The sequence below is a fragment of the Hypanus sabinus genome, unplaced genomic scaffold (genome assembly GCF_030144855.1).
Source record: "Hypanus sabinus isolate sHypSab1 unplaced genomic scaffold, sHypSab1.hap1 scaffold_1151, whole genome shotgun sequence".
In the NCBI taxonomy this organism is placed as follows: Eukaryota; Metazoa; Chordata; class Chondrichthyes; order Myliobatiformes; family Dasyatidae; genus Hypanus; species Hypanus sabinus.
In genome coordinates, this window is record NW_026779209.1 from 70277 (window position 1) to 136374 (window position 66098).

The 66098-nt window shown below is 48.7% G+C and overlaps 1 protein-coding gene across 1 annotated transcript; it reads left to right on the top strand.

The window, feature by feature from the left end:
* The first annotated feature begins 17125 nt into the window (after nt 1–17125).
* Nucleotides 17126–36464, top strand: LOC132386418 (uncharacterized). Its single transcript, XM_059958693.1, has 7 exons — nt 17126–17177; nt 17991–18110; nt 30233–30349; nt 31393–31701; nt 34053–34189; nt 34903–34967; nt 36275–36464. Exons 1-7 carry the CDS (start codon nt 17126–17128, stop codon nt 36462–36464), a joined length of 990 nt encoding a protein of 329 aa, XP_059814676.1.
* Nucleotides 36465–66098: the final 29634 nt, after the last annotated feature.

Sequence of the window (66098 nt, forward strand, 5' to 3'; positions counted from 1 at the left end):
TTTTTTTTTTTACCAGCCATTAGCTGTATGTTCATTAAATATTTCTCTCTTTTCAGCCATTCTTGAGGTACACACTGGTGAGGCGACCAGCACTGAGCACCATTCTCCAAGTGGAGTCTGACCAGGGTCCGAAGTAGCTGCAACATTAACTCTCGGCTACTAAATTCAATTTCGCGGTTTATGAAGGCCACTACGCCGTATGTCCTGTTAACTACAGAGTCAACCTGTGCAGTTGCTCTGAGCGTCCTATATACTCGGCCCACAAGATCCCTCTGATCCTCCACACCGCCAAGAGTCTTACTACTAATATTATATTCTGCCATACCATTTGACTTACCAAAATGAACCACTTCACTTTAATCTGGGTTGAACTCCACCTGCTATTTCTCAGCCCGGTTTTACATTCTATCAATCTCCCACTGTAACTTATAACTGCCCGCCACTCTATTCACAACACCTCCAACCTTTTTGTCATCAGCAATCTTTATAACCCATCCCTTCACTTCCTCACCCAGGTCATTTATAAAAAAAAAGCAGGAAGAGTGAAGATCCCAGAACAGATCCCTGAGGCACACCGCTGATCTCCGACCTCCATGCAGAATATGACCCGTCTACAGCCACGATGGAAAACCACTTCTAAGAGCAAGCCAGTTCCGGATCCACAAAGTAAGTTCCCTTGGATCCCATGCCTCCTTACTTTGTCAATAAGCGTTGCATGGGGTACTTAATCAAATGCCTTGGTGAAATCCGAATAACCTGCTCCGAGTGTTCTTCCTTCATGAATGGAAGTGAGCAAATGAGGAATAAGAAATGTATTGCGATTATATTGGAGTTAAATTGTTGACCAGCGAATACTCTGCTCGATTCGGAGGAACAGATCGGTAGAGAGATTGCAGACAGTTAGAACCACAGAACCATAGAACATTACAGCAGAGAAACAGGCATTTAGGCACTTCCTGGCTGTGCTGAAACATTTTTCTGCTTCGTCCCACTGACCTGCACCTGGTCCATATCCCTCCATAAACCTCTCATCCATGTACCTGTACAAGTTTTTCTTAATTTTTAAAAATGAGCCCACATTTACCACTTCATCTGGCAACTCATTCCACAATTCCACCACTCTCTCTGTGAAGAACCCCCCCCCACCCAATTTTGCCGTTAAACATTTCCCCTTTACGCATGTCCTCTGGCTTTTTCTCTCACCTAGCCTAAGTGGAAAAAGCCTGCTTGCATTCATTATACCTGTATGCATCATAATTTTATATACCTTTATCAAATCACCCCTCATTCTTCTACGCTCCAGGGAATAAAGTCTAAACCTATTCAACTTTTTTCTGTAATTCAGTTTCTCAAGTCCTGGCCACATTCTTGTAAACCTTCTCTGCAACCTCATTAATATACTTCCTGTAATTCGGTGACCAATACTGCACACAATACTCCAAATTCGGCCTCACCAATGCCTTATGTAAACTCCTCATAGCATGCCAACTCTTATACTCAGTTCTTTGATTTATAAAGGCCTATATACCAAAATCTCTCTTTACGACCCTGTCTACTTGTGAAAGTCACTTTTACGGTGTTTTGTATACTGTGTTCCCGAATCCCTCTGATGTACTGCACTCCTCATTGCCCTACCATTTACCTTGTATGTTCTACGTTGATTTGTCCTCCCAAAGACCTCACATATGTCTGCATTAAACTCCATCTGCCATTTTTCAGCCCATTTTTCCGTCTGGTCGAAATCCCTCTGGAAGCGTTGGAAACCTTCCTCACTGTCCACTGCATCTCCAATCTTTGTATCATCAGCAAATTTGCTGATTTAGTTTAACACATTATCTTCCAGATCCATGATTTAGATGACAAACTACAATTGACCCAGCTCTGATCCCTTTGACACACTACAAGTGATAGACCTCCACTCAGAGAAGCAATCCTCCACTACCACTCTCTGGCTTGACCCTCTGAGTCAATATCTAATTCAATTTACTACTTCATTATGTATACCAAGCGACTGCATATTCCAACATAGCTCCCATGCAGGACATTTTCATACGCTTTAATGAAGCCCATGTAGACAACATCCACTGCCTTCCCTTCATGCACTTTCCTGGTAACCTCCTCGGAAAACTGTAATTGGTTTGTTAAATATGACCTAGCACAATCAAAGCCATTTTGATTCTCCCTAATAAGTCCATGTCTATCCAAATACTTGTAGGTCCAATCCCTTAGTTCTCCTCCATATAATTTACCTACTACAAACGTCAGACTTATCGGCCAGTCCTTTCCCGGATTACTTTTAGGGCGTTCTTTAAACAACGGCTCCTGTTCCCCCTTATAGATGGTTGAGGGGTTTTAACTGTTACAGACCCTGGTGATGTGGGTTCTGATGGTTCAGGGGTCATAATGGTCCTGATGGTACGAGTCCTGAGGGTTCTGGAACCGTTCCTGATGGTTGAGGGGTAATAACTTTTCCAGGATCTGCGGTGTTAGTCCAAAGGTTCCTGTACCTCCTTCCGAGTGGTTGAGGGGTAATAACTGTCCGTAACCCTGGTGGTATGGGCCCCGAGGTTCCTGTACCTCCTTTAATATGGTTGAGGGGTTGTAGGGGTTCCTGTACCTGCTGGTGTGGGCAGTGAGGCTCTCGTACCCTCTTCCTGATGGCTGAGGGGAAATAACAGTTCCTGAATTAGGGGTGAGTGTCTTCAGGCCAGATATCTACAGTGAGCGATCCTGTGAAAAATGGATGGTTGCATTCTTCAGTGAGTGTACCCCTAACTATTTATATCAGCGACGACATAATGTCTCTCTGTGGGTTCAGAATTTCTCTGTCAGCAAAACTCAAATCGTCACTCACTGTTCTCTGTTTCACATTTACAGAATAAACGTGTTAAAAGGGATGGATCAACAGGAAAGGCGTTTGTTATCTCATTAAACCTGACGATGAGACGAAGAAAATATGTGCAAACAATGGTTCTAAGCTGCTGGAAATGAGCTCAATCAAGGAGGAAGTTTGTGCGAGAACATGTGAGGATGACTCCACACTGTCCGGAGCCTGAGGAAGTGAGGCGTCAAACACACCGTCCCATCACACACTCCCGGGGTCAGACACAGGTTGAATCTTCCTCCACACCGTCCCATCACACACTCCCGGGGTCAGACACAGAGTGAATCTCCCTTCACACCGTCCCATGACACAGGTACGGGGCCACACACAGTGAGAAGTTCCCTCCCCTCCGTCCCAACACAGCATTCCGCGGCCTGACACACCGTCCCATCGCAGAACCCAGGGGTCAGACAAAAAATGAAGCTCCCCCACACCGTCCCTGCACCTACTCCCGGTGTCTGACACAGAGTAAAGCTTCCTCCACACCCTCCAATCACATACTCCCGGGATCATACACAGAGTGAATATCCCTCCATACCGTCTCATCACACATTCCCGGGATCACACATAGAGAGAAGATCGATCCACACCATCCCAGCAAACACATCCGGCATCAGACGCAAAGTGAAACTTCCTACCCACAGTCCCATCACACGCTCCTGGGGTCAAACACCGAGTGAACCTTCCTCCTCACTGTCCAATCATACCCTGCCGGGGTCAGTCATGTGGTGAATCTTTTTCCACAGCGTCCCATCACACACTCCCGGGGTCCGAGACAGAGTGAATCTCCCTTCACACCGTCCTATCACTAAACTTGAATTGTTGTTGGGGGAGTAGGGGCTGGGAACCGAACTTAAGTGACTAGGGAAGAGGAGGTTGGCTTAAAGCTTGGAGACAGTGCGAGAGCGAGGACACGGGGCTTATAGGGAAGGGACGAGCTTGGACCGAAGGCTTTCTATGTCTATGGTACCTCAAGGAGTGTTGTGATAAAAGCAGAGCGCTTAGACCGTGGATCAATACTTGCAGAGATGAGGTAGTGGCCATTACAGAGGCTTGGGTGGCTCAGGGACAGGATTTGTTTATTCAAGTGCTAGGTTTTAGCTGTTTCAGAAAGTACAGGGAGGGAGGGAAAGAGGTGGGTGCGTGGCACGGTTGATCAGAGGTAGTCACAACTGCAGAAAAGATAGATGCCGTGAAGGGATTGTCTACGGAGTCTCGGTAGCTGCAGTTTAGGTACAGGAGGAGATCATCGACTTTTCAGAGTGTTTTTGTAGGTTGCCAAGTAGTAACAGGGATATCGAGAAGCAGATAGGGAAACAGATCCTGGAAAACTGCAATAATAACAGAGTTGTCGTGACGGGAGAATTTAATTTCACAATTATCGATTGGCATCTCCCTAGAGTAAGGGGTTCAGTTGGGCTGGCGTCTGTTAGTTGTATTCTGGAAGTTTTCTTGACACAATCTGTAGATAAGCCTACAAGAGGAGAAACTGTACTTGATTTTGTTATGGTAAATGACCCTAGTCAGGTGTCCGATCTCTCAGCTGGAGAGGATTATAGAGCTAGTGATTGTACTTCTACCTCCTTTACAATGCCATTGGTGGGAGATAGAAACAGGTTAGAAAGGTGTTGAAATTATGAGGCTATCAAGCAGGACATTGGAGGCTTAAATTGGAAACAAATGTTCTCATGGAGAATCACGACAGAAATGTGGCAAATATTCAGGGGATATTTATGTAGCGTTCTGTATAGGTACGGTCCAATGAGACAGGGGTTATGGTAGGATAGAGAAACCGTGGTGTACAAAGGCTGTAATAAAATCTAGTCCAGAAGAAAAGCTTACAAAAGGTTCAGAGAATTTGGCAATGTCTGAGATCTGGAAAATTGTAAATCTACTAGGAAGGAGCTTTAGAAGGAAATCAGGAGAACCAGAAGGGGCGATGAAACGGCTTTGCCGGGCAGGATTGAGGAAATTCCCAAGGCATCCTAGAAGTATGTGAAGAGCAAGTGGATAAGAAGTGAAAGAAAGGACCTATCAGCTGTGACATTGAGAAGGTGAGCATGGACAGGAGGAAATAGCAGTAGTACCTAATGAATAATTTACTTCAGTATTCGCTATAAAAAGAAGCTTGCTGATTGCAGTCATGACTTGCAGCAGACAGAAAAGCTTGTGCAGGTACATATTCAGAAAGAGGATGTGCTGGAAAGCATCAAGTTGGATAAGTCGCTGTGACGGTATGAGAAGTGTCCCAGGCTAATGTGGGAGGCGTGGGAGGAGATTTCTGAGTCTCTGGCGATGATCGTTGAATCATTAATGGAGACGGGAGAGGTTCCGGAGGTTTGGAAACTTGCGGAACTTGTTCCTTTCTTCAAGAAAGGGAGTGGAGGGAGCCCAGAAAATTATAGACCAATGAATCTTACCTCAGTGTTTGGTAAGTTGATGGAGAGAAACTTGAGATGCAGGATTTATGAAGATTTGGAGGTGTATTATATGATTACGAATAGTAAGCATGGCTTTGTCAATGGAAGGTCGTGCCTTATGAGCCTGATTGAATATTTCGAGGTTTTGACTGAACACGTTGATGAAGGAAGAGTAGTAGATGTAGTGTATATGCATTTCAGCAAGGCATCTCATAAGGTACGCAAGCTTATTGAGAAAGTAAGGAGGCAGGGGATCGAAGGGGTTATTGATTTGAGATCCAGAATTGGCTTGCCCACAGAGGGCAAAGTGTGGTTGTGGACGTGTCATATTCTGCATGGAGGTCGGTCACGAGTGGAGTGCCTCAGGGATCTGTTTTAGAACCTTACTCTTCGTGATTTCTTCGAATGACCTGGATGAGGAAGTGGAGGGATGGGTTAGTAAGCCTGCTGATGACACAAAGGTAGGAGGTGCTGTGGATAGTGTGGAGGGCTGTCTGAGGTTACAGCGGGACATTGATAGGCTACAAAAAGGCTGAGAAGGGGCAAATGTTCAACGCAGATAAGTGTGAGGTGGTTCATTTTGGTAGGTCAAATGTGATGACAGAATATATTGTTGTAAGACTCTTGGCAGTGTGGAGGATCAGAGGGATCTCGGGGTCCGTGTGCATAGCACACCCAAAGCAGCTGCGCAGGTTGACTCTGTAGTTAAGAAGGAATATGGTATATTGGCCTTCATCAATCCTGGAATTGAATTTAGTAGCCGAGAGGTAATTTTGCAGCTCTATCGGACGCTGGTCAGACCCCGCTTGGAGTACTGTGCTCAGTCGCCTCACTACAGAGAGGATGTGGAAACCATAGAAAGGGTGCAGAGAATATTTCCAAAGATGCTGCCTGGATTAGGGAGCATGCACTATGGGAATAGTTTGAGTGAACTCGGAGCGAAAGAGAATGAGAGGTGACCTGATAGAGGTGTACAAGATGATTAGAGGCATTGATCGTGTGGATCGTCAGAGGCTGTTCCCCAGGGCTGAACTGGTTGCCACAAGAGGATACCGATTTAAGGTGCTGGGGAGCAGGTACAGAAGAGATGTAAGTGATTTTTACTCAGAGAGTGGTGAGTGCATGGAATGGGCAGCCGGCAACGGTAGTTGAGGCGGATACGATAGGGTATTTTAAGAGACGTTTGGATAGGTAAATTGAGCTTAGAAAAATAGAGAGCTACAGGTAAGCCTAGTAATTTGTGAGGTAGGGGCATTTTCGGCATAACTTTGTTGGCCGAAGGGCCTGTATGTGTGCTGTAGGTTTTCTATGCTTCTCCGTCTCCTTCAACCCCTTCATCACCTACCACACTCCCATTCTCAGACATCCGCTTTATCCCCGATAACCATTTCCCGCCACACAGCACAACCATACAGCCCCCTCGTCTCTGTCACTCTCCCTCACTGTGTTCACAGGGAATTGTGGGAGAGAGTTGATGTCTGGATTTAGACCTCCCTTCAACCCCATATCAGTTTCTCAGTGCTGAGCCGCCACTGAGAGGGGACAATGGGCAGAGTGGGAGATTCAAACAACACACACAAGATGCTGGTGGAACAGAGCAGGCCAGGCAGCATCTATACAGAGAAGCACTGTCGACGTTTCGGGCCGAGACCCTTCGTCAGGACTAACTGAATGGAAAGATAGTTAGAGATTTGATAGTAGTGGGGGGGGGGGAGAGGGGGAAATGCGAAATTATATAAGACCGCAGTGGATGGGATGAAGCTAAGGGCTGGAAAGGTGATTGGCGAAAGGGATACAGAGCTGGAGAAGGGAAAGGATCACGTGACGGGAGGCCTCGCGAGAGTGGAAGGGGCAGGGGGAGCACCAGAGGGAGATGGAGAACAGGCAGAGTGATGGGCAGAGAGACAGAAAAAAACAACTATGTCAGGGATGGGGTAAGAATGGCGGGGGGGCATTAAAGGAAGTTGGAGAAGTCAATGTTCATGCCATCAGGTTGGGAGGCTACCCAGCCGGTGTATAAGGTGTTTTCCTCCAAACTGACTGTGGCTTCATCTTGACAATAGAGAAGGCGATGGATACACATATCAGAATGGGAATGGGACGTGGAATTAAAATGTGTGGCCACTGGGAGATCCTGCTTTCTCTGGCGGACCGAGCGCAGGTGTTCAGCGAAAAGGTCTCCCAGTCTGCGTCGGGTCTCACCAATATATAAAAGGCCACACCGGGAGCACCGGACGCAGTATACCACACCAGCCGACTCACAGGTGAAGTGTCGCCTCACCTGAAAGAACTGTCTGTGGCCCTGAATGGTGGTGAGGGAGGAAGTGTAAGGGCAGGTGCAGCACTTGTTCAGCTTACAAGCATAAATGCCAGGAGGGAGACCGGTTTGAAGGGCCGGGGGGGTGGGGGAACGAGTGGACAAGGTTGTCGGGTAAGAAACGATCCCAGTGGAAAGCAGAAATGTGGGGGGGGGGGCGGAATGATGTCCTTGGTAATGGGATCCAGAGTGGGAGATTCGCTCTGTTTCTCAAGAAGTTCGTATATTTGGTACATTGCGATGGAAGCTTCACTCTGGGTCTGACCCCGGGAGTGCGTGATGGGACAGCGTAGAGGGAGCTTCACTACAGAGTCTGACCCCGGGAGTGTGTGATGGGACGGTGTGGGGGAGATTCAATCTCTGTCTGACTCCGGGAGTGTGTGATGGGACGGTGTGGTGGGAGATTCACTGTGCCTGACCCCGGGAGTGTGTGATGGGACGGTGTGGAGGGAGATTCACTCTGTGTCTGACCCCGGGAGTGTGTGATGGGACAGCGTAGAGGGAGCTTCACTACAGAGTCTGACCCCGGGAGTGTGTGATGGGACGGTGTGGGGGAGATTCAATCTCTGTCTGACTCCGGGAGTATTTGATAGAACGTTCTGCAGGAAGCTTCATTCTGTGTCTGACCCAGGGATGGTATAATCGGATGGTGTGGAGAGAGACTCACTCTGCGTCTGACCCTGGGAGTGTGTGATGAGATGGTGTGGAGGGAGATTCACTCTGTCTCTGACTCTGGGAGCCGATGCCGGGGCTCTCTCTCTCTCTCTCTCTCTCTCTCTCTCTCTCTCTCTCCCTCTCTCTCACTCACACACACACACACACCCACACAGACACACACACACACACACGCAGACAACGCTCCACATATCTCCACGGACACCAATATTCTACTTGCCATCTTCCCCCCACCCCTTCAGTTCCAAAAGTCCTTTTTTTCCTTTCGTCTCCGCCCTTACTCACCGTGGAAGAATGCAACCGATACCGGCAGTCCAGCAGGCGGCGCCCTCCCCGGAAACGTCCCTGTCACATTTCCCTGACGGGAAAGCACAGATCGAGCGGGAGATATTGGGAAGAGAGAAAGTGGGGTAGAGAGGGTTTGGAGAGAGAAGGAGAAGGCTTAGTGTGGAGGGAAGTGAGATGGACAAGGCTCACGACGAGAGGTGTAGAGAGAGGGAGCGAGCGGGAGAGTGGTGCGAACCTGAAGCGGGATTGCTACATTTAGGTGGAGAGATAGGGAGACAGTGACTTCTGCGGAGAAAGAAAGGGATGGACAGAAGGTAATAGAGGGTGTTTCAGAGAGCTCCTGAACTCCATCTGTTGGGCTGAAGTCCCTGCTGTTCTTTTGCTGTTTTGATGAAGAACCAGTCAGTGTAGCCGCAGGCTTTCAAGACTTCTCTCAAATACTGATAACACCCAACGTACGTTCTAATTGGAGAGGAGAGTCAAACCGTAGATACCGATCAGCGTGATTAATTTTCCTGTAAGCATCAATATTGAGACACTCATTTTGTTTGTTGAAAACTGCCTAGTCTAAAAATGGCAATCTTGTTTTCGCGACTTCTTCTGGTGTAAATATTCTGTAGATCTGAGAGAGAGAGAGAGCGAGAGAGAGAGAGAGAGAGAGAGAGAGAGAGAGAGAGAGAGAGAGAGAGAGAGAGAGAGAGAGAGAGAGAGAGAGAGAGAGAGAGAGAGAGAGAGAGAGAGAGAGAGAGAGAGAGAGAGAGAAAGAGAGAGAGAAAGACTTGTGAGGAGTAGTCTATTTCACTCGGGGGGGAGGGAGCTTGCTTCGGTGTGTGTTGGGTGTTTGTCCCTGGGGCCGTGGTTTCCCGCGCACAAAGGGTCTGAATCCCCGGTGATGGGCAGAGAAGTGGGAGGGTCCGACGGTCAAACAAGGAAACAACCGTGGGGGGAGGGGGGGAGGTGACGAGAGGATAAGATTCCCTCGGACAACAAGTTTCTGTATTAGTGACACATGCCCCTCCTCCTTTCACTTCTTCACTCATTGCATCCCTCTCTGATACCCTTCTTCCACTCCTTTCTCCAACTGTTCTCTTTCTTTCCCCCTCCATCGCCCCTCCCCTGCATCGCTCCACCCTCTCTGTAGCACTCTCTCTCCTCCCTCTCATACTCTTCGTCCCCTCCTTGCCCCCGTCACTCTTTGTTTCCCCCCGTCAGCTCGCCCTCTGCTTTCTCCCTCTCATCCCTAAATTCTCGTCAAATATCCCCCGCCGCTTTCCCTCCTCTCTATACCCATTCTATCCTACATCTGACCGTACCACCTTTATTTCAGCTCCTCGCTCCCTGCCCCCATTACCCATTTATCTCTCTCCGATCTCCACATCCTTCCCTCACCCCCTCCCGTCAATCTCCCCACTCTCACAGTTCCTCCCCCCCGCCGCTCTCATCTCTCGAGAACACGCACTTTCACACCCTCAAACTGCCTCCTGCCCGGCACCTCCTCTCCAGCTCTCGGCCTCTCTCTTTATCAACAACTCATCTGGTTTTTGTTGGTGCCGGACAGACTCCCCTGCAAACAAGGGCTTCATTTGACAACGGTTACTCCCCCTTTCTGAGCTCAGAGACGCAGAGAATCCTCGACAGAATGTACGACAGCGAGACTTACATCAACGTAATGTTCACAAAAACGGACTCAGAGACTCCTTCCCGATGTGGGGGGGGGGGTCAAAAAGTGATGTGGAGGGAGCTTCACTCTGTCTGACCCCGTGAACACTGTTGAACACTGCATGGTCTAATCATGGCTATCTGTTTCTGCGACTTCCTCTGGTGTAAATTTGGTGTAGATCTGAGAGAGAGACAGTGTGAGGAGTTGTTCATTTCAATCGGAGGGAGGGGGGTAAGAGAGAGACTGTGAGGAATTGTTCATTTTACTCGGAGGGAGGGAAAGAGAGAGAGCGAGAGAGAGAGAGAGAGAGAGAGAGAGAGAGAGAGAGAGAGAGAGAGAGAGAGAGAGAGATTGAGAGGAGTTGTTCATTTCACTCGGCGGGAGGGGCTCGCTCGCTTCGGTAGGTGTTAGGTGTTTGTCCCTTGGGCCGTTGGTTTCCCGTGCACAGAGGGTCTGAATCCCCGGCGATGAGAAGAGAAGTGGGGTCTGACGATCAAACCAGGAATCAACTGCGGGTGGGGGTGGGTGTCGAGAGGATAAAAATAATCCTGTCAACAGTGGCTCTGCATGAGTGACACATATCCCCCATTTCAATTCTTCTTCACTCGTCTTATCCCTTTCAAATTCCCTTCTTCCACTCTTTTCTCCTTCTCTTCTCTTTCTATTCCCTGCATTCCTCCTCCCACTCTCTCTTCTCTCTCACGGCGAGAGGGGGTAGAGAGAGAGAGCGAGCAGGAGAGCGGTCCGAACCTGAAGCGGGATTTCTACATTTATGTGGAGAGATCGGGAGACAGTGACTTCTGCGGAGAGAGAAAGGGCTAGTCAGAAGGTAATAGATGGTGTTTCAGAGAGCTCCTGAACTCCATCTGTTGGGCTGAAGTCCCTGCTGTTCTTTTGCTGTGTTGATGAAGAACCAGTCAGTGTAGCCGCAGGCTTTCAAGACTTCTCTCAAATACTGATAACCCCAACGTACGTTCTAATTGGAGAGGAGAGTCAAACTGTAGATACCGATCAGCGTGATTAATTTTCCTGTAAACATCAATATCGAGACACTCATTTTGTTTGTTGAACACTGCCTAGTCTAAAAATGGCAATCTTGTTTTCGCGACTTCTTCTGGTGTAAATATTCTGTAGATCTGAGAGGGAGAGAGAGAGAGAGAGAGAGAGAGAGAGAGAGAGAGAGAGAGAGAGAGAGAGAGAGAGAGAGAGAGAGAGAGAGAGAGTGAGAGGAGTTGTTCATTTCACTCGGGGGGAGGGAGCTTGCTTCGGTGGGTGTTGGGTGTTTGTCCCTGGGGCCGTTGTTTCCCGCGCACAAAGGGTCTGAAACCCCGGCGGTGAGCAGAGAAGTGGGACGGTCCGACGGCCAAACAAGGAAACAACTGCGGGGGAGGAGGGGAGGGGACGAGAGGATAAGATTCCCTCGGACAACAAGTTCCTGTATTAGTGACACATACCACTCCTTTCACTTCTTCACTCATTGCATCCCTCTCTGATGCCCTTCTTCCACTCCTTTCTCCCACTGTTCTCTTTCTTTCCCCCACCATCGCCCCTCCCTGCATCCCTCCTCCCTCTCTGTAGCACTCTCTCTCCTCCCTGTCATACTCTTCGCCCCCTCCTTGACCCCCCGTCACTCACCGTTTCCCCCGTCAGCTCCCCCTCTGCTTTCTCCCTCTCATCCCTAAATTCTTTTCAAATATCCCACGCCTCTTTCCATCCTCTCTATACCGCTTCTATCCTACATCTGACCGTACCACCTTTATTTCAGCTCCTTGCTCCCTGCCCCCATTACCCATTTATCTCTCTCCGATCTCCACATCCTTCCCTCACCCCCTCCCGTCAATCTCCCCACTCTCACAGTTCCTCCCCCCGACGCTCTCATCTCTCGAGAACACGCACTTTCACACCCTCAAACTGCCTCCTGCCCGGCACCTCCTCTCCAGCTCTCGGCCTCTCTCTTTATCAACAACTCATCTGGTTTTTGTTGGTGCCGGTCAAACTCCCCTGCAAACAAGGGCTCCCTTTGACAACGGTTTCTTCCCCTTTCTGAGAGAGACGCAGAGAATCCTCGACAGAATGGACGACAGCGAGACTGTAATGTTCACAAAAACGGACTCAGAGACTCCTTCCCGATGTGGGGGGGGGGGCAGAAAGTGATGTGGAGGGAGCTTTCACTCTGTCTGACCCCGTGAACTCTGTTGTACACTGCATGGTCTAATCATGGCTATCTGTTTCTGCCGACTTCCTCTGGTGTAAATTTGGTGTAGATCTGAGAGACAGACAGTGTGAGGAGTTGTTCATTTCAATCGGAGGGAGGGGGTAAGAGAGAGACTGTGAGGAATTGTTCATTTTACTCGGAGGGAGGGAAAGAGAGAGAGCGAGAGAGAGAGCAGAGAGAGAGAGAGAGAGAGAGAGAGAAAGATTGAGAGGAGTTGTTCATTTCACTCGGCGGGAGGGGCTCGCTCGCTTCGGTAGGTGTTAGGTGTTTGTCCCTTGGGCCGTTGGTTTCCCGTGCACGGAGTGTCTGAATCCCCGGCGATGAGAAGAGAAGTGGGAAGGTCTGACGATCAAACCAGGAATCAACTGCAGGTGGGGGTGGGTGTCGAGAGGATAAAAATAATCCTGTCAACAGTGGCTCTGCATGAGTGACACATATCCCCCATTTCAATTCTTCTTCACTCGTCTTATCCCTCTCTAATTCCCTTCTTCCACTCTTTTCTCCCTCTCTTCTCTTTCCATTCCCTGCATTCATCCTCCCCCTCAGTAACCCTCTCTCTCCTTTCTCACGGCGAGAGGGGGTAGAGAGAGGGAGCGAGCGGGAGAGTGGTGTGAACTTGAAGCGGGATTGCTACATTTATGTGGAGCGATAGGGAGACAGTGACTTCTGCGGAGAGAGAAAGGGATGGACAGAAGGTAATAGAGGGTGTTTCAGAGAGCTCCTGAACTCCATCTGTTGGGCTGAAGCCCCTGCTGTTCTTTTGCTGTTTTGATGAAGATCCAGTCAGTGTAGCCGCAGGCTTTCAAGACTTCTCTCAAGTACTGATAACACCCAACGTACGTTCTAATTGGAGAGGAGAGTCAAACCGTAGATACCAATCAGCGTGATTAATTTTCCTGTAAACATCAATATCGAGACACTCATTTTGTTTGTTGAACACTGCCTAGTCTAAAAATGGCAATCTTGTTTTCGCGACTTCTTCTGGTGTAAATATTCTGTAGATCTGAGAGAGAGAGAGAGAGAGAGAGAGAGAGAGAGCGAGAGAGAGAGCGCGAGAGAGAGAGAGAGAGTGAGAGAGAAAGAGAAAGAGAGAGAAAGACTGTGAGGAGTTGACCATTTCACTCGGAGGGAGGGGGCCCGCTTGCTTCGGTGTGTGTTGGGTGTTTGTCCCTGGGGCCGTGGTTTCCCGCGCACAAAGGGTCTGAATCCCCGGTGATGGGCAGAGAGGTGGGAGGGTCCGACGGTCAAACAAGGAAACAACCGTGGGGGGAGGGGGGAGGTGACGAGAGGATAAGATTCCCTCGGACAACAAGTTTCTGTATTAGTGACAAATGCCCCTCCTCCTTTCACTTCTTCACTCATTGCATCCCTCTCTGATAACCTTCTTCCACTCCATTCTCCCACTGTTCTCTTTCTTTCCCCATCCATCGCCCCTCCCCTGCATCGCTCCACCCTCTCTGTAGCACTCTCTCTCCTCCCTCTCATACACTTCGCCCCCTCCTTGCCCCCGTCACTCTTTGTTTCCCCCGTCAGCTCGCCCTCTGCTTTCTCCCTCTCATCCCTAAATTCTCTTCAAATATCCCCCGCCGCTTTCCCTCCTCTCTATACCCATTCTATCCTACATCTGACCGTACCACCTTTATTTCAGCTCCTCGCTCCCTGCCCCCATTACCCATTTATCTCTCTCCGATCTCCACATCCTTCCCTCACCCCCCTCCCGTCAATCTCCCCACTCTCACAGTTCCTCCCCCCGCCCTCTCATCTCTCGAGAACACGCACTTTCACACCCTCAAACTGCCTCCTGCCCGGCTCGTCCTCTCCAGCTCTCGGCCTCTCTCTTTATCAACAACTCATCTGGTTTTTGTTGGTGCCGGTCAAACTCCCCTGCAAACAAGGGCTCTTTTTGACAACGGTTACTTCCCCTTTCTGAGCTCAGAGACGCAGAGAATCCTCGACAGAATGGATGACAGCGAGACTTACATCAATGTAATGTTCACACAAACGGACTCAGAGACTCCTTCCCGATGTGTGAGAGGGGGCAGAAAGTGATGAGGAAGGAGCTTCTCTCTGTCTGACCCCGTGAATACTGTTGAACACTGCATGGTCTAAACATGGCTATCTGTTTCTCACGACTTCCTCTGGTGTAAATTTGGTGTAAATCTGAGAGAGAGAGAGAGTCTGTGATGAGTTGTTCATTCATTTCACTCGGAGGGAGGGAGTGAGAGAAAGGGAGTGAGAGACTGTGAGCAGATGTTCATTTCAATCGGAGGGAGGGGTTGAGAGAGAGACAGAGACAGAGAGAGAGACTGTGAGGAGTTGTTCATTTCACTCGGAGGGAGGGTGTGAGAGAAAGAGAGAGAGATAGAGAGAGTGTGATTAATTGTTCAATTCACTCTGAGGGAGGTGTTGAGAGAGACAGAGAGAGAGACTGTCAGGAATTGTTCACTTCAATCGGAGGGAGTGAGAGAGAGAGAGAGAGAGAGAGAGAGAGAGAGAGAGAGAGAGAGAGAGAGAGAGAGAGAGAGAGAGAGAGAGGGGGAGAGAGAGAGAGAGAGGCTGTGAGGAGTTGTTCATTTCACTCTGAGGGAGAGGGCTCGCTTGCTTGGCTGTTTGTCCCTGGGGCCGTTGGTTTCCCGCGAACAGAGGGTCTGAATCGCCGGCGATGAGGAGAAGTGGGAAGGTCCGACGGTCAAACTAGTAAACAACCGCGGGTGGGCGGGGGTGTGTCGAGGGGATAAAATTCACCTGGTCAACACAGCCTCTGCATGGGTGACACATATCCTTTGTTACAATTCTTCTTCACTCGTCTCATCACTCTCTAATTCCCTTCTTCCACTCCTTTCTCTGTCTCTTCTCTTTCTATCCCCTGCACTCCTCCTCCCCCTCTGTAACCCTCTTTCTCCTCGCTCACTTACTGTTCTCCCAATCTATGTCCCTTTTTCGCTCTCTCTCTCTTTCTCCCGTCACCTCCTCTCTGCTTTCTCCCTCTCACCCCTAAATTCTCTGCAAATATACCCCGCCGCTTCCCCCTATCTGTACCCATTCTCTCCAGCATCTAACACTCCCCCTTTTTCACTCCGCTCCTCCCTCTCCTGCCCGCTGTCACTCAGTTCTCCCTCTCTGCCCGCTGTCACCCAGCTTTCCTTCTCTCACTTCCCCCATACGCCCTCATTCTGCACTCCTCCTCTTTCTCCCCAATCTCACAAATCCCCCCCTGCTATTCTCACCTCTCGAGAACACGCACTCTCACACCCTCAAACTGCTTCCTGCCCGGCACCTCCTCCCCTGCTCTCGTCCTCTCTTTATCAGCCCTTCATCTGGTTTTTATTGGTGCCGGTCAAACTCCCTTGTAAACACGGGCTTCCTTTGTCAACGGTTACTTCCCCCTTCTGAGCTCAGAGACGCAGAGAATCCTCGACAGAATGGACGACAGCGAGACTTACATGAATGTGACGTTCACAAAAACGAACTCAGAGACTCCTTCCCGATGTAAGGGGGACTGAAATACGTTGCGAGGGAGATTCAGTTTTTGCTTGACCACGGGGGTGTGTGATGGGTCGATGCAGAGCGAGATTCGCACTGTGTCTGACACCGAGAGTGTGTGATGAAATGGTGTGGAGGGAGATTCACTCTGTGTCTGAGCCTAGGAATGTGAAATGGGACGGTGTGGAAGGAGCTTCAATCTGTGTCTGACCTAAGGAGTGTGTGATGGGACGGAGTGGAGGGAGATTCACTCTGTGTCTGACCCCGGGAATGTGTGATGGGACGGTGAGGAGGGAGATTCACTCTGTGACTGACCCCGGGAGTGTGTGATGGGACGGTGTGGAGGGAGATTCGCTCTGTGTCTGACACTGGGAGTGTGTGATGGGACGGTGAGGAGGGAGATTCACTCTGTGTCTGACCCCGGGAGTGTGTGCTGGGACGGCGTGGAGGGAAATTCACTCTGTCTGTTCCGGGGAGTGTGTGATTGGACGGTGTGGCGGGAGATTCACTCTGTGTCTGACACTGGGAGTGTGTGATGGGACGGTGACGAGGGAGATTCACTCTGTGTCTGACCCCGGGAGTGTGTGCTGGGACGGCGTGGAGGGAGATTCACTCTGTCTGTTCCGGGGAGTGTGTGATGGGACGGTGTGGAGGGAGATTCACTCTGTGTCTGACCCCGGGAGTGTGTGCTGTGTCGTTGTGGAGGGAGATTCATTCCGTGTCTGAACCCGAGAGTGTGGAATGGGACTGTGCGCTGGAGCTTCACTCTATGTCTGACCCTCAGTCTTCTGTCTCCAGCTGAACCTGATGTATCCTACGTGGAAGTTAATTTCAAGACCCCCTCAGCGCCCAGGGTCCGAACAGATCGAGGTCAGTTTCAACTTTGTTAGTTTGTCCCTGTTTAGGTGACGTGTCCAAACCTGTCGAGAGATCTCAGGTCAAACGCACAGTTTACCCAAATTATTCCTTGTTTGAGAATAACACGGAGGGAACTCGTGAGAGAAGGAAGAGCGGGGAACTCTCTTTGATGGTCGGTGCGGAGTATTGCGCCCTGGGAGGGGCGGATTAGATGTAGCGCCGTCGGATGGAGTGTGGAGGGAGTGCTGTGGAAAGCTGGCATGGTATAGGGCGAGTGGAGGAAGGGCCGATAAGGAGCAAGCTCTGTCTCGCGGGTTTGGTGGAAATGAGTCAGTGTCGTGCCGTTGTGGTGAGGAGGGAGCACAGTGGAAGAGACGGTGAGGAGCGGGTGCGGTATAAAACCTTAACCCCTCTCTCCCTTTTCTAACCCCACTCTCTGTTCCCCCTTTCCCCTTCTCTCACCCGGACTCTACTCTGCCTCCCTCCCCTGTCTCTTTCTCACTCTTTTTCCCCTGCTGTCTCCCAGTGTCCCCTTCTCTTCGCCCTCTCTCATTGCCCCCGTGTCTCCTCTATCACAGTCACGGTCTCTACCTCTCTCGGTCTCCCCCTCTCACTCTTTCGCTCTATCTCTCCTCATTCTTATACCCCCGTCTGACCGCCCGTTCTTCCCACCCCTCCCTGTCGCTGTTTCCCGCTCATCTCCCCTCACGCCTTCCCCTCCTCACTATCCACCCCTCTCTCCTGCACACGACGCTCTGCCACCCTCGATCTTTCCCCTCTCGTTGAAATTCTCGATCTCGTTACCACTTCCATCCTCTCTCTTCTCATTCCCCTCCATTCATCTCTCACACCTCTCACTCCGCTTTCCCCTCTACCCACTTACTCTCACTCTCTCCCCTTTCCCCGTTCTCCGTCGCAGTTCATTCTGTTGCATTTTCCTGCGCAATGCTAGCATCGCGCTCTCCCATCGTTGTCTGTCGTTATCGCTTTCTCTCTTTCTCTGCGTCCCTGTCCTCTCTCCACCATCCTCACTCTCTCTCGCTCGCTGTCTCACCTCTTCTCTCCTCCTCTCTTATGCCCCTTTCTCTTCCCTTACCCCTCGCTCTTCTGTCTCTCACCGACCCCCTCACCCAATCTCTACCGCTCTCACCCTCTTTCTTAACTGTTTTTTCTCTCCCTCTCTCTCCCAGACGCTGTGACCTCCACTTACTCAGAGCTGAACTTTTGGAAAGGGGAACCCCGCATCGATGAGGACGAAGGTCCTCCCATTTCCTCGGGATCCGGCGGAGTGTCGACCACTGCACAAACAGGTCAGAGTTCACAGCGATGACGTCAGTCTGGAGGGTCCCGTGTTCTAGTCGCAAGAGTCTTAGTTTCTAATACATCTGTCTCCTGTACCTGGACCATATCCCTCCAGACCCGTTATTCCATGTACCTGTCCAAGTTTTACATAAATATTAAGAGTGATCCTGCATTCATCACTTCATCCGGTAGGTCATTGCACACTCCCACCGCTCTCTATGTGAAGAAGCCCCATCCCCCCCCATGTTCCCTTTAAACTTTTCACACTTCACCCTTAACACATGTACTCTGCTTTTTTTTTTCTTCCCTAACCACAGTAGAGAAAGCCTGCTTGCATTCACTCTCTCTGTTCCCTTCACAATATTATAAGACCATACGGCAAAGGAGCAGCAGAAGGAAATTCGGCCCATCGAATCTGCTCATCCATTTTACCATGAGCTGATCCATTCTCCCATTTGTTCCCACTCCTCCGCCTTCTCAGTACAACCTTTGATGTTCTGGCTACTCAGATACCTATCAATCTCTGCCTTAAATACACCCCATGATTTGACATCTACTGCCGCCCTTGGCAACAAATTCCACAGATGCACCACCCTCTGGCTAAAAAGCAAATGATCTTCGCATCTCTGTTCTGAATGGGAGCCCTTCAATCCTTCAGTCATGCCCTCTCGTACTGGACTCCCCCGCCATGGGAAACAACTTTGCCACATCCACTCTGTCCGGGCCTGATGATTTATCCACTCTGACTTGCCTCAACACCATTCTCCTTCAGGGACCGAGGGTAAACCCTGTCAGGGCCTGGAGATTTATCCACTCTGACTTGCCTCAACACCAGTCTCCTTCAGGGACCGAGGGTAAACCCTGGCAGGGCCTGGGGATTTATCCACTATGACTTGCCTCAGCACCATCCTCGTTCAGGGACCGAGGGTATACACTGTCAGGGCCCGGGTTGTTATATATTCTGACTGGCCTCAACACAAGTCTCCTTCAGGGACCGAGGGTAAACACTGTCAGGGCCCGGGGTGTTATCTATTCTGACTGGCCTCAACACCAGTCTCCTTCAGGGACCGAGGGTAAACCCTGGCAGGGCCTGGGGATTTATCCACTCTGACTTGTCTCAACACCAGTCTCCTTCAGGGACCGAGGGTAAACCCTGGCAGGGCCTGGGGATTTATCCACTATGACTTGCCTCAACACCAGTCTCGTTCAGGGACCGAGGGTAAACACTGTCAGGGCCCGGGGTGTTATCTATTCTGACTGGCCTCAACACCAGTCCCCTTCAGGGACCGAGGGTAAACACTGTCAGGGCCCGGGGATTAATCCAGTCTGACTTAAGTCAACACTAGTCCCCAAGGACCGAGGGTAAACCCTGTGAGGGCCCAGGGATTTATCCACTCTGATTTGCCAACACCAGTCTCCTTCAGGGACCGAGGGTAACCCTGTCACGGCCCTGGGATTTATCCACTCTGACTTGCCTCAACACCTGTCTCCTTCAAGGACCGAGTGTAAACCGTGTCAGGGCCTGGGGACTTATCCACCCTGACTTGCCTCAAGACAACAATCACCTCCTCCTCTTCAACCTCTATAGGTTCCATGACATCACTACTTGTTTCGCTCATTTCCATAGGCTCCTTGTCAGTTTCCTTAGTAAATACAGATGCAAAACAAACATTTAAGTTCTCTGCCATTTCTTTTGGTTCCATACGGAGCCGACCACTCAGATTTTCAAGAGGGGCAATTTTATCCCTTTCTATCCTTTTGTACTTAATATACCTGCAGAATCTCTTAAGATTATTCTTCACCTTGACTCCCGGAACAACCTCATGTCTTCTTTTAACCCTCCTGATTTCTTTCTTAAGCATTTTCTTGCACTTTTTGTTCTCCTCGAGAATCTCATTTGTTCCTTGTTTCCTATACATGTCATACATTCTCTCTTTTTCTTAATCAGAGTTCTAATATACCGAGAGAACCAAGCTTCCTTAATCTCATTCACTTTGCCGTTAATCCTGTTAGGAACATACAAACTGTGCACGCTCAAAAGTTCTCCTTTGACGGCCTCCCAATTACCAATCACATCCTTGCCAGAGAACAACCTGTCCCAATTCACGCGTTTTAGATCCTTTTTCGTTTCATCAAATTTGGACTTTTCACAGTTTAGAATTTCAACCCGAGGACCAGATCTATCTTTATCCATGATCAAGTTGAAACTAATGGCGGTATGATTACTGTCGCTCGGTGTTTCCCCACGCATACTTCCGTCAGCTGTCTTAACTCGTTTCCTAATAGGAGATCTAAAATTGCATCCTCTCTAGTTGGTACCTCTACATATTGATATAGAAACCTTTGCTGAAGGCATTATAAAAACACGGAACCGTCTGGAACTTTAATAGTATGGGAGGCACAATCAATATGTGGATAATTAAAATACCCTAATAACTTTTTGTTTCCTGTAGTTGTCTGCTCTCTCTCTGCAGATTTGATCCTCTAATTCTCACTGACCGTTGTGTGGTTTATAATACAACACCATTAATGTGGTCATCATGTCTTTCCTGCTTCTCAGCTCCACACATATGGCCTCAGTAGCCGAGCGCTCTAATTGTCTTGCTTGAGCACTGTTGTAACATTTTCCCTGACTAGCAATGTCACCACCCCCACCCCCGCCCTTCATCCCTCTGCCTCTGTCACGTCTGAAACATCGAAACCCTGGAACATTAAGCTGCCGTCTTGCCCCTCCTGTAGCCAAGTTTCAGTAATTGCTATGATGTGATAATTCCACGCGTCAATCCACGCCCTTCAGGGACCGACGGTAAAACCTGTCAGGGCCCGGGATTTATCCACTCTGACCTGCCTCAACACCAGATTCCTTCAGGGACCGAGGGTAAACCCTGTCAAGGCCTGGGGATTTATCCACCCTGACTTGCCTCGACAACAAACACCTCCTCCTCTTCAACCTCTATAGGTTCCATGACCTCACTACTTGTCTCGCTCATTCCCAGAGCGAATTTACTAAGCTTGTCAGTTTCCTTATTAAATACAGATGCAAAAAAACATTTAATTTCTCCTCCATTTCTTTTGGTGCCATGCGCAGCCGACCACTTTGATTTTCAAGGGGACCAATTTTATCCCTTGCTATCGTTTTGCATTTAATATACCTGCAGGAGCTCTTAAGATTAACCTTCATCTTGACTGCCAGAACAAACTCATGTCTTCTTTTAACCCTCCTGATTTCTTTCTTAAGCATTTTCTTGCACTTTCTATACTCCTCAAGAATCTCATTTGCCCCTCGTTTCCTATACATGTCATACATTATCTCTTTATTTTATCAGAGTTTTAATACCCCGAGAGAACCAGGTTCCTTAATCTTATTCACTTTGCCTTTAATCTTGTTAGGAACATACAAACTCTGCACTCTCAAAAGTTCTCCTTTGTCGGCCTCCCACTTATCAATCACATCCTTGCCAGAGAACAACCTGTCCCAATCCACGGGTTTTAGATACTTTTTCATTTCAACAAATGTGGCCTTTTTCCAGTTTAGAATTTCAACCCGAGGACCAGATCTATCTTTATCTATGATCAAGTTGAAGCTAATGGCGCTTTGATCACTGTCCTCGGTGTTTCCCCACAAAGACTTCCGTCACCTGTCTTAACTCGTTTCCTAATAGGAGATCTAAAATTGCCTCCTCTCTCGTTGGTACCACCAAATATTGATATAGCAAACTTTGCTGAAGACATTATATAAACACTAAACCATCTGGACCATTAATAGTATGGGAATCCCAATCAATATGTGGAAAATTAGAATACCCTACAATCACAACTTTATGTTTCCTGCAGTTGCCTGCTGTCTCTCTGCAGATTTGCTCCTCCATTTATCACTGACTATTGTGTAGTCTATAATACAACTCCATTAACGTGGTCATCATGAATTTCCTGTTTCTCAGCTCCACCCATATGGCCTCGGTAACCAAGCACTTTAATCTATCCTGTTTGAGCACTGTTGTAACATTTTCTCTGATTTGCAATGTCACCACACCCTACCCCCACCCTGCATCCCTCTGCCTCTATCACGTCTGAAACATCTGAACCCTGGAACAGTAAGGTGCCGTCCTGCCCCTCCTGTAGCCAAGTTTCAATAATGGCTATGATGTGATAATTCCCCGTGTCAATCCACGCCCTCAGCTTGTCTGCCTTCCGGACAATACTCCTCGCATTGAAATAGACACACCTCCGAAGATTGTAAAACCCATACACAACACTTCAATTTCTGATTTTGCCTGAACTTTTAACACAATTGACTTCCACCCCCGCTCCATGATCTGCTCTGGCCCTCCAGTTCCCACCCCCTTCAAATCTAGTTTAAACCCTCCCCATTCAGCGCTCGTGGTTTTATATGTCTCTGTGAGGTCACCAATACGCTCCAAGAATTAAAGTCCCAAACTGCCCGACCTCTCTCCACAAATCAGTCCCTCGAAACTAGACAAAATCATTTTTCTCCTCTTTCGCTCTCCTCCACTTTCACATTACCCACCCCAAACTCTCTGCCCCTCCCGTACACCGTTATCCTCCTCGGCCTCCACCTATCTCCTCCTCTGCTCGGTTCCCGATTCGCCCCAAACACACTCTTAAAAAAAATCCCTGTCTTTCCCCTTCTAACTCCCTATCTCCCCTCTCTTCCTCCTCCGCCCCACACTCCTCCCCTATTATCTTCCCTCCTTTTTCCCGTCCCCCTCTCTCGTCCCTGTCTACTTCCTTTCTTACTAACAGCCCCTACCTCCCTCAGCTCTCTCGGCTCCTCGTCATCCACTCTCACCTCAATCCTGTGCCCTCTGTCTCCCGGCACCCCGGAGTAATGTAGCATCTCAGACCTTGTTAAAGTCTAGGTAGATTACATCTACTCCCCGTGCCTGATCCGTCCTTCCAGATCAAAGTAGCCCGACAGCTCTCCCTGGGTGTCAAGGCATCCAGTACCACTCTCCCTCCTCCATCTTCCACCCACCCTACTTCCCCACTCCCTCCCTCTCTCATCAGTTAATTCTTTCTCCGGTTCTCCCTCCCTTCCTCTCTTCCATCTCCCAGAATGATCAGCCATCTGCGATCTTGTGATTGCACTTGTTAAAGTCAGTGTACATTTTATCTGGCAATCAGGACAAGCGGGTCATCCGCAGTCAGGTCGGTCAGTCTAATCGCCCTAGACCTCACTCCATTATGCAGAGCAACCCAACAAATGCCTTATTGAAGTCCCTGCACATCATGCCAACTGCACTGTCTCATCAGCCGTCTTGGTTCCTCTCTCCAAAGACAGAAAACTGATATGTTCCCTTCGTGGACACTTGTCTACACTTCCTGCTGCCTCGGTGCAGCAGCCAGATTAATCATAGACCCCTACCCAGCACGGACCCTCCCATCGGCGGAGGGGGTGTGTTGGGGGTGGGATTGAGATATTAGATTACCGAACGGCCCCATAGAACGATCTGATGGACTCCTGACCTCACGATCGACCTCGTCGTGACCGCTTGCACCTAATCGTCTGCCTGCATTGTCCTCTCTCTGTAACTGTGACGCTTTACTCTGTATTCTGTGATTGTTTTACGCTGCTCTACAACTATGAAAGGGTTTGTATCTCTGGATGTAACTGGGACCTCGCCTGTCCGTGATGTATATAAATGATCTGGATTAAGTTGTAGAGGGGTGCTTTAGACACATAAAACATAGAAAACATACAGCTCAATACAGGCCCTTCGACCCACAGAGCTGTGCCGAACATGTCCCCACCTTAGACCTACCAAGGCTTTACCCATATCCTCTGTACTTCTCAGCTGGATGTAGCTATCGAGAGTCCTATAAAGACCGTATCATTTCCGCCTTCACCACCGCCGCCGGTAACCCATTCTACGCACTGACCACTCCCTGTGTAAAAAACTTACCCCTGACATCTCTTCTACACCTACTTCCAAGCTCCTTCAAACTATTCACTCTGGTGCTAACCATTTAAGCTCTGAATCAAAGCCTACATGATCGATACGATCAATGCCTCTCCTTATCTTGTGTACTACTATCAATTCATCTCTCATCCTCCATCGCTCCAAGGAGAAAAGGCCGAGTTGACTCAACCTATTCTCATAAGGCTTATTCCCCATTACAGGCAACATCCTTGTAAATCTATTACTGTTTCCAGGTCCTTCATATGGTGAGAACATTGAAAACCTACAGCACAATACAGGCGTTTCGGCTCACAAAGTTGTGCCGAACATGTCCCTACCTTAGAAATTACTCGGCTTACCGATAACCCTCTATTTTTGAACGTTCCACTTGCCTATCTAAAAGTTTCTTAAATGACCCTATCGCATCCGCCTCTAGCACCGTTGCAGGCAGTCCATCCCTCGCACTCACCACTGTCTGCGTAAAAAACTTACCCCTGACATCTCCTCTGTATCTATTCCACAGCACCTTAAACTTTTGTCCTCTTGTGGCAACCATTTCAGCCCTGACACCTCTCATGCTCCGTCGCTCCAAGAAGAAAACGCCGAATTCACTCAACCTATTCTCAGAAGGCATGCTCCTCAAACCAGGAAACCTCCTAGAAAATCTCCTTTGAATCCTCTCTATGGCTTCCAAATCCTTCCTTTAGTGAGACAACACGAACTGAGCACAGTACTCCATGTGGGGTCTGATCAGTGTCCTACATAACGGCAACATTACCTCTTAGCTGCTAAATTCAATTACACGATGATGGACAATGCAGCATATTCCTTTTTAACCACCGAGTCAACCGACGTAGTTGCATTCAGTGTCCTATGGACTCAGCCCCCAAGATCCCTCTGACCCTACACACTGCCAAGAGTCTGACCATTAATACTATATTCTGCCATCATATTTGACCTACCAAAATGAACCACCTCACACTTATCAGGGTGGAACTACATCGGTCACCTCTCAGCCCAGTTTTGCATCCTATCAATGTCCCGCTGTAACTTTTGACAGCCCTCCACTCTATCAACAACACCTCAAACCCTAGTTTCAGCAGCAAATTTATTAACCTATTCCTCCACTTCCTCATCCAGATCATTTATAAAAATCACAAAGGGAAGGTGGCCCAGAACAGATCCCTGAGGCACAACGCTTGTCACAGGCGTATATGCAAAATATGACCCATCTACAAGCATACTTTGTCTTTTGTGGACAAGCCAGTAATTGATCCACAAAGCAATATCCCCTTGGATCCCATGACTTCTTAATTTCTCAATAAGCCTTGCATGGGGTATCATATCAAATTCATATGCACTACATCTCCGGCTCTACCTCTATCAATGTGCTGGGTCACGTCCTCAAAAAATTATATCAGGCTGGTGAGGCACTACCTGCCCATTGATAAAGCCATGATACCTATTCCTATTCATATAAACTTCTCCGATTGTTCATAAATCCTGCATCTCAGGATCTTCTCCATCAAATAAGCAACCACTAAAGTAAGACTCACTGGCCTATAATTTCCTGGGCTATCCCTCCTCCATTTCTTGAATAAGGGAACAACATTCACAACACTCCAATCCTCTGGAAGCCCTCCCGTCCTCAGTGATGATGTAAAGGTCATTGCCAGAGGTTCAGCAATCTCCTACCTCGCTTCCCACAGTAGCCTGGGGTACATTCCGTCCTGTCCCGGTGACTTGTCCAACTTGATGCTTTCCAAAAACTCCATCACATCCTCTTTCTTAATTTCTACATTGTTCAGCTTTTTAATCCACTGCAAGTCATCCCTTTAATCCAGTCATTGGATTCTGGCATGGTGCCAGAGGACTGGAAAATTGAAAATGTCATTGCCCTCTTTAGAAAGGGAGAAGGCCGCAGAAAGGATATTATAGACCAGTTAGCCTGACCTCAGTGGCCGGGAAGATGCACAATTTAAATATTTCTGCCAGGGCCCCGGCAATTGCAAGACGAGTCTCCTTCAGGGACCGAGGGAATACCCTGTCAGGGCCTGGGGATTTATCTGCTCTGACTTGCCTCAAGACAGCAATCACCTCCTCCTCTTCAATCTCTTTAGGTTCCATGACCTCACTACTTGTTTCCCAAATTTCCATAGATAGCTTGTCAGTTTCTTTAGTAAATATAGATACAAAAATAAAATTAGGTTCTCCTCCATTCCTTTTGGTTCCATACGTAGCCGACCATTCTGATTTTCAAGACGATCAATTTTATCCCTTAATGTACTTTTGCTTTTACTATACCTGTGGAAGTTCTTAGGATTATTCTTCACCTTGACTGCCAAAGCAACATCATATCTTCTTTTAACCCTCCTGATTTCTTTCTTAAGCATTTTCTTGCACATTTTATGCTCCTCAAGAATCTCATTTGCTCCTTGTTTACTATATATCTCTCATACATCTTCCTCTTATTCTTCCTTATCAGATTTCCAATATCCCTCGTGAACCAAGGTTCCTTATTCTTATTCACCTTGCCTTTAATCCTGACAGCAATATACAAACTCTGCACTCTCAAGATGTCGCCTTTGAAGGCCTCCCACTTACCAATCACATCCTTGCCAGAGAACAACCATTCCCAATCCACACTTCCTAACCCATTTCATTAAATCTGGCCTTTTTCCAGTTTAGAACATCAACTGGAGGACCAGATCTATCTTTATCCATGATCAAGTTGAAACTAAAGGCGGTATGATCACTGTCCTTAGGTGTTTCCACTCACAGACTTCTGTCACCTGTCCTAACTTGTTTCCCAATAGGAGATCTAAAATTGCATCCTCTCTAGTTTGGATCTCCACATATTGATATAGAAAATTTTGCTGAAGATATTTTACAAACTCTAATCCATTTGGACCTTTAAAAGTGTAGGAATCCCAATCAATATGTGGAAAATTAAAATACCCTACTATCACAACTTTATGTTGACCGCAGTTGTCTGCTGTCTCTCTGCAGATATGCTCCTCCAATTCTCACTGACTATTGTGTGGTCTATAATACAACCCCATTAATTTGTCATCATGTCTTTCCTGTTTCTCAGCTCCACCCATATGGCCTCGGTAGCCAGGCGCTCTAATCTGTCCTGCCTGAGCACTGCTGTAATATTTTCCCTAACTGGCAATGTCACCAACCCCACCCCCACCTTCATCCCTCTCCCTCTATCACGTCTGAAACATTGGAACACCGGAAAATTAAGCTGCCGTCCTACCCTTCCTGTAGCCAAGTTTCAGTAATGACTATGATGTGATAATTCTACGTGTTAATCCACGCTCTCAGCTTGTCTGCCTTCCGGACAATACTCCTCGCATTGAAATAGACACACCTCAGAAGATTGTAACACCCATACACAACACTTCAATTTCTGACTTTGCATGAACATTTAACACAATTTATTTCCACCCCCGCTCCATGATCTGTTCTGGCCCTCCAGTTCCCACCACCCTGCAAAGCCTGTTTAAACCCTCCCCATTCAGCGCTCGTGGTTTTATACGTCTCTGTGAGGTCACCACTACGTTCCAAGAATTAAAGTCGCAAATGCCCGACCTCTCTGCACAAATCAGTCCCTCGAGACCAGAAAACATCCACTTTTTCCTCCCCTCTCTTCCCCTTTCATATTACCCACCCCACACTCTCTGCCCCTCTCGTACACCCTTATCCTCCACCTCCACCAATCTCCTCCTCTACTCTGTTCCCGATTCGCCCCAACCACTCTCTTAAAAAAAAATCCCCGTCTCTGACCTTCCATCTCCCCAATCTTCACCCTCCGCCCCACTCTTCTCCCCTATTATCTCCCCTCCTTTTCAACTTCACCCTCTCTTGTCCCTGTATACATCCTTTCTCACTAACACCCCCCTCCCTCCCACAGATCTCTCTCCTCCTCGTCATCCACTCTCAGCTCAATCCTGTGCCCTCTGTCTCCCGGCACCCCAGAGTTCTGTACCATCTGAGACCTTGTTAAAGTCTAGCTGGATTCCATCTACTCCCCGTGCCTGATCAGTCCATCCCGATCATATTAGCCCGACATCCCTCCCTGGGTCTCGCGCCATCCAGCATCCCTCTCCCTCTTCCAACCTCTCTACCTAACTCTCTACTTACCCCTCTCCCTCCCTCTCTTACCGCTCCTTCGGCCCAGAAAGCAGTGACGAACTCCCTAGGAGATACCGCCTCCACCACCAGCGCCCGCAGCCCATTCTGCGCACTCACCACTCTCTCTGTAAAAAAAGAAAATCCAAGCTACATAAAACCGCGCCCTCTCGTGCTAGCCATTTCAGCCGTGGATCAAAAGCCTCGGAATATCCACACGATCAACTCACTCATCATCTTATACACGTCTATCAGGTCACCTCTCATCTTCCTTCGCACCAAGGTGAAAACGCCGAGTTCACTCAACCGATTCTCATAAGCCATCCTCCCCATTCCAGGCAACACCCTTGTAAATCTCCTCTGCACCCTTTCTATGGCTTCCTTGTAGTGAGGCGACCAGAACTGAGCAAGGTGGGTCTGACCAGTGTCCCTTATAGCTGCAACATTATCTCTTTGCTCTTAAATGTATAAAAAATGATCTGGATGAAATTGTAGATGGGTGCGTTAGCAGGTTAGCTGACGATACGGCGAGAGCGTGGTGCTGTGGAGAGCGGAGAAGACTGGACAAGAATTCAGTGTGACGTAGATCAGTTACAGATATGGTTTGGAGACCGGGCCAATGGAGCTTAACCCGGACAAACCTAAAATGTTGCCCCTTGATAGGTCAAATGAAAGAAATGTCACTCTATCAGAGCCAAGACCCTAAACAGTGTTGAAACATAGAAGCATAGAAAACCTATAGCACAGCAGAAGCCCTTCGGGTGATAAAGATGTGCCGGACATGTCCTTGGTATAGATGGGCAGAGGATCGTGGGCTCCATGTTCATACCCCCCGAACGAAATTAGCCTCACAGGTAGATAGGGCTGTTAAGAAAGCTTATCTGTGTTCGCTTTCATAAATCGAGGGATAGACTTTAAGTTAATGATGCAGCTCTATAAAACTCTGTTTAGGCCACACCTGGCGTACTGTGTCCAGTTCTGGTCGCCTCACTAGAGGAAGGATGTTGAAACATTGGAAAGGGAACAGAGGAGATTTAGCAGGATGCTGCCTGCTTTAGAGAGTGTGCATTATCATCAGAGATTAAGGGCGCTAGTGCTTTAATCTCCGGAGAGAAGGAAGATGAGAGGAGACATGATAGAGGTGTACAAGCTATTAAGAGGAATAGACAGAGTGGACAGCCAGCTCCTCTTCCCCAGTGCACCACTGCTCAATACAAGAGGAAATGTCTTTAAGGTAAGGGGAGGGAAGTTCAAGGGGGATATTAGAGGAAGGTCTTTCTCTCAGACAGTGATTGGTGCGAGGAATGCACTGCCTGAGTCAGTGGTGGAGGCAGATACACTAGAGAAGTTTAAGAGACTACTAGACAGGTATGTGGAGGAAATTAAGATGCGGGGGTTTTACATGGGAGGCAGGGTTAGAGGGTCGGCACAACATTGTGGGCCGAAGGGCCTGTACTGTGCTGTGTTGTTCTATGTTCTTCCCTTAATTAGTCGGGGCACTGAGTTCAAATGTCAGAGAGTTTTGTGGTGACTTCATAAAAATCACTGGTTAGGCCGAATCCGGCGCATTCTGTACAGTTCCAGTCACACAGTGTTGAAACATAGGAACACAGAAAACGTACAGCACAACACCGGCCGCTCGGAGCACAATGCTGTGCCGAACATGTCCTTACATTAGATGGGATGAGGATCCTGGGGTCCATGTTCACAGCTCCCTAAACGTGGCTGCACAGTTTGGTGGGATGGTGAAGAAGTCCTATGGCATTCTTGCCTTTATTAGTCGGGTCACTGAGTACAAATGTCAGGGAGTTATGTGGCAACTTTATAAAAATCACTAGTCAGACTGAATCAGTCGTATTGTATACAGATCTGGTCACCCCATTATCGGAAGGATGTCAGGGCGTTGGGGAGCCTCCGGAGACGTTTAACAGGACTCTGCAGGGACTCGATGCCATGTGTTACAACGAGAGGTCGGACACCTGGGTCGCTTCCCTGTAGCTGAGGGTGGGAGGGAGGGAGTCCCAGTGGGGACACGGCTGATTTCACACACACACCCAATGTTCTCTCTACAGGTGCGGAGAAACAGGAGCCGGAACAGAACATCGAAAACAGAATGGAGCTTAAGATCTACCTGCTCTGCTTCGTTACGTTCGCCCTGGTCGCGATAGTGGCCGGGCTCTCGATCTATGGTAAGTGGAACGGGCTCTGGGTGCAGTCATACCGCAAACAAGCAGAGTGGAATGAAATGTTACCTCAAAAAAGCTCACCCTGACACCGACACGCCATTCACCGTGACGTGGAAACGGCCCTCACAGTGACAGGGACACTTTTCTCACTGTGACAGTGACACGACCGTCACCGTGACAGCGACAGGCGTCTCACCGTGATACAGACGTTACCCTCAACATAGCATAGAGAAGACCCTCACCATTATTATGACAGTACCGTCACATCGTGCACGACAGTACATTCACCGTGACACCGACACACCTCTCACTGTTACACGGACTCAGCCTTCACCGTAAGAGCTACACAACCTTCTCCGTGACATCGACACTCCCCTCTCCGTGACACCAACATACCCCATAGTGACCCGGACACTCTCCACACCGGGACACCGACTCCCCCTTTACTGTGGCACCAATACTCCCCTGAAAGTGACACCGAAACTGCGAACTGTGACACCGACACTCCCCTCACTGTGACAGCGACGTACCTCTCACCATGACACTTACTCGCAACACACCGTGACTTCAAGCCCACACCATTACACCGACACTCCCTCTTACCTTGACACTTACACACCCCACACCGTAACATTGACACTGATCATCGTGACACCGACACTTCTCTCACTGTGACACTGACACAAACCTCTCCATGTCACTGATGCACCACCCTGCGTGAAACCTTCACACCGCACACGCTGACATCGACAGGCTCCTCATTGTGACACAAACATTTCCCACACTGTGTCACAGAGAGGTCCATCACTGTGACACTCACTGACCCCTCACTGTGACACCGCCACACACCTCACTGTGAATCCGCCACATCTCACTGTGACATTCACACACACCTCACTGTGACACCGACACTCCCCACACCGTGACATCGACACTCCTCAGGTCTCGTCCCAGACAGATTTCTCACTGTGACACAGACACTCCACACACTGTGACACCGACTCACTTCACACCGTGTCACTGACACCCTTTCCTATCACTCTCAGTATCACAGACTCGTCAGTCTCTGATCACCTCCGAGCGAAACTACCGGAGACTTTGGGAGCAACATCAGGAGATGAACAGGACCCAGCGCCAATGTCAACAGAAAGTCCATGAGTTGAACTCAACCCTTGAATCCAGGACATCTGACAACTCCCGGCTGGATCACCCCCAGAGAACCTGTCTGAGCAATCTCTCGGAGCTGAATCGAACGCACAGCGATCTCCGTCATCGGTTCAATCAGCTCGAAATGAAGAATGGAAACATCACCAGAAACATAGCTCAGGTTTGCCAGTACCTCAACAGGAGAAGAGGTGAGAGGACATTCCACGTTTCAACTGCTCCATATAACAGGGTGCGAGGAAATGGAGAGACTTGGAGGAAATGGAGAGTTTCTCTCCAACACTTACCCCAGGAGATTGCGATGGGACGGTGTGGAGGGAGCTTCACTCTGTGTCTGACCCCTGGAGTATGTGATGGTACAGTGTGGAGGGAGCTTCACTCTGTGTCTGACCCCTGGAGTATGTGATGGTACAGTGTGGAGGGAAATTCAATCTGTGTCTGACCCCGGGAGTGTGTGACGGGATTGTGTGGAGGGAGATTTACTCTCTGTCTGACCCGGGAGTGTGTGATGGGACGGTGTGGAGGGAGCTTTAACAGTAAATACTCTGCAGATGCTGGGGTCAAATGAACACGCACAACACTTGTGGAATTCAGCAGTTCGAGCAGCTTCCATGGAAACGAGCAGACAAACTTTTATGGCCGAGACCCTTCGTCAGGACTGGGCGGTGGGCCGGGTGTCAGCCGTGTGTTGCAGGGGCTCTATAGCGAACGTAGGGGAGGGTGGGAAGGAGAAGGCCGGTGCCAGGTGAAAACCAGTAAGGGGAAAGATCAAGCTGTGGGGGAAGGGAAGCAGCGAGGGGATAAGCAGGAAAGCTGAAGAAGGAATGTACTTCGAAAGCACAATGGGCAGTAGAAGCAGGCGGAACCATGAGGGACTTGATAGCCATCTGAAGTAGGAGGCGCAGTGAAAGTGGGATTGGGGAAGGGAGGGGGAGGGAATTACCGGAAGGTGGAGATTTCAAGGGAGTTTCGTTCAATGTCTGAGTCTGTACAGGGTACAGTGAGGAAACAGCGGCACCAAGCGTCTGATCGCGAGAGTGAGTGATCTGGCCGGACGGGTATTTCAAAACATCACTCTGTGTCTAACCCTGACGGTGTGAAGAATTGATTGACATCTCCGTGATAGCTCGAAAGGAGCGGGATTCGCTAGTTAACAACTAGAATAAAAGATTTGACAGATGAAGTGAAGTTCGCTCTGCATCTGATCCCAGAATTCAATGAAGGCATAGTGTGTCTAACCCCGGGACTTTGTGATTGGACGCTGTAGAGGGAGTTTCACTCAGTGTCTGTCGCGGGGAGTGTGCGATGGGACGGTGTGGAGGGAGATTCACTCAGTGTCTGTCGCGGGGAGTGTGCGATGGGAAGGTGTGGAGGGAGATTATTTCTGTGTCTAACCACGGCAGTGTGTGATGGGGCGGTGTGGAGGGAGATTCACTCTGTGTCCGATCACCGGAGTGTGTGATGGGATGGTGTGGAGAATGTTTTACTCTGTGTCTGACCCCGGGAGTGTGTGATGGATCGGTGTGGAGGGAGATTCACTCACTGTCTGACCCGTTTGTGTGTGATGCGACGTTGTGGAGGAAGATTCACTCTGTGTCTGACCCCAGGAGTGTGTGATATGAGGGTGTGGAGGGAGATTCGCTCTGTGTCTGACCCAGGGAGTGCGATGGGACGGTGTGGAGGGAGATTGACTCTGTGTCTTGCACGGGGGTCTGTGATTGGTTGGTGTGGAGGGAGATTCACTCTGTGTCTGACCCCAGGAGTGTGTGATGGGATGGTGCGGTGATAGATTCATTCAGTGACTGAACCCAGGATTGTGTGATGGGACAGTGTGGAGGGAGCTTCACTCTTTGTCTGACCCCGGGAGTGTGTGATGGGATGGTGTGGAGGGAGATTCACTCTGTGTCTGACCCCGGGAGTGTGTGATGGGACGTTGTGGAGGGAGATTCACTCTGTGTCTGACCCCAGGAGTGTGTGATATGAGGGTGTGGAGGGAGATTCGCTCTGTGTCTGACCCAGGGAGTGCGATGGGACGGTGTGGAGGGAGATTGACTCTGTGTCTTGCACGGGGGTCTGTGATTGGTTGGTGTGGAGGGAGATTCACTCTGTGTCTGACCCCAGGAGTGTGTGATGGGATGGTGCGGTGATAGATTCATTCAGTGACTGAACCCAGGATTGTGTGATGGGACAGTGTGGAGGGAGCTTCACTCTTTGTCTGACCCCGGGAGTGTGTGATGGGATGGTGTGGAGGGAGATTCACTCTGTATCTGACCCCGGGAGTGTGTGATGGGATGGTGTGGAGGGAGATTCACTCTGTATCTGACCCCGGGAGTGTGTGATGGGACGGTGTGGAGGGAGATTCACTCTGTATCTGACCCCGGGAGTGTGTGATGGGACGGTGTGGAGGGAGATTCACTCTTTGTCTGACCCCGGGAGTGTGTGATGGGATGGTGTGGAGGGAGATTCACTCTGTGTCTGATGCCAGGTGTGTGTGCTGTGACGGACAGAGGGAGATTCACTGTTATTTGTTCGAAATTTCCAGACAAAACCCTTTCCCAGGACAGGATCGCAGTCGATTGTTATTTCATATCCACGTTGGAAACGTCTTACGATGAGGCGAAACAAAATTGTTCTAACTCTGATTCAAATCTTCTTGAAATAAACTCAAAAGCGGAAGAGGTAAGTATCAGGTCGATGGAGATGTATCTACACCAAAGTGCAGTTCCTCGACTTAACCACGTCACATACTCCCGGGCTCAGACTCAGTGTGAATCTCCCTCCACTCTGTCCCATCACACACTCCCGTGGTCAGACGCAGAGTGAATCTCTCTTCACACCGTCCCATCACATAATCCCGGCTCAGACACAGTGAATCTCCCTCCACACCGTCCCATCACATACTCCCGGGCTCAGACACAGAGTGAAGCTCCCTCCACACGGTCCCATCAAACACTCCCGGGCTCAGACTCAGTGTGAATCTCCCTCCACTCTGTCCCATCACACACTCCCGTGGTCAGACGCAGAGTGAATCTCTCTTCACACCGTCCCATCACATAATCCCGGCTCAGACACAGTGAATCTCCCTCCACACCGTCCCATCACATACTCCCGGGCTCAGACACAGAGTGAAGCTCCCTCCACACCGTCCCATCACATACTCCCGGGTTCAGACACAGAGTGAAACTCCCTCCACACCGTCCTATCACGCACTCCCGTGGTCAGACACAGAGTGAATCGCACTCCACACCGTTCCATCACACACTCCCGAGGTCAGACACAAAGCGAAGCTCCCTCCGCACAGTGCAGTCACACTCTCGGGGAGTTAGTCAAAGATGACGCTACTGAAATTTTGCTCAAATTCAATCACTAATGACTGCAATTAAATTTCGCAGAGTTTTGTTAAGAAAGCTGTCCGCGAAAAACGCAGTTCCTACTGGATTGGAAAATGCCTAGCCGGGTGAGATTTGGGGTCACGCAAGTTTTCTGAGGAGATAATTGGTCGTGCGGTTCGATTGGGTAATGATACAGTCTGCGAGAAGATAGTCCGCAATGGCTTCAATTTACGGTCTGGCACAGGGATTGGGAAAGAAAGCGGGAAGGGGGATTATTTTAAGGAATGTGAAGTTCTGTGTGGAGCGTGTGGCAATTTGCAGCAATTTGTGGACAGAGAACCGTCTGTTTGGAGAGAGTTGGGGCTGTTTAGGGACTGACAGAAGTCAATGAAGTGGACGTGTGTGTGTGTGTCAGTTGGAGTATTTTTGTGAGGGCCTCCGTGGGGAGGAAGTGCGACACAGGGATTAAGTTGGGAGACACAGGTCTGTGGGGAGAGTGTGGGTAATTGGATTCGTTTTCGGAACTGACACGTGCTGTTGGTAGAGTGTGTCTGACTGAATTATTTTGGGGACTGACGTGGAGTGTCGGAAGAGAGTGGAAAGAGGCAGTGATTTGATGTCTGGCACAGTCCCGTCGGGAGATGTTTGGGGAGTGGGATTATGTTGGGGACTGACACGGGACTGTGGGGAGCGCGTGGAGCTGTGAAGCTCTTTTGGGAACTGAGACAGGTTGCGGCAGAGAGTGAGGCAGTGCGTGTACCTTGTGGACTGACACAGATCTCGGATTAGTTTGGACATTGACAGACTTCTGTGGGAAGAGAGTGGGAATTGGGAGTGTTTTGGTTTCTGACACAGGTCTCGAACACGAAGGCTGGGCAGTGGGATTATTTCCGGGACTGACACGGGCCTGTGGGGGGAGAGTGCGAAATGCGAGTGTTTTGGGGACCGACACGGGGCGGTGTGGAGAAAGTGAGTCAGTGTGTGTTCCTTGGACCGACACTGATCTGTGCGGAGAGAGCGGGAGGTCAGAGTGTGTTGGGGTATAAAGCAGGCCTGTGGGGTACCGCTGAAGCAGTGGGAGTATTTTGGAGACTGATATAGGTCCATGGGGAGAGGGTGCAGCTATGGGTGTATTTTAGGGCCTGTGGGGAGAAGAGGGGGCACTGGTATTACTCTGGGATCTGTCTGTGGGGAGAAAGTGGGGCATGGCGTTAAATTGGGGACTGACGCAGGGCTATAGGGAGAGCGCGAGTAAGTGGGAGTATTCTGGACGTTGACACAGGGCTGTGCTGGGGAAGTGGGGAATTGTGAGATTTTGGGATCTGTCACAGGTCAGTGGTGAGGGTGTGCGTCAGTTATTTTGGGGACTGACTTAAGGCTCTCTGCTGGAGGAGTGTTGTCCCTTTTCAACTTGTTTCCTCCTGCTTGACAGGAACGTGGCCTCTAATGTGTTGTACATGAAGAAGGATGGAAAGTTCGAATGCAGTAAATGTAAACGTAACAGTTGTAAAAATGCTCAGCACCATTTCATCTGTGAAAAGTCTGCACATTTGTGCCCGGATATTTCTCAAAAGATCCCGGATCTCTGTCAACAGCCAGTGGGACCGACTTCAATCAAATGACAACATCCTCTTTCTCCCCATCTCTGTCTTCGACTGTCACTGACACATCCTCTCCTCCCTAACCTATTCTGCTCCCTCCTTCTATAGCTCTTTTACTGGCCATCTCTCCTTCTGTTTACTCTCGTCCCTCTAAACTCTCTCTCTCACTCATCCTCCTCCACTCCCGCCTTCTCTATTGCATCCGCATTTTCCTTCCTCTCACTTTCTGCACACCCTCTCCCTTAACTCTTCTCTCTTCTTTCACACTCTATTCCCCCATTCTCCACTCCCTCTCTGCCCTTCTCTTCCCATTTCAATATTTCATTTATCTAATCCCAATCCTTTTCACTTTTCTCTTTCGAGCTGCTCTCACCTCCATCATGTCACTGATGTTCTCGATACCCCAGTGCTGGGGAAATAGAGTGCCTTTTCCGTGTCCCTCGTGGTTTTCAACACCTATGTAAGGTCACAGAATAAAGCCTAAAAATTCCAGACCTCAGTCCATAATTCAGTCCCTCGTGTCCTCGTAAATCTTCCTCTCCAGTCTTCCCAGCTCAGTGGCATCGTTCAAACAGCAGAGTGACCGGAACTGAACACCGTGCTCCAAATGTCGTCTGACAGACATCTTCTACAACTGCAAGGTGACCTGAGACTCCCGTACTCAGTGTCCTGACTGATGAAGGCCAGCGTGTCAAATGTCCTCCCCGTCTGTATCGCGTGTTTTCTGCCGGATCTACAGTCTGTTTTACTATCTGTGACTTGTACCACGTGAGGATTGTTCATTTAACGGATCAGCGGGGCGCAAATATGTAAAATTAATGTGAAAATAAAAAGATAATAAATCACGTAAAATGTGGACGTGGTGCTCATGCATTCAAAACTATGATGGCTGAGGGGAATGATATGATCCTCATCGTTGAGCTTTCGTCTCCTGTGCCTGTTCCCCGAAGGTCGTAATGAACTGGGAGCTTGACCCGGGAGCAGCGGCCTTAGTGATGGATGCCGCCTCCTCAAGGCATCGCATCTGGGAGACGTCCTCGATGCTGGGGAGGGATGTACCCGCGATGGAGCTGGCTGAGTATACACCACTCTGCCCCCTCTGGCGACCTCGTGCGTTGCAGCCTCCACACCAGGCGGCGGTGCAACAAGTCAGAATGATCCCAGCGATCATTTGCTGGTCTTCAACGAAAGGCCAAATCTTCTCAAATGGCTGCGTTGTAATTCATTCTGTAACGAGAGAGATATGGATGTTTGGGATGGTGCTGAAAAAAAATACTGAGACTCAGCCTCGAAATAATGGATATTGGAGACTTGTTTCGTCAGAAAGAGAGAGAGATCTACAATAAATATATGCAGCATGGAGTCAGTGAAGTTCTCCAGGAACATAAAGAATGTAAAATAAAATCTTAAGAAAGAAATTAGAAAAAAAAACTAAAAGAAGATAGGAGGTTGCTTTGACAAGTAACATGAAAATAAATCCAAAGGGTTTCTGCAGTTATGTTAATAGCAGAAGGATAGTGAGGGAATAAATTGTTCCCTTAGTGAATCAGAGTGGACAGCTCTGTGTGGAGCAAAAAGAGATGGGTGAGATTTTGAACAATTACTTTTTTTTCGGTATTCCCTACGGAGTAGGAAATTGAGTTGTGCAAGGTACGGGAAACAAGTAGTGGAGTTATGGAAACTCTGATGATTAAAGATGAGGAAGTAGTGGCGCTTTTAAGGAAAATAAAAGTGGACAAGTCTCCAGGTCCTGCCAGGATATTCCCTAGAAACGTGAGGGAAGTTATTGAAGAAATAGCAGGGGCTCTGACAGAAATGTTGCAAATGTCATTAGAAACGGGGATGGTCCCGGCGGATTGGTGAAAACAGTTGGCTATTTTGCACTTAAAAAATCATAGAGATGGGATGGTGTGCTGTGAAAACAGGAAGGAAGGGGGGTAGTGTGTGGCCACAGAAAGGGTGTTCAGATTGCAGCCTTTGGAGCAGAATATGTGAGTTACCATTTTCTTGCTCCCTATCTCTGATTGGAGTCTGTTAATACGCCGAAATCTACTGACCCATGACTGTTATTCGGAGACAGAGCAAGAATCCCTCCATACAATCCCATCACACACTCCTGGAAACATACACTCAGTAACGCTCCCTCCGCAACGATCCATTCCTAACTGCCGTGGTCAGACACAGAGTACAGCTCTCTCCACATTGTCCCAACAGACGCTCGGGAGTTTTACACGGAGTGAAGCTCAGTCCACACCGGCCCAGCACACACTCCCAAGGTCAGATAACCAGCGAAGCTCTCTAAATATACCATCTCACTCTCGGGGTCAGACATGTGAAGTACCTCCCGCACCATCGCAGCACACCCTACCGGAGTCAGCAAAAGTACGAAACCCTCTCCCTTCTCCGTTCTCCCCACTCACCAATACACAGATTTTCGGCTTTCCAGTAGTCTTGAATCGTGTGTGTCTCTTGGAGATGGTGTGTGTGTCTGTGAGCGGACTGTGTGCTGCCGTTCGAGGAAGGAAGGGAAGGAGAGAGGAGGACAGCGAAAGGGTGGTGAGAATGCAAACACTGATGCAAGTGGTGTGGAAGCACGTGACCGGCCTGTGCATTCAGAGTTGTGGAGAGATTCAGATCCTGGCGATCGATATCCATGGTACGGGGGGAGGTGAAACACCACCCATCTTCTCTCCCTCATACTCCCCACAATTGCCTGTGACACAGAGTGGGAGGAGAGTGCAGGGACGACGTAGATGGGGAGAGTTTAGCGGGTGGACTGTATCAAGGAGACGGAGCGGGGCGTATGGGTACGTGCGCGATAATGGAGATGGCGAAATGTGCAGGAGGGTGTGAGGGTCACGGAGACGGGGTTGATTGTAGGCGAGGGACGCGTGACGGAGACGGCAGTGGTGCACTGCAGTCTGTGTGACGGTGACTGGGAATAGTGTAGGAGTAGGGTGACGGATTCGGGGAGTGGTTTTGGAGAGGGAGGGTGTTATGCACACGGGGAGTACCGTATTCGAGTTACTGTGCAGGGCCTGAGTTTGTGTTGGTATCGTTGAGTGGTGAGATCCTGCTGTGGTGCAGAGCCTGTCTGTATTAGTGTCACGATGAGGGGCGTGTTCATATCAGATATGGGTTGTGGCAGTGACACCGAAACACTTTCAGTGTCCCATTGAAGAACATCTCCGTGTCACAGTGAGGGTTGTGTGTCTCGTTCATAGCTTATGCAAACGATACTGTCCCGCCTGCAATCAAGTCTCACTAATATCTGCCTTGTCAGGCTTAGAGACGTTGACCTCTGACCTGAGCGCATCGGCCTTTCAAACAATCCGTCCTGCATTGAAACGTCCGCTGCTCAGAACATGAGTCCAAGCAGGCGCAATCTTTTGCTTCTCGACATTTTCAGAAGTCTTAGCAACATCTGTCCCAACAAATACTCAACTATCTGTAATAGCGTTCATGTTTACATGTCCCTGCAACTCTAGTTTATACCACTACTCTCCCCTTCTAATGGAAAACTTTACTGCTGGGGTATTAGTTCGATTCCAGTTCAGGTATAATTTGAAAGAGTTGCTCATGGGAGAGGAAATGAATGTGCTGAGCAAAGTGGGGGCGGTGTGGCGCGGTCGCGTGCCATGTGTATGTGCTGCCCCCCAGTGATATTTCGGCAGAATACAATCTCTGTTGTGAACGGTTTCAGATTACCGTGGCATTCAAAATGCTCAGGGGCCTCAAGCTGCATAAATATGAGTGTGTGTGTGTGTGTGTGTGTGTGTGTGTGTGTGTGTGTGTGTGTGTGTGTGTGTGTGTGTGTGTGTGTGTGTGTGACATTTTAAACTGAATATTCTTTCTAATTTTGTCCACACCTGCAGATCCAAAAGTTTTGAGAACAGACTCCCCTTCTCTACCTGTATACTGGTGACGATAATGACCGCATACCTTCGTTCTCGTCCACAGTACCTCTTCTCCGTTCCCCTAACAAAGATAATCCTATCGATACTGCTCTCCAGATTTGACCCCTTAGTCCTGGCTGAGACACAGAACCATAGTCAGTGTCAGAGACCCGACCGGTGAGACTTTCCCCTGCTTGGTCATTTGCATCTCTCTCCTACCATCCAGAAGTATTCAACAAGTTATTAAGCAGTTTAGCCACAAGGCGTCTTTGCACTGGAGCTGGCTGTTTAACCCCTTTAACCTTCCTCTCTGTCACCTAGTTTTGTTGTACCCTACAGCGCGGGTGTAAATACCTTTCTATATGCCTTCCCTCTCACCACCTCAGCTTCCCGAACGATCCCGTGTTCATCCAGTTACAGTTTCAAAACTGTTCCGCAGAGTGTCACGGCGAGTTGCGTGTGGCTATCACGGTATGGGGTCGCTTAGTGTCCGCTCGAAGTTCTGTCCATGTCACGGTGAGGGGTGTGTAGGTGTCACAGTGACAGCTGTGTGGCTCGCTCACTGCCTATACTGTCTGTGAAGTGGTTGGTCTCTCTGTTTCGCAATCTATCGTCAAAGTCCTTGATCCACCAGACCCTCTTATCTGCCCACTCGATGAGTTTAAAACTGTCTTTTAGCCCTCTTGCAAAGCAGTGAACGTAAATCACCGAACAGAACAGACCCTTCGGCCCACAATGTTGTGATATACTAATTCAGCTAAATCACTTCTGACTGCACAACAACCATCTTCCTGTAATCCCTGTATATTAACGTCCCTGTCAAAAAGGCGCATGAACTCCGCTGTCCCTGAGTTTGTCAATGAACCTCTTTTTACTAGTAAAGCCGCCCCTCAACTTTCAATACTTCCCGCTTCATCACGACTAACACAACCGAAACCGGGAATGTTGAGCTGACGGTCCTGCCCGCCCTGCAACGGCGTCTCACTAATGACTACAATATCATAATTCCAGACGTTGACCCCTGCCCGGAGCTCATCGGACTTTCGTACAATACTTCCTGTATTGAAACGTCCGCAGCTCAGAACATGAGTCCCAGCAGGATCAATATTTAGCTTCCTCACTTTGTCTGTTGTCTTAACAGCATCTGCCCCAACTACTACTCCACTAACCGTTTTGGCATTCCGTATTTCATCCCCCTGCATCTCTGTTTCAATTCACACTCCGCCTCCTCTTTAATGGCAGAACTTCTCGCTGGGATTTTAGTTCCAGTCCAGTCCCGTTGGAAACAGAGACATGTTCGTTGGCGAAGAAAATAAAGGGTCTGCGCACATGGGGGCGCTGTGGCGCGGCCTCCGGACGGGCGTATATAGCGCATCCCTCGTGTTCGCTCGGCAAAAGACAATCTCTGTCGGTGTCGAATCCAGATTCCGGTTTCATCCTGTGGACCCCGGGTCTCAAGCTGCGTTGTGGCCTATTGCAAGCCTTATATATTATAAGTGTTTTTGCACCTTGGTCCTGGAGTAACGCTGTTTCGTCTGGCTGCGTTGATGGTTATTTATGTAAGATTGAATGAAAATTAAACATGGATTGCATTGAAACCGGCCTGATGCACTGGTCGAACGAAGGCTTCCTTCGAAGAGAACCCAATGCCTCAACTATCAGAAGCATTCATTCATACCACGACACCTTAGCCTTGAGTTAATCGGTGTTGTCTTCCTATTTCTGGCCACATCAGCACCGACCGAACAGACTGCTCACCCTTCCACTTAAGATTGCTGAGGTCCCGGCAGACCCAAAGTTTCAAGCCTGACTGTCCTGGCAGACCCATAGTTTCAGCCTGTTCCTGCCCCACTGGAAGTGTGTCTGCCTACCTGGGCTCCATTTTATCCCCCATAGTTCAGTCTCTCCCCACCTACATCCAGGATACATCCCATGCCGTTCACCTCTTCAATAACTTTTAATTCCACGGCTCCGACCGCTTCATTTTTTACCATGGATGTTCAATCCTTATACACCTGCATCCCCCATCAAGAAGGCCTCAAAGCCCTCCACTACCTGTTGGATAACAGACCCCACCAGTTCCCAGAACCACCACACTCCTCCGGTTGGCGGAGCTTGTTCTAACTCTCAACAATTTCTCCTCTGTTTCTTCCCACTTTCTCCAGATCAAGGGCATACCCATCGGTACTCGAATCGGCCCCAGCTATGCCTGCCTCTTTGTGGGTTATGTGGAACAGTCTATGCTCCAAATCTATATTGGCACCACTCCCCAACTTTTCCTCCGCGACATTGACGACTACATTGGTTCTTCCTGCACCCATGCTGAGCTCGTCAATTTCATCAACTTTGCCTCTAACTTTCACCCAGCCCTTAAATTCACTTGGTCCATCTCGGACACTTCTCTCCCGTTGATCTCTCGGTCTCCATCTCTGGAGACAGACTATCCACTGACATCTTCTACAAACCCACTGTCTCTAATAACTCTCTTGACTATACATCTTTCACCCTGCCCAATGCAAAAATGCCATACTCTATTCTCAGTTCCTCCGTCTCCGTCTCATCTGCTCCCAGGATGATGCTTTCCGTTCCAGGACTTCTCAAATCTCCTCCTTCTTTCAGGATCGTGGTTTCCCTACTGGCGTCATCAAATATGCCCTCACCCGCATCTCCTCCACTTGCCGCAATTCAGGCCTTAATCCATCCTCCCGTCACCACAACAGGGAGAGTGCTCCCCTTGTCTTCAGCTAACACCCCATCAGCCTCCGTATCCAGCATATTACCCTCCGCAACTTCCGCCACTTTCAACAGGACCCCACCACCAAGCACATCTTTCCCTCCCTAACCCTCTCAGCTTTTCTCAGGGATCGTTCGCTCCGCTACTACCTGGTCCTCCCGTCACTCCCCATAGAACTCCTACCTGTCACTTAACCCTGCAAGCGCAAATGCTACACCTGTCCCCACACCTCCCCACTTACCACCATTCCGGGCCCCAGAAAGTCCTTCCAGGTGAGGCATCACTTCACCTGCGAGACTGCTGGAGTCGTAAATTGCAACCTGTACACCCGGTGCGGCCTCCGCTACATCAGCGAGACCCGACGCAGATTGCGGGACCGCTTCGTCGAGCACCTCCGCTCCGTCCATCACAATAGACAAGATCTCCCGGTTGCCACCCACTTCAACTCTGCCTCTCATTCCCATCTAGATATGTCCATAAATGGACTCCCCTACTGCCATGATGTGGACAAACTCAGGTTGGTGGAACAGCATCTCATCTACCGTCTGGGTCGCCTCCAGTCTGCTGGTATGAACATTGAATTATCCAATTTCTGGTCATTCCCTCCCTCTCCCCCTTCCCCTATCCCAGGTCCCTCTCTGCCTCTCTCTCTTTTGAACTTTCTGCTTCTTTATCTCTACAGTTCTTTCATGCTTACCCCTCCCCCCTTTATCTTTACTCTGATTCGTTTCCCACCTGGCGCCTCTAGGCCCTACAACCTCCTCAATCTCTGTTACTGGGCTTCAGCCCTCTCTTCTCCGCCCATTCCTGATGAAAGGTCGCGGCCCGAAACGTCAGCTACTCTTTTCTCACGGTTACTGCCTGACCTGCTGAGTTCTTCCAGCGTTGCGTACGTATTCTTTGATCCACAGCATCAGCAGTTGTATTTTGTGTGTTAAGATTGCTGAGGACCCGCTCAGAGTGGTAGCGTTCCCGACACTCGGGAGGCAAAAATACCTTCCAGGAATATCTCTATCACACACAAAAGATCTTTTCTAATCCCCTAACCAGTGATGCCCTCTCACAACAGCTCGCCTCATCTCGACTTTCCCCTTCCTTTCCTAAACACAGAGCCAACATCAGTGCCAGATACCTGACCTGAGCTACTTTGGTCATTTGGCCACCCCCCACATTCAAAATTTACAAAGCGGCACACCTGTTATTGAGGGGATTGGACACAGTGAGCACTCTACCCTGGGCCTGTTTAATCCCTTTTATCCTCCTGTCTTTCAATCAGTTTCCAGTGACCTGTACATTTTGTCGAAATTCTTCCCAATATGTCCTCCCTATCACCCCTCAGCTTCCCGAATGATCCCGAGTTCATCCAATTCCAGTTCCAACCCCTTAACTCTGAGTCTGAGAAGCTGCATCAGGATGAACTTCTCACAGGTGAAGTCGTCAGAGACACTGAGGTCCCTCTGTCGTCCCACGTCCTGCAATAGGAGCATTCAACTCTCCTGCCAGGCATTGCCTGCTCCTCTAATTGAAGGAAACAATAAGTCAACTGAAAAGCAATTCATCAACAGTTTGCCCCTGCCTTATTTTGCTTCGTCCTTGCTGATGAATCCGCTTCCCTGATTGGTTGTGGTTCAAACAAACGCGAGGCGCTGTCCCAACGACAAAAATCTCTGTGTCTGCGACTCCGTCAGTCAGATGCACAGCGAAACAGTCTCTTGAACCCCTTTATTCCTGAGTTTGCCAATGTAGCGGATGTGACAGTTCAAGCCGCCAATCTCCCTTGAATTATTTCCTCCTCATCCAATATCCGTAAAGCTGAGCGAACTGGCCAGCCCGTTCTGAAACCACCTCCCAATAATGACTGCAATATGATAATTCCAGACTTTGTCCTGGCTCTGTGCTCATCTGTCTTTCGTACGACAATTCCTTCATTGAAACACACGCAGCTCAGAACGTGTGAAGGCTCAACATTTTGCTTCCTGACTTTGTCTGAGGACTTAGCAGCATCTATTGGAATTTTTTGGATGTAATCTTAAATAGGATTGACAAGGGACAGGCTGTGGATGTTGTGTATTTGGATTTCCAAAAGGCCTTTAATGAGGTGCCACATAAGAGGCTGCTTAATAAGATGAGGACCCAAGGAATGACAGGAAGGATATTTGAATGTGTGGAGCATTGGCTGAGAGGCAGCAAGCAAACAGTGGGAATACAGGGATCCTCTTCTGGTTGGTTGCCGTTTTGTGGCTCAGTTTGCAGGTGACTTCAAGATAAGTGGAGGAGCAGGAAGTGCTGAAGAACCGGAAAGGTTGCAGAGAGGCTTCTCCGTTTAGAAAAATGAGCCATGAAATGGCAGATGACGATACATTTTTGAAGACGAAACAATCGGGCAGATTGTTATTCAGCTGGGGAGAAAATTCAGAATTCGGAAGTACAAAGGGACTTGGGGGTTCTACTGCAGGATACCCTAAAGGTTAACCAGCAGGTTGGATCGGCAGTAAGGAAAGCAAATGCTATGTTGACATTCATTTTAATGTATAGGATTAGTGTATATGAGGAATGAGGTGTTGATGAGACTCTATGGGGCACGGGTGAGACACCATTTAGAATACAGTGTGCAGTTTTCGGCCCCCTATCTGAGAAAGGATGTGCTGATTTTGGTGAGAGTTCAGTGAAGATTCGCTAGGATGATTCCTGGAATGCTGGGACTAGAATATGAGGAGCTTTTGTCAGCTCATGGATTGTATTCATTAGAGTATAGAAGAATGAGAGGGGATACTGCAAAGAGAACATTCAACTCTCTTGCCAGACATTACTACTGCTCTAATTGTGCAATTATGAAGAAGCAAACAATAGAATAACTGAAAACAAACGAATCATTGGATTAGACCTATCATACCTTTATTGCTCTTTCTACTATATCAGTTTTATTGATTGCTCGCTTGTCAAAAAAAAAAAACCGCAAGACGCAAGAATTTTATGAGTGGGTGACTCCGACAGTCAGACACAGTATGAAGCCCCGTTCACGACATCAGATCAAGCACTTCCGGGGACAGACAAGCAGTGCTGCTTTCTCCACATCGTCCCATGACACACTCCCGGGGTCAGACGAAGAGTGAATCTCCCTCCACAAAGTCCCATCACACACTCCCGGGGTCAGACACAGTGGGAATCTCCCTCCACACCACCCCATGCTCCCTGCCACCAATCCATCAGCGATGAAATGGCCAGCAGTCTCGATGTCCTAATTCTGCTCCTGTGCCGTGTGGGTTTAATTGAAATTCCTCGGTTACTGTGTGTCAGCAACTCAGATCTATAGTGGTCCAACACGTTCATGTAAACACAAGGAAGGTGTCATGTGCCCGACTGAACAGGACAGGCTTCCACGTTTCCACACGTCCATCTCCCGGAGAACGGTTCACTCTCACTTTTCTTCTCAGATTCAGAGATATAATTGTTCAATACCAGGTTCTTCATGTAAAGTGTATCGTTAAAGAACTGTGGCTGAGCACTCAGTGCTCAACCGTAAGAGTCTCGTCTCCAGTACGACTGCTTGTGATGTCGTCTTTGGTTTGGGTTGGTGCCGTCTTGTTTACTTCGAGTCTGAGTCTGAATTAATTCAAAATCTTACTCCGCATTTGGGTTCAACAACACCCAGAGCTGTCTCGCTACAGAAGGGATCACAGCTTTATGGCCTTGAGGGGATGTGCTCTCTCAGTGAAGATGAGGAAAATTCTATGTATGTTCGGTGGGAAACGTTCTGACTAGCCGCATCGCCGCCGGGTGCGGATGCTGCAACGCACAGAATAGTAACGGGCTACAGAGGATTCCAGCCTCAGCCGCCACTCTGACGGTCACACCCCTCCCTACCATCGAGGGGCATTGTCAAGAGGCGATGCTTCGGGAAGGCGGCATCCATCACTGAAAACTCTCCCCACTCGGGAGAAGCTCTCTGCTCGTTACTTCCATCAGGGAGGTGTAGCAGGAACCTGAACAACCACATATAACGATTCAGGAACATCTTCTCACCCCGCGCCATCACATCTCTGAACGCACAAGCACACACTCGACATTTTTGCGGTGTTTATTAATGCTTGTAATTTACATTAACTCTACATCTTTTTTGAAGTTATGATGCAGCAAAAGAACACATTCCAAGCCGTATAAATTTCAGGTAAAAAAACTCAAATAGCGATTCTGATTAAAAATATCCGATAGGACAGGACACTTGTCACGCTGGGTTTCACCAGTCAGGGCACTGAACACAGGAGTCGGGAGATCACATTGCAGTGGTACAAGACGTCGGTGAGGCTTTCTGCTTTTGGACAAAATGCCACTGACCTGGAAAGAGTGTGCAGGGAGTTCTACGGGGATATTGCAGGAAGTCGAGGGTTATCAGAGAGGTAGGGAAGGTTGGGACTTTATTCCCCGGAGCGTTTTTGTAACCTTACAGAAACACAAGAGCGGCTCAGACAGAGGGGATGCGCATTCTCTTTTACCCAGGGTTGGGTTATCGAGAACCAGAGGGCACAGGATTGTAGTGAGAATGGGGGGAAAAGAGAAAGAAATAGATATCAGGGAGACCGAGAGTTCGGAGAGAACACAGAGGGAAGAGAGAGAGACGGGAGAAGGTGGGAAAGAATTGGCAGAGGGAGTGGAGAGAGAACGGGCAGAGAAAGGACAAGGCGTTAGATGGTGGGCCGAGAGGTAGAGAGAGTGGAGAAGAACGGGACGGGGTGGAAATGGCGAAAAAGTAGGGATCGATGGGGACAGAGTATTGTTAGTGTGTGATGGAGAGAATGGGGCTGAGACAAAATGAAGAGAATGGAGTAGGAGGAAGGTACAGAGAGGATGAGCAGGGAGTTCGAGAGGATGAGGAGGGAGTTCGAGAGGATGGAGTAGTGATAGTAGATGAAGAGAGAAGGGGAAATAGAGGGGTAGGCACTTGATTCAAATCGGCCGCACTGGCACAGACGGCACAGGGTTGAGGCGAGAGTGGTTGGACAAGAGATAGAGAGGGAGAGATCAGGGAGATGGAGGGTTTAGAGAGACCGGGAAAGGGGGAAGTTAGTCATTTGATTCATGTCGACTCCATCGGCGGTTGACAGAGATCCTGGATATTTTCAGGTTTCTCCGGGAACAAATGTGCCGACTTCTCGCAGATGAAACGGCAATCGCGATCACAAGGGTTCCATCCTTCGTACAAGCGACAGTCTCTGCAGTCTGACAACCCCGACAACACATTGTACAGGAGACCCCAAGCCACAGTCCTGTCCAAGAGAGTTAAACAATTTCAACAGAGACAAAACAGCTCCAGCAGATACCCGAGCCGAGTACGTCCACAAGCTAATCCCATGAAATCGCTCTCTCCTAGCAGCCTGTCGCAGTCCCCAAACTTATCCAACTCCATCACTCTCTCCCCACCGTGCCAGTACCAATGCCCAATTCTCACAGACCCACAGTCTCCCCGCAGAGTAATATCAGTTCCACGTCTTCCCACAGCCCTGTGCCGGTCCCAGATTAAACCCGTTTTCTTCACTCTATCCAGAGGATCGTGTCTGTCTCCTAACATATCCCACTACACAGCCTGTGGTCCGCCTCCAGACCTATACCACTGGCAGCCTCTCTCCCACATCCTTGCGTCGGTAGATAAACTCGTACATTTTGCAATCACATCCCAATGCACAAAACTACTTCAGTCAGTAAACTAATCCCATTTTGTCCAGTCAGGACTATGTTAATGCCAAATTCTCACCCCTCAGATCAGTCCAAATCTCACCCGCTTTCGCATTTTCCAATCCAGTATGCTCAGTTTCCGGACACAAGTTTGCGGGATACAAAGCGCTGGGAAATTTAATTTACTTGATTAATGCCAAGAATCGAAAACCATGTACGGAGCTTCTCTCAATTGATTACAACAGGAATCTGTAATGGGACGGTGTGCAGGGAGCTTCACTCTGTGTATGACCCAAAGTGTGACTAATGGGACTGTGTAGAGGGAGATTCTCAACTGAGTCTGACTTCGGGAGACAATGATGGGAGAGTGTGAAGGTGACTTAACTGTGTGTCTGAAGCTGGGAATCTCTGATGAAACAGTGTGGAAGGAGATTTACTGCATCTGGCTCCGGGTATGTTTGATTGGACGGTGTGGAGGGAGATTCACTCTGTGCCTCACTCCGGGAGTGTATGATGGGACTTTGCTGAGGGAGATGCACTCCGTGTCTCACCCCGGGAGTGTCTGATACGAAGGTGTGTAGGGAACTTCAGTCTGTGTCTGACCCAGCGAGTGTGTGATGGGAAGCTGTGGACAGTGCTTCATTGTTTGTCTGACCCCGGCCGTATGTTTGATGGGACGATGTGGAGGGAGTTTCACTCTGTGATGACCCCGTGATTGCGAGATTGGACGGTGCAGAGGGAGCTTCACTTTGTGTCTGACCCCGGGAGTGTGTGATTGGACGGTGTGGAGAGTGCTTCATTCTGTGCCTGCCCCGTCCGTATGTTTGATTAGACGGTGAGTAGGGACATTCAGTCTGTGCCTGAATCAAAGTGTGTGTGATTGGACAGTGCAGAGGGAGATTCGCTTTCAGTCAGGCTCAGGTAGTGTGTGATGCCCCGGTGTCGAGGGAGTTTCAATCTGCGTCTGACTCCGGGAGTATGTGACGGGACGGTGTGGAGGGAGATTCACTCTCTGTCTGACCCGGAGTCTGTGTGATTCCTATGTTACTGGGGGATCTTCCGGTACTGTAATACCTACCGCTTCATCACCTGATTTGATTTGCAGCAGCCTTGAATAACGGTTTGAACATTCGTCCAACGCCTTGTAGAAAGATTTTTCAAACGTGGATACGTAATAACACCGGTCTTTATTTGTGACCCAGTCCTCGGAACACGTTTGATCTGAAAATTAGGGACAAGGATCAGTAAGACAAAGAGTGAATCTCCTCTCACCTTGTCCCATCCATCGCACATTAACAAGGAAAAGGCACAATGAAGTTCCCTCCACACCATTTATCGCACACTCCCTGGGTCAAGACAGAATGTGAATAGAAGATTAAAAATAGAATATTATAACACAGTACAGGCCTTTCGGCCCAAAATGTTGGGCCGAGCTTTAAAACCGGTCACACATATATTGCCCCACCTTAATATCCTGCATATACCTGTCTTGTAGTCTCTTAAACTTCATTAGTGTATCTGCCTCCACGACTGGCTCAGGCAGTGCATTCCACGCACTGACCACTTTCTAGGTTAAAAAAAAACCTTCCTTTAATAACCCCCTTGAACTTCCCACCCCTTACCTTAAAGCCATGTCCTCTTGTATTGAGCAGTGTTGCCCTGGGGACGAGGCGCTAACTATCCACGCTATCTATTCCTCTTAATATCTTGTATACCTCTATCATGTCTCTTCTCATCCTACTTCTCTCCCTTAATCTCTGATCATATTGCAAACTCTCTAAACCAGTCATCATCCTTGTAAATCTCCTCTGTACCCTTTCCAATGCTTCCACATCCTTTCAAAAGTGAGGCGACTAGAACTGGACACAGTATTCCAAGTGTGGCCTTACCAGAATTTTATAGAGCTGCATTATTACCCCGCGATTCTTAAACTCTATCCCTCGACTTTTGATGTCACCCATGGTAACAACCCTGTTATTATCGCACCTTTCAAACATATGCCTCCCAGTCTGTTTCTCGGTGTCTCTGCTGCTACAACGGGGTCTATAGAATAATCAAAAAGAGTAACTGCTCCCGTCCTGTTCCTGACTTCCACCCATCCTGACTCTCAAGAGGATCCTGCTACATTACCCACTCTTTCTGTAGCTGTTGTGGAATCTCTGAACAGTAACGCCACCCATCGTCCCCTCCCCCCGTCCCTTTTAAAGCACTGACATCTAGGAATATTTGCTCCAGATGATTCTTGCATTGAAGTACACGCATGTTAGCCCTTCTACCATACTACCTTTACACCCTTTATTCTGCTTCTCTTTCCCCAAAGCCTGTTTACTATGATAGATCTGGCTTTACCCCATGCACTTTACTTGCAGTTCTCGCATGACCTCTATCCTCCTCCAACTCACTACCTGCTCTAACAATCTGTTTCCGCTCCCCCTGCAAGTCCAGTTTAAACTTTCCGGAGCAGAACTAGCAAACCTTCCCGCAAGGATATGAGTCCCCCTCCAGTTCAGGTGCAACCCGTCCCGTAGGAACAGGTGCCACCTTTCCTGGATCAAGGCCCAATTGCCCAGAAAGATGCAGCCCTCCCTCCAGTAGCCACGTATTCAGCTACATTGTGTTCCTATTTCTGGCCTCAATGGCACGTGGCAGGGGTAGCGATCCTGAGATTGCAACACTGGTCCTCTCCTTCAATTTTGCACCTAACTCCCTAAACTCTTTTTGCTGGCCCTCCTCCTTCTTCCTATCAACGTCATTGGTCTCTAAATGGACCATGACATCCGGCTGATCACACTCCCTCTTGAAAATACTGTGAACTCGATCCGAGATATCGCGGGCCCTGGCACCAGGGAGGCAACAGACTGTCCGGGATCTTCGATCCCTCTCACAGAACCTCGTTTCTGGCCCCCTACCTATCGATTCCACTATAACCGGAGACCGCCCCTTTTCTCTCCTTCCCTTCAGAGCTGAAGGTCAAGTCTCGGACCACTGCAACTTGTCCCTGGTAGGTCGGCCCCACCAACTGTCTCCAAATGGTATACTTATTGTTGATGGGAAGGGACACAGGGGTGCTCTGCTCTTTCTGTCTATTCCCCTTCCCTCTCCCGACCGTCACCAACAACCTGTCTCCTGACATTTACGGGTGACTATTTCTGCCTCTGCTTTCCGAAAGATCCGAAGTTCATCCAGCTCCAGCTCCAGTTTCCGGAGTCGGTTTGTCAGGAGCTGCAGCTGAATGCACCTTTTGCAGATGTAGTCATCAGGGACAATAGTGAATCTCGTACCACACAGTCCGAGGAGAGAGACAGAATGACGTTCCCATCCACAGAGTCCCATCATCCATCACAGATTCACATGATCAGACGCAGAGTGAAGACACACTCTCTCTCTCTCTCTCTCTCTCTCTCTCTCTCTCTCTCTCTCTCTCTCTCTCTCTCTCTCTCCCTCCCTCCCCATGGCCCCATCCCATACATATGGGTTCAGACTACACGCTTCTCAAAGTCAAATCACACGCTCTTGCGGACAGACACAGAGTGAATCTCCCTCTACACCTTCCCACCACATACACCAGAGATGAAACACGCAGTGAAACTACGTATCATCGTCCCGTCACAGGCACCCGTAGTCAGTTACAGAGTGAAGGTCCCTGCAGGAGATTCAATCAGACACTTCCTGAGGGGTCAGATACAAATTTAGTTTCCATCCACAACGTCACGTCACACACTCGCGGGGACAGACGAAGAATTAATCTCTTGTCTCACGGTCCCATCATACTCTCCCGGTGTCAGACACCGAGTGATGCTCATTCATCGCTGTCCCATAACACGCGTCCGAACCCTAACCCACAGTAACTCAAACCCCTTGTTTGAAACATGGGGTGAGGCTCCCTGCACACAGTCCTGCCGACAATCAGAGAGTGAACCTCCCTCCACAATAACCCATTAGACCAGCCCGTGATCAGACAGGAAATGAAACACTCTCGGTACTATCCAGCCGCATACTCCCGTGGTCAGCCGCAGTATGATGCTCCTTCTAGCCGAGACACCGGGGTCAGAAAACGAGGGAAGCTCCTTCCGCACCGTCCTATCAAACACCACTGGTAACAGACACCGAACGAAACACCGGCCCGGCACGCGTCACGGTTGCCGCTGTCAGACACACACCGGATCCCCCACCACGCACAGCAACACCCATCCCCGCCCCCGACATCGCTTCCCATTACACGCACAGAGTGTCCAACGCACAGTCTCATCATCCCATCATACACACATGGGGTGAGCCACAGATTTAAGCTCCCTGCACACCGTTTGATCACACACTCACGGTCAAACGCAAAAAGAGTCTCTTTCTCCACGGACTCATCACAGACTCCCGGATTCAGTCCCAGAATGAAGCCGGCGCTGCACCGTTCCGTCACACATTCCCGAATTCAGAGTGAAACTATCTCTCCACGGTGCAATAACAGACTTCAGTGGGCAGACATTGATTAAATCATTCTGGGCACTGTACCAGAACATAATCCAGGGGTCAGACACAGAGTGAAGATCCCTCCACTCAGCACCACAAACTCTTCCTGAGTCAGAGAACCGAATTTAGATCCCTCCACTTAGCCCAATCACACACAGGCTTGGTCAGACACAGTGCGAGTCTCTCTCTCCACGGCCCCATCACACCCTCTAGCGGTTAGAGACGAAAGGTAACTGCCAAAGCAAACACGACAAATGTCAGAGGAAGAGTGATTGACCCTCTACAGCTTCTCAACACACCACAGAGCAAAGCGTCAGACAGAGAGGGAAGCTGCCTCCGCTCGGTCCCTTAACACATTCCCAAGTCTAACACAGTGTCAATCTCCCTCCTTAAGTCCCATCACACATGTCCCGGCGAGTCACAAAGTGAAACTCACTCTGAATCGTCCCATCACACCCCACAGTGTTCACACACAAAGCGAAGTTCCGCCCATAACGTCCCATGGCACAGTCACATGGTCAGACTACGTCCACAACATCTAATCACACAGTCTGGTGTCGCATAGATTGAAGGTCCCTCTGCACTGTCCCACACAATCCCGTGGTCAGATACAGAGTGTATCCACCTAAACAACTTTCCATCACACTCTCTTGGATTCAGTGATAGAGAGAAACTTCCTCCACGCAGCCCCATCACACATTCACCGGATCAAAGACAGAGTGAATCACCCTCAGTACTATCTCTTCACACACTCCCCATGTCAAGCACCGAGTGACGCTTCCTCTCTCCATGCCTGCCCTGTGATGAGGAGCGGGTGAAATAGGGGGATGATGTCTCACCTCTTCTGCTGGTCAACATTTCACAGATCCGAGCTTTGGTTTCGTTGACAGATCTGTACTTCGTTTCCATCTCCGTGAACAGGTGACGGAGATCGGTCTGCATTCGTTTAAGATCGGACAGATTAGAGTTGAGTGCAGAAAGCTTGGATTTAACTTTGAGTTTATCTCATTGCAGTTTCGGTCGGAGGTGACCTGAGACTGACGAATCTGTGATACTGAGAGACATGGTGAAGGATGTTTAGCGTTTACAGTTATACGTGAGTCAGCGTTACGCTACCGAACTGGTCACAGAGAGTGTTGTGTCTGTGTCACGGTGAAGGGTGTCACAGTGAAGGATGTGCTGGTGGTACAGTGAGGGGCATCGGCGCCACCTTGTGGGGCGTGTCTATGTCACGCTGAGGGGTTATCAATGTCCCGGTGAAGGTTTTGCTGTTGTTACCATGGGGGTCTGCGTCAGTATCGTGCGAGGAATGTCCGAGTTGCTGTGAGGGACGTGTCCGTGTCACTGTGATAGGAGATGCTGTGCCCCGGCGGGAGGTGTGCCGAGTCACAATGAAGTGTATCTCGATGTCAGGGCGAGGAAGATGTCAGGGTGAGGGGACTTGTGTTGTCACCGTGGATGGAGTATCTGTGTCACGGTGTGGCGTGTGCTGGTCTCACAGAGAGTGGTGTATCTGTGTCACTGTGAGGGATACTTCCTGGCCACGGGTTGTGTGAGAAGGTCACGCTGAGGTGTGTGATGGTGTCACAGCGTGTACTATGGCTGTGTCATTGTTAATTTAGGTGTTGGTATCACGGTAAGGGGCTTGCATGTGTTAAGGTGAGGTGCGGGTAATTGCCTCAGTGAACAGTGTATTTCTGTAATGTTGAGGGGTGATACCGTCACGGTGTGGGGTGTTACAGTGACTTCGGAGTCTTTGTCACGGTTCGGGGCGGAGCGGATTACATTGAGGAGCGTGAAGATGTCACGGTGTACAGGACTTTATTGTCACGGTGCAGAGCTTTTCGGTGTCGCTGTGAGGTGTGTTTCGGTGTCCCATTGAGGAGTTTATCAGCAACAGCGGCAGAGGCATGTCGATCTTACTGAAGGGTACCATGCGGACAGTGTGACTGCCATGTGCATGTCACGGCGATGGTCGTGTCAGTGCCGCGGAACGGAGTGTATCTGTGTCTCGTTGAAGGTCGTTACCGTGCTACGGTAACAGCATTGTTGATGTTATGGTGAATGGCGTGTCGGTGTCAGGACGAGTCTTGACTATGTTACGGTAAAGGCCGTGTTTTTATCACGGTTACTGTGTGTCCGTCTCATGGAACATAGAACATAGAATAATACAGTACATTCCTTTCGGCCCACAATGTTTTGTTGACGCTTAAAACAATCCTCCCATATAAACCCTCATTTCAAATTCCTCCCTATACATGTCTCTGAAATTAAACTAGACTATCTGCACCACTGACTCAAGCAGTGCATTCCACGCGCCAACCACTCTCTGAGTAAAAATCCTTGCTCTGATATCCCCCTTGAACTTCCCTCCCCTTACCTTAAAACCATCTCTTGTACTGAGCAGTGGTGCCCTGGGGAAGAGGAGCTGGCTCTCTACTCTATCTATTCATCTTAATATCTTGTACACCTCTATCATGTCTCCTCTCATCCTCATTCTCTCCAAAGAGTAAAGCCCTAACTCTCTTAATCTCTGTTCATAATTCAGACTCTCTAAACCAGACAGCATCCTGGTACATCTCCTTTGTACCCTTTCCAATGCTTCCACATCTTTCCTCTAGTGAGGGCACCAGAACTGGACACAGTACTCCAAGTGTTATGAAGCTGCATCATTACCTCGCGACTCTTAAACTATATCCCTCGACATATGAAAGCTAAAACTTCTCAACTACCCTATCTACCTGTGAGGCAACTTTCAGCGATCTGTGTACAGATCCCTCGGCTCCTCCACAGTACCAGTTATCCTGTCATTTACGTTGTACTCTGCCTTAGAGTTTGTCCGTCCAAAATGTATCACCTCACACTTCGCCGTGGAACTCCATCTGGCACTTCTCAGCCCACTTCTGCATCTTGTCAATGTCTCTCTGCAATATTTGATAATCCTCCACACGATCACAACACCACAATCCTTCGTGTCGTTTGAAAACTTGCCAACCCAGACTTCTACCCACACATCCAGGTCGTTAATAAAATCCACGAGAAGTAGGGGTCCCAGAACCGGAATTGTGGGACATCACTAGTCACAGCCCTCCAATCTGAATGTACTCCCTCCACCATGACTGCAGGCAAGCCAATTCTGAATCCACCTGGCAAACTTCCCTGAAGCCCATTTCTTCTCTCTTTCTGAATAAGCCTACCGTGTGGAACCTTTACAAATGTAGGTTCCGGGAAGTTTTGTTTCGTTAGTTTAGAGTAGAGAGAATGCCAGGCAGGATGCAGGAATGCTCTTCTTGCAGAATGTGCGAAGTCAGGGAGACCTCCGCTGTCCCTGACAACGACACCTGCAGGAAGTGCATCCAGCTGCAGCTCCTAACAATCCGCGTTTGGGAACTGGAGCAGGAGCTGGATGACCTCCGTGTCAATCCCGAGAATGAGGAGTTTATAGATAGTGTTTTCAGGCAGGTAGTTACGGCAAAGAATCAGGGCACCGGTAATTGGGCTATCGTCAGGCGAGGGAAGGGGGAAAGGGCAGATGAGCAGGCCATTCCCCTCAACTACATGTATCCCGATTTGGATGCTGTTTGGGAGGCATGACTTAGCTGTGACAAGCTGCGGCGGCCGAATCTCTGGCACCGAGTCTCGTTCTGCAGTGCAGAAGGGAGGGGGGCAGATGAGGAGAGCGGTAGTGATAGGGGTCTCGATCGTTAGAGGTACAGACAGGAGGTTCTGCAGTCGTGACAGAGACTCCCGGATGGTTTGTTGCCTCCCGTGTGCCAGGGTCAGGGATGTCTCTGATCTTGTGCACAGCATTCTGTAGTGGGAGGGTGAGCAGCCAGATGTCATGGTTCTCGTCGGTACAAATGACTTTGGAAGAAAGAGTGAGGAGATCATGAAGATTGAGTATGGAGAGTTTGGTAGGAATTTAAAAAGCAGGACCTCGACAGTACTGATCTCAAGATTGCTTCGTGTGCCACGTGCCAGTGAGGGTACGTGTAGGATGATCTGGAGGATGAACACGTGGTTGAGGAACTTGTAAAAGGGATACGGTTTCAGATTTTTAGATCTTTGGGACCTCCTCTGAGCAGGTGGGACCTGTACAATCGGAAAGGTTACGCCTGAACTACTGGGGGACCCATATCCTTGCAGGGAGGTTGGCTAGTGCAATGGCGGATGGTTTAAGGTAGATTTGCAAGGGGATGAGAACCAGAGTGCCAGAGCAGATAGTGGAGCGGGTGGTGAAAATATATGATGTTAAAAAATCATGCTAAGTCAGAAAGAGAACAGCTGTGTGTGGTGGTAATAATCTTCTGCGGTGTGTCTATTTAAAAGCGAGGAGTATTTTGAGGAAGGCAGGCTAGCTGAGGGCGTGGACTAACACATGGAATTATGACCTTATAGCCATTAGGGAAAATTGGCTATAGGAGGGCCAGGACTGGCAGCTTCTTGTCCCAGGGATACGAATTTTCAGAGGTTGGAGAGACAAAGGGATGACGGTTGTGTGTTGGAATTGCTGGTTAAGGAAAACTTTACAGTAGTGCTCAGGCAGGATAGATTAGAGTGCGTGTCTACTGAGGTCATGTGGATGGAACTGAGAAACAGGAATGGTATGACCACATTAATGAGATGGTATTTCAGAACACGTAATAGTCGGCGAGAATTGGAGCCGCAAAACTGCAGAGAGATAGCAGACAACTTCAGGAAACATAAAGTTGTGGTAGCAAGAGATTTTAATTTTCCACATATTGTTGGGGCTCCCATATTGAAGGGTCAGAGTTTGTTAAACGCGATCAAGAAAGTTTTCTGAATCAATATATAGAGGTACCAACTAGATAGGTTGCAATATCAGATCTCCGATTAGGAAAAGATTTAGGACAAGTGACGGGAGAGTGTGTCGGGTAACATTTTGAGTCTCGTGATCATAACGCCATTATTTTCAACTTGGCCATGGAAAGATAGATCAGATCTTCGCATTGAGGTACTAAACTGGAAAAAGGGGAAATTTGAAGAAGTGAGAAAGGATCGAAAAAGCGTGGATTGAAAATCTGATGATGAAGAAGAAGAGAGAGACGTATGAAAGTTATAGGCAACAAGGAGCAAATAAGGTGCTTGAGTAGTCTAAAACTGAGGGATAAAATTTGTCCTCTTGAAGAACAGAGCATTCGACTATGTGGGGAACCAAGAAAAAGGGTGAGATTTTATTTTTTTTTAGTATCTGTATTTACTAAGGAATTGCAAGGAGCCTCTGGAAATAAGGCAAACAAGTAGTGAGGTCGCGGAACCTCAACAGTTAAAGAGGAGTATGGGCTTGCTGACTTGAAGCAAATCAGAATAGATAAATTCCCATGAACAGACAGAGTATTCCCTTGGACCTTGGAGGAGAGTAGTGTTGAAATTCCTGGGGCCCTGGCAGATATATTGAAAATGTTGGAATCCACGGTTGAGGTGCCGGAGAATTGGAGGGTAGCTCATGTTGATCCGTTGTTTAAAAATGCTGTAAATGTACTTCGGAAAATTATAGTCCGATATGTTTGATGTCAGTAGTAGGTAACTTATTAGAAGGAGTACTAAGAGATATAATCTACAGACAGGAACTTATTAAGCAGATCAACACGGCTTTGTGCGTGGTAGGTCATGTTTAGCCAATCTATTAAAGTTTTTCGAGGAGGTTAACAGGAAGGTAGATGAAAAGAAGGCAGTGGATGTTGACTACATGGCCTTCAGTAAGGCCTTTGACATGGTCCCGCAAGGGAGGATAGTTGGGAAGATTCAGTCGCTAGGTATACATGCTGAGGTAGTAAATTGGATTAGACATTGGCTCAATGGGAGAAGCCAAAGAGTGGTAGTGGAGGATTGCTTCTCTGAGTGCAGGCCTATGACTAGTGGTGTGCCATAGGGATCAGTGCTCTGTTCATTGTTATTTGTCATCTTTCAATGATCTGGATGATAATGTGGTGAATTGGATCAGCAAATAATGCAAAGATTGGAGGTGTAGTGGACAGTGAGGAAGATTTTGAAAGCTTGCAGAGGGAATTGGACCAGCTGGAAAAGTGGGATGACAAATGGAAGACGGAGTTTAATGCAGAAAAGTGTGAGGTATTGTACTTTGGAAGGAAAAACCAAGGTAGAACATATATGGTAAGGAGTGCAGTAGATCAGAGGGATCTGTGAATACAGATACATAATTTTCTAAAAGTGGCGTCACAGGTAGATAGGGTCATAAACAGATCTTTCGGCACATTGGCTTTTATACATCAATTATTGAGTATAAGAGTTGGAATGTTATGGCGAGTTTTTATAAGACATTGATGAGGCCGAATTTGAGTGTTCCGTTTAGTTTTGGTCACCTACTTAGAGGAAGGATATTAATAAGGTTGGAAGAGTGCAGAGAAGGTTTACAGGGATGTTGACGGGACTTCAGAAACTGAGTTACAGAGAGAGGTTGAATAGGTTAGGACTTTATTCCCTGGAGCGTGAATAATGAGGGGATATTTGATAGTGGTGTATAAAATTACGTTGTGTGTAGATAGGGCGAATGCAAGCAGGTTTTAGGAGTTTAGGGTAGAAAAAAGAAACGAAATACATGGGTTAAGGGTGAAGGGCGAAAAGTTTAAAGGGCACATTTAAGGGGACTTCATCACGCAGAGAGTAGGGGGGAGTATGGAATCAGCCGCCATTTGAAGTGGTGAATGCAAGCTTCCTTTTATCATTTAAGAAACCATTGGACTGGTACATGGATGAGAGGGGTATGCAGGGATATGGTCTAGTTGCAGGTCAGTGGAACGAGGCTGTAAAAATGGATCAGCACAGCCAAGAAGAGTTAAAAAGCCTGCTTTTGTGCTGTAATGTGCTATGGTTGGCAGATGTGTGTCGGCATCACTTTGAGCGATGTGTTGATGGGGGTTGTGTCGGGGTCACGGTGAGAGATGTGTCGTAGTCATTATAAGTGGCCCATCAGTACCACTGTCCGGGGTGTCTTTGTATCACAGTAAAGGATATTTCTGGGGCATGTTGGGAATGTGTCGCTGTTAAAGTGGCCATTTTTATTCTCTGCGGTTTGGTCGTTGCGACCGCAGTGAAACTCACCATGAATCCTCCAGCAGATACCCGTGATAATGAGGGTCGCTGTTAAAACGCAGATTAGCCATATGCTTGAGTCTGATCGGTCTCTCCGTGCGGGTCGCTCACTTCCCATGTCGTCTGTGGAAAACAAAAGTCGTTTCGTAACTTTTTCAATCGTCATTTTCCCTGATCTAATCCACCCCTGTTCTTCCCACTCTCCGTGTTCAAATCAGTCCCTGCCCTCCTGAAAAGCAGTGAACGGAAATGACAGAAAAGAACAGGCCCAATGAAATCCTTTCTGCCGACGCAATGTCCATCTCCCTAAAATCCCTGTACACGCTCCTGCCTGTCACTGCTCCTTAGGAATACACTATCTGTCAGGTCTTCCTGAATCTCTCATAATGATATAGACCTTTATCTCCCCCTCCTCAGTCTCCGCCACTCTAGACTAATACACCGGAAGACTCGTCTACCTGTGTCTCTCGTAATGATACAGACCGGTATCAGTCTCCCCACAGACAGCCACTCGAAAGGAACGCAAAGTCTGTCTGGTCTATCTGTTTATAGAATATACTGTCTGTTCCAGGCAGCGTCCCTGTGAAGATCTTCTGCACTCTCTCCAAGACCCCCACACTATTCCCGTAACGAGGGAACAAGAAACCAGTTTATGGTCTCGGAAACTGGAGACTCTGTCCCAATTCCCGTCGCTCGTTTCCTCGGCTCTCCTCACCATTCACAATGTGTGTATCCCAGCAGTGTACACCCAAGTTGCTCTCTCCTTCAACACTTCCCACCATTGACGGTCCGGGCCTTTCCCTTGGACACTAACGTTAAATAGCGCTTGGGCTTCAAATTACCTGTTATACCTCTGGAGGGAAATAGCCTCTCCCAATCCACCTGTTTCCCAGGAATCTGGCCACGTATATTCTGCCCTGTCTGCCTAACCCCTTTCAGCTTCCTGACTATCACGCTGTTTCCTCTGTCCTACACGGTGGGTCTCACTGCTTCCATATGCCCTCCTTATCATCCTCTCAGCTTCCTGAATGACCCTGAGTTCATCCAGTTCCAGTTCCAACTCCTTAACTCCGAGTGTCAGAAGCTGCCTCCGGATGCACTTCTCTCAGTTGAATTTGTTAGAGACACTGGAGGTCTCCCTGCCTTCCCACGTCCTGCAAGATGAGCATTCAGCGCTCCAGCCAGCCATTGCCTATTGTTCATTCTGTGCAATTCTGAAGATGGAAACAATAAATGAAAGGAAAACAAATCTCTTAACCGTTTAGTTCTTTCTCTCACTCTGGACTTTCACCCTTGAAGCACCAAAGCGGTAAATAATCGCCACGATGACACTGCGCAGTCCAACAGTGTCCTCTCCGCTTGCACCCGCCATATTTTTTATTTGCACTTGCTAATGGATCCCAGAGCCTGAGTGGGTGCTTTTTAAACGCTGATGCTTCCGTGAATCACTGCTATTTAATGGCCATTAAAGTCGCCGTCGCGTGTGAGTGACATTTACCTGACTCCTTTTCTTTGCTTAGAGACAAGGAAATCACCTGTCTTTCGCACTCAGACAAGGGGGGTTGGGGTCTTACTCTATGCCATCCAATCACACAGTTCCCTGGTGAATCTCCTTCCACATTTTCTCATGACACGCTTCCGGGTACAGACACAGTGATAAACCCCTTCTTTCCCGTCCCGAACACACACCCGGGGTCAGAGAAGAACTGAAGCTCACTACAGGCAGCCCCATCACACACATCTGGAGTCAGACACTGACTGAATCCTCTCTCCACACAGTCGTATCATGCACTGTCAGATGCCAACCACTGGGGTGTGCTCCAACCACACCTTCTCAACACAGGCTGTTGGGTTCAGTTGTTTCGTGATGTTGGTAACCTTCCCCCTGCTACACGGATGGGCTGTGGGGAACAGAGGCCGAAATGAGTGTAGAGCGCTTTGCAGGATAGCCTTCCCCCTGCTCCACGGATGGGGTGTGGAGAACAGAGGCCGAAATGAGTGCAGAGTGCTTTGCAGGAAGGGGTGGTGAGATTACAGCCAATGGAGGATGTTGGGGTGAAACCGCATGATCGGCCTGGCCACGCAGAGCAGTGGAGAGATTCAGAACCGGGAAATCAATATTCTGGGGGAAAGTGGGAGGTGTGACAACAGACGTGAACTCTCCCACTATCTCATCACAGTTACTTATGAATACATGGAGGGGCATAGGTGAGGTGTGGGATGACGGAAAGAGGCCGAGTGTAGGAGAGATTGGGGTGTGTAACACATACGAGGAAGGATATGGGAGTGGGAATACGCTCGAAGATGTAGTTAGTTAGTGAGGAGACGAGAGGGGTACGGGTAATGGAGATCGAAAAGAGTGTGTCAGTTTTTGATGCAGAGTGTGTCGGACTATCGGTGTCACAAAGAAGGACGTGTCGGTTTCACGGCGAGGTTGTGTCGGTGTCGAGTGGGACGTGTGTCAGTCCCTTGGCACTCCTCACCATTCACAGTGTGTGCACCCCAGACTTGTACACCAAAGTCCCTCTCTCCTTCAACACTTCCCAATATTCAAGAGCATCTGCATTCACTTGAACATTGAGATGAAACTAGGGATTAAATTACAAAGTGCAGCATCGCCAGAGGAAAATAAAAACTTGTCCAAATCCACACTTTCCCGATCCATTCTGATCCAAGATAAAATTGGCCTTTTTCCAATTTAGGATCCAAACCCGAGGATCGGATCTCTCCTTTTTCATAACTACCTTGAGGCGAATGTTATTTTATTAATAGATTAAAGGTGTTCCCTTGCATAAACCTCTAACACCTAAGTATTCCCAGTATTCTCAAGAGGGAGGGTGAGCAGCAGATGTTGTGGACCATTTCGGGACCAAGGAAGTGAATAGGAAGATGCCGAAGTCCTGCAAAGAGAGTTTAAGTAATTTGGTGCAAAGTTGAAGGACAGGACATCCAGGGTGGGACACTCAGTACTGAGACCCCTGCCACGTGCCAGTGAGGCTATAAATAGGAAGGCAATGCAGCTAAATACGTGGCTCAGGAGTTAGTGCAGGAGGGAGGGCTTCATGTTTGTGGACATAGTTCCAGGGAGAGGTGGGACCTGTTCAGACGGGACATGTTGCACCGGAACTGGAGGGGAACTAATGGACTCATAGAACCACGGAACATTACAGCATGGAAACAGGCCTTCCGGCCCTTCTTCTCTGTGCCGAACCATTCTTTCTGCCTAGTCCCACTGATCAGCAACTGGGCTGTATCCCTCCATACACCTCTCATCCATGCTGCTGTCTAGTTATTTTTTAATTAAATGTTAACAGTGAGCCTGCAATTACCACTTCATCTTGCAACTTATTCCACACACCCACTACCCTCTGTGTGAAGAAGCTCCCCCTTAATGCTCCCTTTAAACTTACCCCCTTCACCCTTAACCAATGTCCTCTGTTTTTCTTCTCCCCTAGACTCAGTGGAAAAAAAGCATGCTTACATTCACTCTGTCTATACCCATCAAATCTCCCCTAATTCTTCTGTGCTCCAGGGTATGAAGTCCTCACCTATCCAACCATGCTCTGAATCTCTGTTTCTCAAGTGCCGGCAACATCCTTGTAAACCTTCTCTGCACTCGATCTGTATTTACGGAATTATCCTTGTGAAAATCCCCTGGTCTCTGTCAAATCGGGGCACATCCTTTCTGAGTCATGAGGCCCAAGTCTGTTGCAAATTCTCCAGGTTCTGCCTGAGTAGAGCGTTAAGAAAGCTCAGCATCATCGCCTTGTTTTTAAGTTCCAATCCCCTTCACATAAATGGTGACCTTGCGTTTGCCTTCTTTACCACAAAGCCAGACCGTTAATAAGTCCGTCTGCATTTTCTTACGTTTCGCAACATTGTATTCCATCTGTCATTTGTGTCCATTTGTCCAATTTGACTGTGTCCTGCTGTAATCGCTTTGCTTCCTCAGATCGACAGACCCCTCCACCGAACTTCGTATCATCCCCAAGCTTTGCGACTAAGTCATCAATTCCATATTCCATATCATATTCCAATCAGAAAAGCAGCCTTTTATTCCGACTCTCTGCCTCCTGCCTGTCAGCCACTCCGCGATCCATGCCAGAATCTCTCCTGTAACGCTATCGGATTTTCTCTTGTTAAGCTGCCTCATGTGTTGGGCTTCGTTAAATGCCATCTACAAATCCAGGAGAGTGACACCCACTGTCTCTCCTGTGTCCACTCGGTTTGTTACTCCCTCTGAGCACTCTAACAGGCTTGTCCGGCAAGATTCTCACAGGTACTCACAGGCACAATGCTGACGTTGATATATTTGATCATTCCTATTACTGGACCCCATACCTTATCCTAAATAACAAACACTGACATTTTCGCAACCACGGAGTTAAGGCCGATTTTCAAAAGGTTTCAATCATCCAACTCTCACCCTGTTTTGCTACCTTACATGTACTTCCCTTGGCTTTGAGCAGTCCTTAATTCCGCTAGTCAGTCGCGGTGGCTACCCCTGCCATTTGAGAACTTCTCTATCTGTCGGGCATATCTATCCTGCGGCTTGTGAACTATTCCCAGAAACTCCAGCCATCTCCACTCTGCCGTCATTCCCCCAGTAGCCCCCTCCAATCCACCTGTGCAGGCTCCTCTCTGAACCCTCTGTAATTCCCTTTATTCCATTGTGATACTGATACCTGTGATTATGCTTCTACATCTCAAAATAAAGTCTGAATCCGATCCTACTTTTTCAATTAAAATATTTCTAGCTGTTCACCCTCACAATTAAGAATCATGTCTCACTGCCAGAGTCCTAAAAACCGTTCCTTTCCGCTGTTATGCGGCCCTCGCTCAGACCACGCTCTGCCCGTATCTAAACTGATATAACAACTGTTCAGGGGGAGAGCCACAGGGCTACTATGCACTGGATCCTTAACCGCTTACCCCTTCCTGGCTGTAAACCCAGTTTCCTTGGTCCTACATCTTGGGTGTAAATATCTCTACATATGTCCAATCCATCATCTTGTAACCCTCTCGAATTATTTGAAAATTTCCTGGATGCTAGCATCGCAGAGGATGTACATTGACCCCAACACGCTGACCCGCTGCATCTTGTCTCTCTCCACAATTGGTCTACGGAGGTGCAAACGCACTTGATCACCATGGGACCTTGGGCCATCTTGACAACAACAATACCTACGTCAACTTGTGGTTTATAGACAAAAGCTCAGCTTTTAACACAATCATTTCCTCAGTTATAATCATCAGGATCCAAATCCTGGGCCATTGTATCTCCCCCTGCGACAGAATGTTAGACTTTCTCATCGGAAAACCACAGTCAGTGTAGATCGGTCGTAATATTTTTGATCAACAAATTACGTTGAGGAAGTAGGCACTTGGACAGAGAGCAAAATGGGCAAAAATGTGACTCGTTCATTAGACACATTATCGACCTAACAGTCCTGGGGATTGAGAGGAACAAATCTGTAGAGTTCGCAGACTGATACAACCAGTACAATATTGTGATAATTGGAGATTTTAACTTTCTTGGTATTGACTGTGAGTCCCATACAGTCAAATTCTAGTGACATTGTTTGTCAAACGCGTTAAAGAAAGTTTCTTTAAATAGTACCTCTAAAGTTCTAACGAGAGAGTGCAATTCATGATCTCTTCCTACGGAATGGGACAAGGCAGGGGCCAGAAGTTTGAAAGGGGGGGGGGGGGAAATCAATTTTCATCTAGTGATGATAATGCCATTAGATACAAGGTGATAATGGAAAAGGATAGGTTGGACCTCTGTCTTGGATTCTAAATTGGATAAAGGCCAAC

Excerpts from the sequence above, each read along its gene's own strand:
- LOC132386418 (XM_059958693.1), top strand. The coding sequence starts at position 17,126 with ATGAGTCAGTGTCGTGCCGTTGTGGTGAGGAGGGAGCACAGTGGAAGA. Across the intron at positions 17,178-17,990 it reads GGAGCACAGTGGAAGAGACG|ACGCTGTGACCTCCACTTAC; the intron begins GTGAGGAGCGGG and ends TCTCTCTCCCAG. Across the intron at positions 34,968-36,274 it reads ATTGGAAAATGCCTAGCCGG|GAACGTGGCCTCTAATGTGT; the intron begins GTGAGATTTGGG and ends CCTGCTTGACAG.